Source organism: Amblyomma mixtum, chromosome 4 (assembly GCF_055824585.1).
Source record: "Amblyomma mixtum isolate Tamu chromosome 4, ASM5582458v1, whole genome shotgun sequence".
Classification (NCBI taxonomy): domain Eukaryota; kingdom Metazoa; phylum Arthropoda; class Arachnida; order Ixodida; family Ixodidae; genus Amblyomma; species Amblyomma mixtum.
The window spans coordinates 27675029-27746188 of record NC_143015.1 but is presented as its reverse complement, the minus strand read 5'-3'; the positions used below and the strand labels follow the sequence as shown (position 1 = coordinate 27746188).

Sequence of the window (71160 nt, the reverse complement as noted above, 5' to 3'; positions counted from 1 at the left end):
GTCCTTTCATTCTAAGATCGTAAAAAGTGGTATTGTTACGGGATGCTTAGGCGTGGCAGTGAAGAAATCTTGTGGTCATAAAATGATGTCTAGTCTCTTAGCCCAGGCAAACAGATGTAGGGAAGCTGGTTTCCCGGATTCAGTGCTCGTCTCGAGTGCAGGCAAAGTCCTCCGTGCACTGAAATCGCCTGCAAACACGTCTGGGCAGCAGAAGGGATCGGAAGAAGGAAGAAGAAAGATAGTGGTTATGCCGTATGTCCACGCGCTGTCGCACCGGATTAAGAAAGTGGGGAGCAAGCATGGGGTAGAAGTTCTGTTTTCTACTCCTAACAAGCTAGAAAGAGTGGGAGCGGCGGTTCAAAGAAGGCATGAGGGGCGCAGAAGAGATGCTTGCAACATCATTCATGTGACAAGATATGTTCCCTGTAATTCAACAGGAAAATGGCGCAAAAGACGTGGACAAAAGAGACAAACACGACAGGACCAGCGCCAACTTACAACTGAATTTTATTTCGCACCAAACCCGCCTTTATGTAGGCCAACACGCCCTAACATTCGTGTAATCACGCACAGGCAGTAGAAAAGATAACTGTAAGATATCTAGCACATGAAGCGCAATAGCAACCACGTAACATACTATCATGGCTAAAAAAAAACAACAAAAGTATAGCAAACAACACTAAAACGGTCATGACCAAGCAACTCTTCAACACCAAAAACGATACACACTCATGAGTGATACCAGATGACCAACAAGAAGCGTGGAAAAAAGGTGAAGAATGAAGCGTTAAGACCAAAGCAGTGTCAAAGGTAAAAAAAAAAGGTTGAAATGGATGAAGAGTGCAAACCTTAAAAATTGGAAAACAAAAACCAGCAGCCACATGAATGATAACCGATGACCAACCAGAAAAAAGATGGACGCGAAGCTGAGACCAAAGTCGGCGTCAGAGGTATAAAAACGAGAAAAAAAATTGGAAACGAACAACCAGCAGCCATATGAATGATAACCGATGACCAACAAGAAACATGAAAAAGGATGAATGCGGAGCTCAGACCAAGGTCAGCGTCAAAGGTGTAAAAAACGAGAACAAAAACCGCGCAAAAACCGCACATCGTCAAAAAATCGTCAAAAATTGCAACCAATGTCAAAGGAAAGAGCGTGCACAACAAAACAAAACGAAGAGCCTACAGAAAACTTTCTAGAAAAGTGTACTCCTCGTTGCTAAGCGTAATGGATGGCTTGCTGACGCATCTGCTCCCTTCTTTCCTGATGTAAAAGGCTTCGACCACCTCTCTCTCAAATCTGTCCTTCCCACCCCTCAACAAAAAATAGTTTTCTCGAACTCCGGACGGCAACCCCTGCAGGCTTTGCAATGATCCACTAGAAAGCTTCCTTCGTTATTCCGCAGATTCCGGCAGTGCTCGCTGGCTCGCTCATTAAAACATCGACCAGTTTGGCCAATGTAGCTGAGCCCGCAACTTAAGGGAATCTGGTAAACAACCCGCGTCCTGCACCGTGTGAACTTGTTTTGATGTTTCACAGTACAAGCCGGTTGTTTTTTCCCGTTAGTCATTGCGCAAAGCTTAGAGAGTTTGCAGGGGGCTGAGAATGCGACCTGAACATTATGTCTGCCTGCTACTTTTTTAAGGTTGTGTGAAACCTTGTGAATATACGGTATTACTGCCACACGGTTGCGTGAAACCGGATCTTTGCTTTTAGGACCTTGCTTCAGCTTCTGCAGTATGGCTTCACACACGGAAGTAACCATACAAGAGGGGTATCCTGCTAATTTTAACCGCTGAACTTGAGCACTGAAACTGGACGAGACCATATGGGGGCATGATTTGTTCAAAGACGCTTGCAAGGAGTTCGAAACAATTGCCCGCTTCACAAGCTTCGAATGAGCACTGTCAAAGGGGAGCAAACCTTTCTTTGAACGCGGATTATACATCCAACACAAGCCATCTTTGCAAAACCGTACCCTAAGGTCCAAGAACTGGAGTTCGCCATTTTGTCGGGACCTCCTTAGTAAAACTGAGGCCTTGGCTGTGTTCTGAAAACACGGACATAGTCCTTGCGACTGCAGCGTCTGGCTCATGCTCAGAAGTGTCTTTAAGGATAACTAAGAAATCGTCAACATACCTATGTACAGAGACTACGTGCGGATCAACAAGGTGGCATCTGATGTCAGCTCCTACAATGGAGAGAAAAATATCACAAAGGGCGGGAGCTACAGACGAGCCAATGCATATTCCCTTCTTCTGAACAAAGAATTTTCCATCAAACAAAACAGCAGTCGAACTTAGGTAAAATTCTAACAAAGAAATGAAATTGTCAACGCTTACTCCTGCTGCATTTTGAAAAGGGACTTCGCCGGTGGACTGGATGGTTTCCCTGACAGCCTTTAAAAGTCCTTGATGGGGAACGGAATAAAACAGCTCTTCAATGTCGATGGAAAACCCTGTGTAGTGCTTGGGGGGCAAAGACTCCAGGTGGTTTTGCACCTCGCACGAACTGCGCACAAGAAACGGGTCCTTGCCTACCAGGCGTCCAAGGTGGGTTTGAAGGTAGCTACTGACAAGACGTTGCCACGTCCCCCTTTCCGAAACGATGGTAAACCAGGCTTGTGGGTCTTCACGATGAAGAAAACTTCCAGAGACCTTCCTTTTTCTTCCTGGGCCAGCTTTTTTATGCCCTCTAGGTGCATGTCTTCTAGGATCTGAAGAGCCTTACATCAGGAAAGAAGGGAGCAGATGCGTCAGCAAGCCATCCATTACGCTTAGCAACGAGGAGTACACTTTTCTAGAAAGTTTTCTGTAGGCTCTTCGTTTTGTTTTGTTGTGCACGCTCTTTCCTTTGGCATTGGTTGCAATTTTTGACGATTTTTTTGACGATGTGCGGTTTTTGCGCGGTTTTTGTTCTCGTTTTTTACACCTTTGACGCTGACCTTGGTCTGAGCTCCGCATTCATCCTTTTTCATGTTTCTTGTTGGTCATCGGTTATCATTCATATGGCTGCTGGTTGTTCGTTTCCAATTTTTTTTTCTCGTTTTTATACCTTTGACGCCGACTTTGGTCTCAGCTTCGCGTCCATCTTTTTTCTGGTTGGTCATCGGTTATCATTCATGTGGCTGCTGGTTTTTGTTTTCCAATTTTTAAGGTTTGCACTCTTCATCCATTTCAACCTTTTTTTTTTTACCTTTGACACTGCTTTGGTCTTAACGCTTCATTCTTCACCTTTTTTCCACGTTTCTTGTTGGTCATCTGGTATCACTCATGAGTGTGTATCGTTTTTGGTGTTGAAGAGTTGCTTGGTCATGACCGTTTTAGTGTTGTTTGCTATACTTTTGTTGGGTTTTTTTAGCCATGATAGTATGTTCCGTGGTTGCTATTGCGCTTCATGTGCTAGATATCTTACAGTTATCTTTTCTACTGCCTGTGCGTGATTACACGGATGTTAGGGCGTGTTGGCCTACATAAAGGCGGGTTTGGTGCGAAATAAAATTCAGTTGTAAGTTGGCGCTGGTCCTGTCGTGTTTGTCTCTTTTGTCCACGTCTTTTGCGCCATTTTCCTGTTGAATCATGAACCAACTAGCCCAAACTAGAGTTCTTCTTGAGCATGTTCCCTGTAAGACTGGCGTAGTTTATCAGATCCCCTTGTCCTGCGGCCTAACCTACATCGGCCAGACTGGCCGCTGTATTAATGTGCGGCTCATGGAGCACGCTAATTCTTTAAAGAACAAGGAAACAAACCTAGCAAAGCATTGTTTCACATGCAAATGCACGCCGTTTTTTGGTGATACTGATGTGTTGTTTCGTCATTCTGACCAGCGCACTAGGTAAATTGCTGAAGCCTTTCACATTAAAAGGAAAGATAAAGGGTGCGTGAGTGCACCATCTGTAACATTATCTGTAAGGGAAATGAAAATGCTACACAGTGGATAGTGGTTCTGTGGATACACACGTGCTTTTAAAGCGGTTTTTACCTTTTTTAGTACTATGAGATTGTTGACATTGCGCATGTGCGCTGTTTTTTCATGTGTTGTTTTCGTGTGTGTATATAATGACATGCTTCTTCCTAATAAAAAAATCAGTTGTAAGTTCAGCGCTGTGTGTCTTCTCTCCTTCATGGTCTGTGTGTGTTTGCGCTGTTGAACCATCACTATGAATCTACACCAACTAGCCCAATCTGCAGTTCTTCTACCTGGAGAGAAGCTGGAGGCGTTCGCACGCTTCAAGTCCTAGTGATGCTTGTCCTTTCCGAACGACGCAAAATTTCAGGACAGCTTTGAGACCGTTTAGCTTCACTTCCGATGTAATTGTGCCAACACGTTCAATTTTGCTTCCGCCGAAGGACCGCAAAGACGCGCCACTTGGCTGCAGTGGTGGCTTTGGCTGCATTTTGTTAAAGACACTGAGGGGTAGAATATTGGCTTGCGAACCGGTGTCAACTTTCAGGCTCACCGACCAGTTGCCAACGTTTGCTTGAACAAGCCAGTCGCGCTCCCTGACCTTGCTGCGCAAAGCCACATCCAGTACGTTAAATTCCTCCTCGGCTCCTGTGAGCTCGCGGATTTGTTGCTTTGCTTTACAACAGACGGCAAAGTGGTGTCTTCCATGACAGTTGTGACACGTACGCCCAAAGGCAGGACAGCTCCGCGGTGCGTGTGTCCGTGCGCACATTTGGCAGTTGTAGGACTGCGGCTCACGACGAGGGGCAGAGCGCATCTTCTGAACTTCGTCCACTTGCTTATGGTCTTGTTCCCACATTTCTTGATGTGCTGCTGTTGCTTCGGCAGCCTTGCAGATCTGTTCTTCCTTCTGTAGGGTCAGTTTGTTATCTCTTAATAACTTTCTCCTTAATAACTTCTCTCCTTTCTTCTTACTTTACGGCCGCCAACCCTCTGCTACTATCGACACAATTCTCCCTTACCACCCTGATGAATCTGAATATCGGCCTGTTTCCGAAGCCGCGCAACACGCCGAAGCCTGCCGCCAAATCGCCCGCTCACTCACGACTGACACCCAGTATCGCCAGCGCTCCCGCATCGACCAAGACCAAACCTCACCGAACTATTCTTCTGGAGCACTTGTGTGGCTCTGGATCCCTTCAGGCACTCCCGGTCTCTCCTCAAAATTTCTGGCAAAGTACCATGGTCCCTACCGGGTACTGGAGCGCACCTCTCCGGTTAATTATGTCGTGGAACCCCTCACGCCGTCTCCTGATCTCCGCCGCCGAGGACGGGAGACCGTTCATGTCCAGCGCCTCAAGCCCTACTACGACCCCGCCGTCTTGCCATCATCCTAAGTCGCCAGGATGGCTCCTCTTCTCCCCGGGGCGATTGTAAGGCTAAAGAAGATGCGTCTGATGGTTTTGCGAAGACGAAGACGAGGTGACAGTGCTCTCGAGAGTCTTTGGCCAGCGCTACGCTTGTGTGTCTTTCGCCGACCTGATCCCGGACTGCTGCCGTTTCCGTTCCCGTCGCCCCAGTACCTCGTAATAAACCCCTCGTTACAGTTGTAAAATAGAGCAAATAAACGTTTTCCACCACTACCACCGCTCCTCGCCGGTGGGCGCCTGCTGGTCGGAACATGCTCCCGCCAGCCCATCCCTTCCGGCCTCGGAGTTTTCCCTTCCCCTAGCGTGGGCGAACGTTCGCTCGTAACTGTGGTGGTGAGTCGGACATCCTCGATTCCTCAGTGTATTTTGTTGCTAGCTGGCGTTATTGTTGTTATAGCAATAAATGCCTTCTTTGTGTCAGCCAGTGTGTCGTTCCTTTGTTCCCGCAGAGAAAGCGCCCGCCGTGGTCTGCGAGCCCTCGGTAGCGCTCGCGACCACGGGGTGGGGTCCACGCGGTTCTGAACTGGGTAAGCCGCGGTTAAGCGGGGAGAACGTATTTCTCTCCCCATATTAAACCGCATAAACCTAAACACGAATCGGAATATATGGGAGTAAAAAGGGAGTAAGCGGTACTTTAGCGCCTTTTCTTCTTGGGGCACCTTTTTCTGCCCAAGCCCTGGGGTAGATTTCCGTCACTAAAAATCCGAAATACTAACCGTTGGAAACGCCAACAAATTTCTTCTTCCAAACAAGCTAAGTTCTAGTAATTACGAAGTTTATAACCGAGGTTTTGCCCTCCTCTATTTGATAACCTCAAGACCTCCGGTGCCGCATTTAAATGCCTCCTCTCGTTACTAACTGCATCAAGTTACTATGCTTTGCGGTATGAATATGCCTTCCTTCCTTCGCGCAGCCAAATGAATGACGCGTACTGCCTAGACGGGGAGCGAACAAAACATGTGACTCAGCAAGCATGCTGCAACGTTGTCCAGAGAAACACGCATTCCAAACAGCGATCTGGAGCACGTTTCCGTTCCTAGCTCAGCTAACCGAAAAGCGTGCTTCAACGGGCGATTTAGATTCAAATCCCGAGCTTTTATTGGTAGACGTGGATTTTGTGTTCCTTTCAGGATTCATGGTTCTGCTCCGGATTGATGACCGGAATATGCCTCAAGTTCCGCCCACTGCGATGGAAATGGTCACGTTGAAAGCTACACCGAGGAAGGAGGTTGTAACACAGAGATGGCTGTTCCTTGCATGACGGAGGGTTCCTGGGTACAAGACCGAACGCTTTGCTTAACTTGCGAAGATGTCTGGGCCGGGATTGGTTGATGGGACGAATGTGCTGGGATTGTGAACTTGGCTGACACTTATGGCCACTAGATGGTGTCTCGTGCGCCATCGTTAGCCGCACGGCGATGCGCTACAGTGAGGCACCCGGCAGCAATGCGAGTGGAAAAGTGGTGGCTCAGAAGCAGGGCGGTGATGTAAGATTACAAGTTCGAGATTAAAAAGTGTATCTAAAGAAAAACGGTGAACTTGTAGACAGTACCGTAAAGTTGGGCGTGTTCTTTAAAGAAGTATGAAGAGAAAAAAAAGCCGGGCACGGTGGCAACAGCCACCCCGATGTTTCAAAATGGATGCTCCTATCTTCTATCCATCCAACTTCATCGCACTACTTGACAAGATGGAGGAATTAAGCTGGTGTGGCGGCTCGGTGGCCTTGGCGTTCAATTGCTTATACTAAGGTCGCAGCCACATTTTGATGGAGGTTAAATGCTAAAACGCTCGTGCGCTGTGGGTTGTCAGAACGTGCCGAAGACCAGCAGGGTAGGGGGGTCTAAATTAATCCGGAGCCCACTACTACGGCGTCCCCCATAGCCCATATGTCGTTTCAGATCGGTACACCCCACAGCTCGCAAGTTGCTATTATTCCCAAGAATGGCTAGCTCTCCAGGACGCACTGAAAAGAAACATCGGCCATGGTCTTCAAATTCAAGAATCATTCGTCGCAGGTACTAAGTGATATAGTTACTCCCATTTTACCTAATTCTGTCTTAGAGCGCATCATCCTCTAGTTACGCTGGTTAGCTCACTTGGTAGAGGTGGCTGTTCCCACCATGGCAGAGTGGTCCTGGGTACAAGACCGAACGTTTGCCTAACTTGCGATGATAAGATGTCTGGGCCGGGATTGGTTGATGGGACGAATGTGCTCCGATTCCATTCTATATATGTACGCCCTTCATCCTTTTCTCAAGTGATGTGAAGCTCCCTGCTGTCGCCGACATCGGCGAACGATAAGAGCATTTGAGGGATTTACCATTATGTTTTGCGAGCCCTTTACGTTGCAGTCGCTTGGCTCTGTGAGTTGGGATAGGATGTTTACGACAACTGTTTCGACCTGTCGCAAAACGTCTTCCATCTTAAACAAGTGGCGGCTGGCTGTGCTGTTCCATACAAAAACGCGTTGATCTCGGGCCGGCAAAGCAGCGCGAAAAGGGGAAGAGAGAGAGAGAAAAAAAAGAGTCCCCGGTACTTTTATTTCAGTGGGCTTAATTTGCGGCTATGTTGTCTGTGACTGACACCATTTGTTTATGGAAACCCAAACAACAAAACGAAAGCGAAAACTTCCGTTTTCGCTTTTGTAATTAACTGTGAACTACTTTTAAAGCACGCATTGAGTAAGAGCGATCTGCCGTACCAGGTGTGTCGTACTGCCACATTTGCCTCAGATTATTTGCCAGGAGGCGCGAATCACTGTACTTAAGGGTGGAATAAAGGACGTTCTGGAAAACTAGGTTATCGGTTTTATTTTGTTTTTTTGGGTTTCCATGAATGAATAGTTTAGGTCGCAGAGAACATAGCCGCAAATTAAGCCCACAGAAAAAAAAATACCCGAGGACTCTTTGCTTTCGCGAGACTCCTCTGGATAAGTGCAGAAGTAACACTTGTTGCTGGGCTAGCTGGTGCATTATTCTTCGTACAAAAGTTAGCGTAAAACACGACCCTCACAAGAAAGGTGGAGAGGAAGCGCGTTGTCCTGTCCACCTTTCTTGTGAGTCGTGTTTTGCGCTAACTTTTGTACAAAAAAGAAGTGCACACTTCTCTCCATTCCTTGTGGTGCGTGGGTGATCACGATTGCCTTCTTTCGTAGGTCCCGTGTGTGCCCTATTTCCCAGTTCTGCAGTCTAGAAACACCCATGGATCTACAATTTTTCGTGTGATTTGTGGGACACCATCGCATTATGTTACAAGTGTTCAGTTCGTGAGCAATTGGCAGAATAATGTGTAGTAATACACAACGCATGCTCCCCATGTTCCTCGCGCTGGCTCATTCCCCCGTTTCGAGCCGATTGAAAGAGTTAAAAGGAGATGAAAGCAGCAAACGAAGAATGAGGACCTCGATGTGCAATCTTTCCTAAGGCCAACAATAACAACACCTTTATGTGCGGGTAAGTGTCAGTCTCAAAGGGCAAAAGACGGGAACAAGAACTTTGGCTCGCAATCTAAACTCCACTGACAAAGGCTCCAAAAAACAGCATTTCCACTGTTTAAAAGATTATCCCCGGAGCATTGCCTGTGTTATTCAGGCGTAACACGAAACACCCTGGAACCTTTTGGCCAATGTGTTCAATGGAAAGAAAGAAAAAAATTAGGAGTCACTTTAGCGACTAAAGCGGTGCAAGGCGAAAGCCTTAGTACAGCATTCTGTCACGAATGTGGTTGTGAATGATGATTCAAGTGCTGCCAGCGAATGACGCGTCCATTGGCTGTCTGCGTGTGTTACTGATGTGTGGTTAACATGTTAAGCTTCGCCTGTAAGAGTGGAACGCGACAGCGTCTTGCAACGCTGCCAGGGAGTCCACAGAACGCCATCGCCAATTCGGCTGTACGCCTTGCTGGACGGTAAATTTATTTTTTGAGGAAAGGAAATGTATCTCTCTCGCATATCTGGGTGGACACCTGCACCTCGCCGTAAGGGAAAGGGGGAAGATGGGAGTGAACGAAGACGCCGTATTAGCTAGACGCGCCTTCGTTCATTCCAAACCATTCAGCTGGCATTACGGAGTGGCTAGCGTGCTCGTATCGCACTCCGGAGACCCTGGTTCGATTCCCCAACTCAACCAATTTCGTTCTCGGTTTTATTGATTTATGCGGTCTAACTAGAAAGGTTAATTAGGCTATTTCATATTTATATTATTGTATTTCTTTCCATCGTGTTCTGTCATTCACCTGTCAATTGTTGGAACTGTCTAGGATGCTCGACACAACGTATATGAAACGAGCAACGTCGAACTGAGTGGGGAAGTGCGTGGTGGTGGAGCGAACGCGGCTTCGTACTTATCTGTTTTTTTCAGCAGCGTTTCCTTCCGCGGACGCTGTTGTCGCTGCGGCGCGCGTCTTTTCTTTTCCTGTTTCTTCTGACGCCTTCATTCTCCTCTATCTTAAGTAGGCTAATTGATTAATTAAGCAATTAACTAAACTCAGTCCAACTTAGTTGGAGCATCACTATACGATCCCTTTGATTGGTTGAATGGTTACTAGCCAAAGTACAATTGGCCCCATTTGAAATTCGCGCACTGTGACGTCACGAGCATTTCGACCAATTGAAAAGCGTGACATTTTTTGTCGACAACTCCTGCTTACAACGATGAGGCATTAAAGGCTTCCGCCTTAAAATGGGTATGCAAATTGGGCGGTACTTTGACAACAGATGCTGAACACCGGCACGCACTCATATATAAGGACACTGTACGCCCCTGTCTACTACCAGATACATGTCGACTCATTGTAGGTTGTCCTGTATACGAGAGGCAGCGGGTTCAATGTCCCCGGTGCCGGTGGCGAAATGCTGCCCAGGTTGTTGCCCTAGACATGCAGTCGCTAATGCCCGTCTTCCTTCGCACGGAGGATCTTTGGCAAAGTCACAAAGTGGGAAGGAACGGCTGGTGTCAGAGTGTAGCAACTCATTGAGTGAGCTGCTCTGACCATAAGCCGTGGATGGAGTGAACCTGGCTAGCATCCAATGCCATCTTTTTTATGCGAAGCATATTAACGTAGGTTTCGGGCCTTCGCGCGACGCCCGGCGGTGGCCACCATTAACCTTGAAGTGATATCACATGATGTGACGTCACGTGATGACATCACACCGGTTGCAGATGGGGCCTCATATCGCGCCGTCGGACGTCGCCCGGCGGAGGCCTCCACGCTTTTCGTCGCGCGCGACGCGGCGGCGGCGCCACCATCGCTGCATCACGTGATATGTGACGTCACGCCAGGGATGAAGCGGCGCGCGCTCGCCGTCGCGTCAGTCTCTGTGCCCGCAACCGCGCCAGCGTCTTTGCGCCGGGCGTGTATGCGGTCAAGAGGCCTCCAAACGCTAAGGACGTTAATAATAAGAATGCAAAACGAAGGCTGCTTCGCATCCACTGGGCTTAACCTTGATAAGCCTCCAACTTTTTTTCTTGCTGCAGATATAGCCGGGCTAATTATGATTATGGATTATGATTATGTTATCATTACCGAATATGATTATGTTAAATCTAAGCTGCAACTGCTGCTGGTAAAGTGACTAGATGTTCCCTCTAAGTGTGCACAGCACTGTAAGTCGGTCACCTCCTTCCTCTCTATTCTCCCTTTAAGGGCAAAAGGGGAGTCAGGCTGTGAGAGACACCGAAGCAGAAGGCTCCGGTTCAGTTCGACCGCCTGGGTTTCTTCAACGAGCAATGATACTACAAGGTACATGGCTGTCATGCTTGTCGACTAAACAGAAATGGGGCCGCCGAGGCTGGGTGCAAACCCTGGTTCTCTGGCTCAGTAATCAAGCGGCTTGAGCATAAGCCACCACGGCGTGGAAATAAGGAAATAAATAAGTCAATGAATAAAGCTTAGTTATTTTCTCAGCGCGTGCTATAACCCATAGCTCATCCGTATCGTGCTCCAAGGCCGCAGTTTGTACTTCACTCTGCAATAGTGAATGAATAGTCGGACACCAGCCGCTCCTATACGGAGCCAACCCCGGCTCGGGTCCGCAGCTTTAAGTCCGAGCCCGGCCCGGGCCCGCAACTTCAGGCCCGGGCCCAGCCCCGGCAAAACGGATCAAATCCCGGCCCGGCCCGCGGGCCGGGCCGGTCCAGAGCTTTCGGGCCGGCCCGAGCCCGTGCAGTGCACTAGAACTTGGTACTCCATGTTATGTTAGAAAAATTGAAATCGCCGAATAAAACAATACTGAAACAGATCATGGTGCTTTAATTTAAGTGCTCCCATAAAAAAGTATGAGAACAGCTAGGCAAAGGCTTAGGTGATCGTGATCGAGGAGGTTAGACTGAAATATAGTACAACAGCTTGAAACAGGTCTCCACACCATTCTTATATACTAGGGCACTACAGGAGCACGTACAAAACAGACTGTAAAAACAAATTACATTTGAATTGAGATCATGGCAGAAAAATGTATGAAATGTAGCTAACAGCAGAATTGTTCACCGAAGCAAAGAATGGAACGAGCCAGAAATATATTGCCACCTGGTGTTCTCAGGTGGCGCTGAAGTGTCTCGCGCTGGCTGGCTGGCTGCTGCATGCACCCTGGCCAATCCCCCGCCGTGGGTATGTGCCATGGAGGAAAAAAAACTAAGGAGGGAGCGTCCGGCGACAACCTTGGAGCCTAGTGTAAACAAGTAAAGATATAGCAAAAAAAAAGAGAGTGTGTCCCCCCGTGATCGCACCACGTGATAGCGTGCGGTAAAGTCTAGCCCCGCTGAGCGCGCGCATGCGCCGATTAGCGCGGCAGACTAACTGTAGATCAACTTCCTTGCTGTAGACGCCCGCGCCGCGGGTCGCGCATACGCGCGCACTAAAACATACCAGAACCAAAACATAAAGGACTGCCTCGGAGAGTGAAAAACTGAGGGAGAAAACGACTTCAAAACAACTCGGCTTGCGAACGCTGGCCGCGTGACGTCACGCTCCCTCCTTAGTTTTTTTTCCTCCATGGTATGTGCCATTCAGCCCGAGGACATCATCATCATCATCATCATTCTGCTGGTTAGCGACCTGTAGCCCTGTTTTCCGTTACATATTTTGGTGTAGGCGCTGGGTAAGATCCATGTATATGTCTAATACTCCTCCGCATACCCTGGGCTCCAGTCCTTCGCTGGTGGACACCCCTGTGCACCGTACTAGCCGGAGAAACCAAGGCCTACCTCCCAAACACGGGCTTTTGGAGTCTGCAAGAGCACCCACCCATCGACCTGTTATGCCAGCTGCAGCCTACTATACCTTGCAGAATCCGCGACTGCCCAAACCATTCCATGGCAGTCAGCTCGAAGACGTCGAAGACTGGCTGGTCGAGTTTGAACGCGTGGCCTCGTTCAACCAGTGGGACGACGCAGCCAAGCTTCGAAACGTCTTCTTTAGCCTGGAGGATGGTGCACGTACGTGGTACGAGAACCGAGAAGATGCGCTAACATCATGGCACGAGTTCCGCCGACGCCTGCTGGAGACCTACACCAGCACGGATCGCCGAGAACGGGCTGAACGGGCTTTGCAGTCTCGCATTCAAATGCCGAATGAGACTGTAGCCATGTACGTGGAGGATATGACTCGGCTCTTCCGGCGAGCTGACCCGGCTATGCCCGAAGAGAAAAAGGTGCGCCAACTCATGCGCGGCGTTAAGGAGCAACTTTTCGCTGGTCTCGTGCGCAGTCCACCTGGGACTGTTGCTGAGTTTCTCACGGAAGCGGTCACGATGGAGAAGATGCTCCTGCGGCGGTCTACCACCTACGACCGGCCGGTACTCGCCGCTTCACTTACAGAGCCGCTTCCTGCTTTCGGGGCTAACCCTGATCTCCGCGACCTGATCCGCTCCGTTGTGCGCGAAGAGCTCCAGGCGCTTTTCGGTGCTCCCCTGCCGACGGACGGCTCTCTTGCTAGCCTCGTCCGCGAAGAGGTTCAAGCCTTGCGACCTTCGTTCCCGTCCGTTGACCCGCCGGCTTTACCCACGGAATGCCGTCGTCCAACGTATGCTGAAGCCTTGCAACGTCCTGCGCCCTCTTCGGCGCAGTTTCCTCCGTCCAGTCAAGGCTCGCTGTTTTCCGCACACCCCGACACGTACTACATCGACAATCGACGATCGCCCCAGCGGAAGACGGACCTGTGGCGTGCTCCAGATCGGCGGCGTCTCTGCTTTCACTGCGGGGAACCCGGTCATCTGTATCGCCAGTGCCCGTATCGACAGCTTGGGCTGCGGGGGTTCCCTATCGACATGCCCCGTCCACCAAGAGGTCAACGACCCCGGGAGATCGAGGACTACGTAGCCCAGCAGCGCATGGCGACAATTCCCCAGCGGCAGTCTCGGTCTCCATCACCACGCCGACCTTCGCCACAGCCCCAAAGCTCCTCCTGGATGACGCAGAGACGGTCGCCAAGACCCCGCCGGGAAAACTAAAGAGAGCGACCTCAGGGGGCGAGGCCGCTGGCAATCGATGCGAATAAGACCCCCCGACAACGCGAACAGCGACCGACCGCGATTTAAAGGCAACGACTGCAGTACCTGAACTCGGAGATCGATTCTCGTTGGATATACCCGTGCTTCTCGATGGCTATAAGGTTAGTGCTTTGGTGGACACTGGCGCTGATTTCTCAATTTTAAGCGGAAAGCTAGCGGTGCTTCTTAAAAAAGTAATGACGCCGTGGTCCGGCACGCAGATTCGCACGGCTGGCGGACATGTCGTAAGTCCGCTTGGCCTATGCACAGCAAGAGTCCAAATTCGAAGCTCCACATTTGTCGTCAGCTGCCTAGTTCTACCTGACTGCTCCCGTGACTGCATCCTTGGCGTTGATTTTCTCCGGAAATATGGAGCTATTATTGACCTCCGAAAGCGCACTGTCACATTTTCTACCGAGAAAGCTGATGTTTACTCCGAGGACTGTCAACGCCGCGCCGCCCTTCGAATATCCGCCGAGAGCGTTTGGATTCCGCCACGCGCCAGTGTTTTTGTGAGTGTTCACTGCGACGGACTACGTGAAGGGACAGCGGTCGCAGAAGGCAACCTGTCCCTTTTGCTCACACACGGCATCTGCTCAGCGCGAAGTCTCATCCATCTCCGCAACGGCTGCTCTGAGCTCCTGGTGACTAACTTCTCTAACGAGCCCCGGCACCTTTTTCGTGCAACTGCCATCGCATTCGCCGACCCCTTAGCGGAGGTTTCTGAATGTTTCGCCTTCGAAGCTGTTAGACCTGTGCGCCCATCCCTTGACATCAGCCCGGACCTTTCGGCGACTCAACAGCGAGAACTACGTGCCCTCCTACTCGAATACGCTACCTGTTTCGCTTCTTCGTCGAAAGTCCGGCAAACGGCTCTTCACAAGCACCGCATCATTACGCCCGACGATGCCTGCCCTATCCATCAGCAGCCGTACCGTATCTCACCGAAGGAGTGCGAGGCGATCCAAACGCAGGTGAAGGAGATGCTTTCAGATGGAATAATTCAACCTTCCAGCAGCCCCTGGTCTTCACCTGTCGTGCTGGTGAAGAAAAATGATGGGACACTCCGCTTCTGCGTGGATTATCGAAAACTGAACAACATCACTAAAAAAGACGTCTACCCGCTGCCTCGTATCGACGACTCGCTCGACAGACTTCGTCGCGCCCACTACTTCTCCTCCATTGATTTAAAGAGTGGGTACTGGCAGATAGAGGTCGACGAGCGGGACCGCGAAAAAACGGCGTTCGTGACACCCGACGGACTGTACGAATTTAAAGTGCTACCTTTTGGGCTATGTTCAGCGCCGGCAACTTTCCAGCGGATGATGGATACCGTTCTCGCTGGACTAAAATGGCAAACTTGTTTGGTTTATCTCGATGATGTCGTCGTATTTTCCGAAACCTTTGCCGAACACCTTGAACGCCTGAGGACAGTATTAGATGCTCTCCGATCGGCCGACTTAACGCTAAAGCCAGAGAAGTGCCACTTTGGGTACAAAGAGTTGAAGTTTCTCGGTCACCTCGTGAGTGCCGATGGCGTTAAGCCCGACCCCGAGAAAACTGCTGCCGTCGCCAACTTTCCTGTTCCTGCAACAAAGAAAAGTGTGGAACGTTTTTTGGGTCTGTGCGCATATTACCGCCGCTTCATCGCCGACTTTTCAAAGATTGCGGCACCCCTGTACCACCTCACGCGCAATGATACAGAGTTCGTGTGGGCTGCCGAGCAGCAGGAGGCTTTTGCCGAGCTGCGCAGACGACTGCTAACAACCCCTGTTCTTGCGCACTTTGATGAAGAGGCTGAAACCGAAGTCCACACCGACGCGAGCAACGTCGGCCTCGGCGCCGTACTCGTCCAACACCAAGGTGGCGTGGAAAGGGTCATCGCGTATGCAAGCCGCACGCTTTCTCGCGCTGAAACAAACTATTCGACCACAGAAAAAGAATGCCTTGCGGTTGTGTGGGCAACCATGAAATTTCGTCCGTACCTCTACGGCCGCCCGTTCAAAGTAGTTACCGACCACCATTCGTTGTGCTGGCTTGCCAATCTTCGCGACCCATCGGGGCGCCTAGCCCGATGGAGCCTCCGACTCCAAGAATTCGACTACACCATTGTGCACAAATCTGGCCAGACGCACGAAGACGCTGACGCACTCTCTCGCGCACCCGTCGGGTTAGCGGATGATAGCATAGAGGACGAGAGTGGTTTTATTGGAGTTGTCAGCGACTTAGACTTAATGACCCGACAGCGAGCTGACCCAGACCTGCGACCTATCATTGATTATCTGGAGGGCCGAGCTTCTGTCGTACCCCGTCAATTTTCTAGGCACCTGCCGGCCTTCTGCCTCCTGAACGGCATTTTGTTTAAGAAAAACTCCAGCACTGTTGACCGAGCGCACCTCCTCGTCGTTCCGGCAGATCTCCGCGCCGATATCTTTCTTGCTTGTCACGATGAGCCGACCTCCGGCCACTTGGGCTTTGCCCGCACACTCGCACGCGTGCGCCAGGCGTATTATTGGCCCAAACTTTCTCACGCCGCCCAGCGTTACGTCAGAGGCTGCCGTGATTGCCAACGTCGTAAGGCGCCTCCTCTCAAGCCAGCGGGCTTGCTCCAACCTATTGAACCGCCTCGGACGCCGTTTGATCAAGTCGGCATCGATCTTCTGGGCCCATTCCCTGTGTCATCGGCCGGTCATAAATGGTTCATAGTCGCGACCGACTATTTAACAAGGTATGCGGAAACCAAGGCGGTGCAGCGCGGTACGTCATCTGAGATCGCCCAGTTTTTTATGCAACAAATCGTGCTGCGTCATGGCGCACCGTCCCACGTAATCACTGATCGAGGTACGGCGTTTACGGCACAGCTCATGCGCGACGTGTTCGAGCTCAGTCACACGAACCATCGCAAAACCACTGCCTATCACCCACAGACGAACGGGCTCACAGAGAGACTCAACAGAACGATCGCCGACATGATCGCAATGTACATAGACTCGCAGCACAAAACCTGGGACGAGATTCTCCCGTATGTCACATACGCTTACAACACGGCCACCCAGGAGACGACCCGATTTACGCCATTTCGTCTGGTCTACGGACGTGACGTTCAGACGATGCTGGATGCAATGCTTCCATGCTGCACTGATGACCACCCACTCACGCCCGACGCCGAGCAGTTCGCTCAGCGCGCCGAGGAAACACGTCAACTTGCCCGTATTCACATTCAGCGGCAGCAGAGCACGGATGCGCGCCGCTACAACCTCCGTCATCGGCACGTCGAATACCATCCGGGTGACCAAGTTTGGGTATGGACCCCCGTACGCCGCCCAGGCTTGTCTGAAAAACTGATGTGCCGTTACTTTGGACCGTACAGAGTTTTGCGCCGCGTCACAGAAGTGACCTACGAAGTTCTTCCTGACGGGACTGTGCAGCCTCAGCGTCGCCCACCCCGCTCTGAGGTTGTAGACGTTGTCCGCATGAAACCGTACTTCACGCGGTAATGGATAGTACGCTCAGTGTTCCGCTAGTTTTCGCGCGGGACACCTTCGCCCACCTCCCTTGTACATTTTTGTGTGCTTGTGCTGTTTTGTTTTTTCTCTTTCCACTGCCCGTACTGCTATCCCGCCTTTACATTTTTCTTTTTTTTGGGAGGGGGAGTAATGCCACCTGGTGTTCTCAGGTGGCGCTGAAGTGTCTTCGAAGACGTTGAAGTGTCTCGCGCTGGCTGGCTGCTTCATTCTGTTGGTTAGCGACCTGTCGCCCTGTTTTCCGTTACAATATACTATCAAAGAAGACACTGCATGAGAAAATGTACAGCATGAAATAAATATGCAGCACAAGAGCAGCGTGCAAGTCTTTATCAAAGAATTTACTTTTTTGTTTATTTACCACTTCCTGATGGTATTAGCTGCATAAGGCTTTATCAAAATTGCCAGTTTTCTTTGCTAAGGAGAACGTTAGAGTATTAAGAACATTATTCTTAAATGCACTTCGAATATTACCTAAATCATCATACTCTTCGTCCTGGGCAAGAAGAGCAGGGGCTTCGTGAGATAATTATTGTGGTGCATTGACAAAAATTGCAACATTCTGTCATCATGTAAGGATTTTATGCTGGTGCTGAAAAAAACGCGGCATTTTTTAAATTTTCACTGGCAGGAGGGAGTAACTTCCTTAACTGGGCTGCTTTGTTTCTAAGTTAATGACAGACGTGTATGCTGACCTCTTACACCTGTTTTGCAGCAAAAACAGTTCCAAAATATGTAGCGTAAGATATCACACTAATGCACTGTGAAGCTTGATGCCTTAATTGGTCCAGTAGAGTGGAGAGCTGGGCAGATTAATTGGTGCACGATTGTAGAAAGAAAACCAGCGCAAAGGACGGAGAGACAGGACTCAGAACACAGAACACAGCGTCGTACTGTGCTCCTGTTCTGCGTCCCTGTCCTTTGCGCTGTTTTTTTTCCTTAATTGGCCATGCACTTGTGGCAGTTTAAGTGCACTTCCTGTGAAGTTTGAACAAAAGTAGTGTATTTTTGCATTCACCATTTTTACAGACTGAGTTGTTTTATCATTTCGACAGTTCAGAAGAGAGGAGTTCGTATAGAAGTAATTTACTTTAAGAATACAAGGCAATATCTTGCAATGAATTTTCTCATATTTTAACTGTCTGGTGGGAATGCATTACGTGCCATACGGTGTTACTGTGTTCGTTTTCCAATGACTTACGGGAGACTGAAATACTTTAACAACAACGAACGAGGATTTATTTAAAACTGCACCAAAGAAAGAACACTGGCCGGAGAGCGTCAAAAACGAGAGGCTCGCTTCTCCGGGGTCGCTGAGTGTCTGTCTTTCGCCGGCACCGACAAAGCAATCCTCCCCTCTGCCCGTCGGCCCTGAAGCACAAATCACTGCCACACACACGCACTGCGCTCTCCGGCGGGAGGAGTCGGGGGAGCTTCCGAAGTGAGAGCGAGAGAGCGCGCGCGTCAAGACCGGCCGTGCTTGGAGCGAGCCGAGGCCCCTTCCCTCGGAGGCAGTGGGTGGCCCCCCACCGTCGTGTCGTGAAGATGTCTTGGAAGCGCCTTATCGACGCAGAATCTTTAACATACTGAGAACCAAGCACCCAAGACTCTAAGCTGGACAAAACATGTATCATATGCGGAAGTGCGAATGTGGCCATGGTGCGCAGGGAGTCTTAAGTGCACAGCAGAAAGTGCTTTGTGTCTAGACCATCCAACAGGGAATGTACTAGGACAGGAGGATAGTAAAAACGCTAACAAAAAGCAAACAAAAGCTTGAGTGCAAGGTGAAAAACGTAGCGCAAAGAGACGAGGACACAGAAAGACGGACAACACTGAAAAGCTTGAAGCTCGAAACGCATTTTCGGTTCTAGCAAGCACCAACGTTAGGGAAAGCCACCAGTTTTGTGCGCCTTACCGTTGGAGGGGTAAGAAGAATGAAAGGTTCTGGGAAGCGGAGGCGAGGCTGCATAAGGCGCATCGCGAGGTCGCGGTGTCATGGCTCCAGGGAAGCTTTTCTAATGAATTGTGGTATTGCTAGAAGACTGGTCGTTGACCGAGGTCGACAAAGGAACATGTCATTGCCCGCGAGAGATGTCTATGTTTTCTTGCAGCAGCACCTCGGGAAAGGGTCAAATTCTTCCACTCGCCCCTGTCGGTATCCAGCGAAGGTAACGATGGTACGTTTTGTGGTGCCCTTCTCGGGAAGACACTTCGCAACAACACAAGAGCCGGGTGCCTTCTCTCTTGACCATCTACCCGGCAGGAGCTACTCGCTCCGCACCCGTTCCGGCAGGAGAGACGGACAATAGTCGCGGGCGAGAGCGAATGGGGGGGGGGGGAGGGGGGCACCACATGAATGGCATTACAAGAACGCCACTGGTGCCTCCACTGCGGCTCGTACTATTTTGGCGCAGGCTTGGTTGTTGCATTTCGCCGTAATCCCTTGTCTGCGAAGTGAACACAGCACCGTGCCTTCCCGTGAACATCAGAAACAGGGATGTCGAGGCCACATCGGCATTCGCCGGACAGCGCCGTGCTGTCGCTTATCCTCAGACAGTCAAAAAGTCTTCGTGTCGTGGCACGCCATCTATGGCTTACTACACCACGCCTGTCACTCCCCTTCCTCTTCGTACTTCAAGCGTTTCTCTTCTCGCTATGAAAGTATTAGCCATTGCGGCCACCAGTTCAAGCAGCGATAAAATTTTCAGCGCCGCAGGATTCGTAGCGTAGGAGCGCCGCTCTTGTTTCGATCAAGCCATCATCAATGGACGTGTTGTTCTTGCATATTAACTTAGAGTGAAAAATCTATACCTTTATGCGTTATGTCTGGTGTATATTCGCAAACTGACATCTGGAGTGCGAGGTCAAATGTCATTGGAATAAACTCATTTTCCTGAAATTATCTGTTTTTGTGTCGTCGTCACTTTAAAGGTCGGGTACGGGTCGGGCCTTCACTAAGAGACCATGGCCAGGCCCGAGCGGGTTCAGGGTCCTTCAGTGTCGGGCCTGGCGCGGGTTCGAAATTGTGGTCCGTGCACAGCTATATTGAGGAACCTAACCACACTTCCTGTTATGAAAAAAGAGTTATGTGTAGAGTTTAAATGGTGCAAGTATGAGGCTACAATTAATGAGCCCAATTACAGATTTCTGTACAACAGCTAGAGGAATTTCAAGATCGTGCTATACGTGCTGCTATTTGCCTGTCACAACTGATGCAGTCAACTATTATTTCATACTTTTTTTACCCAACAGACATGAAATGTGTGAAGATGAATAAGTACCAAACACATCCAAGCATCAGTTGTGATGCCTGAAAATAGTTGTACTTCAACATATAAATGCTCAAGTCTCGATAAGCAGAAATACTGAAGAATTCAGAAAAATAAAAAAATTCCCTTTGTCCGGGCTCACGCACCTGCTCCAAACACATTCTTTATACATAGCAATAAAACTTGAAATAACTCTGTAAGAAGCCTTTTGGTTAAAAAGTATAGCTAAGTATGACAGAAAGGAGTCTGTAGGAAATACACAAAAGCAGGAGTGCAGTGCGACAGCGCTGCGCGTCAGGTGCGCTTTTTAATCTCGCGCGCGCTCTGAAAAACATAGCTTTATGGTTTATGGGGTTTTAGCGTCCCAAAGCGACTCAGGCTATGAGGAACGCCTATGTGAAGTGCTTCGGAAATTTCGACCACCTGGGAATCTTTAACGTGCGCTGACATCGCACAGCACACTGGCCTCTAGAATTTCGCCTCCATGGAAATTCTAGCCGCCGCGGCCGGGATCTAACCCGCGTCTTTCGGGTCAGCAGCCGAGCGCCATAACCACTCAGCCACCGCGGCGGGTCGAGAGCCATGACGGGGCAACGCCGGGGAGGCAGGGCGCTGAGGCAGCGCACGCTGCCTCCTCGCCTCTCGGCTCCGCGCGCGTAGCCTCCTCCCCGTCCGCTATCACGTGACGTTTAACGTCACAAATATGACGTCATGTTTTTTTGACCAATCAACGTTTCTAGCCTAAATACCTGCAAACGCTTGTTCCTGCGATGCTTAGTCTGTCACGTGGTGTTCTCCCGCTTAAAGCGAGAGTGTTGCCAATTTAGCTACTTTGTAGCTAGATCTAGCTACTTTTGGACTCAACTAGTTACCAAAAATGTAATTTAGCTACGAGTAGCTATTTTAGCTCCTTTTTTCAAAATCCAGCTCCTAATCTAGCTATTTTAGCTAAGTCTAGCTTTAGTACAGTGACATTGTCAAAACCTCGAAAAACTGATTGCTACAGTTGCAGACGATGGAACTGATGATGATGATGATGATGATTTGTGGATGTACCCTTTTTACCGGGTGAGCGCAGGTCCGCGCCCGAGCCGAATGAACGCCGGGCGAGTGTCCACCACATTCGCAGCCGTGCTTTCGTCGCCGACACTGCGCTGTTCCGTTGGCCGTCTTCTACATCGCTTTCCGCCGAAGCAAATCCCAGTGCCATGAGTATCGTGGTGCCCTCTCGCGGCTTGGGCGACAGTTGTGGGCACTGCAGAATGATGTGCTCCGCCGTGTCCTCTTCGTTCCCACACGCTCGTTTTCGATCTGCGGCTTCCTTGGCTCCCGGTCAGTGGGAACACGCTCTTGCACCGCCGATGGTAGATGTTTGTGCGCCTGTATGCTTTTGCGCAAACGGACAAACACGCCATGACCTATAAATAAGAAGCAATGAGTGCCGGATATCAACTCGCACCCATAGTTTCGTTTCCGAAAAGCGCTACCGCGCGACCTCCGGTGTTTCGACGCTGCTGATGTCCAGCCAGCACGGGGGATCGAGCGTGCACCATTTATTGGGGCGGCCACATCATACATGATCCTGCAGCGGTCATCCCACTTTTGAAGTGACTGGTGAAATTTTTTTTTTCGTTTGCCTATCTCGCTTGTTAGGGCACAGTTGTTGCAACAGCTCTTTCTGTACCGTCGCTGCTGCTTGATATTGTTTTGCATGCGCAGTACTTTGTCGAACACTGTGCCTTTTTATGTGGGATTGGTAATTTCTATTTATCACTGCTCTGATTGCGAAAAGGAATTTGAGAGCGTGGCGTACATATACTTGTAAGATTGTTAGATTCGGATAACATGGCAGACAAGAGCAAAACGTACAAACAGCGCTTCAGAGACTGCTGGCTTAAAGAGGATAAGTACAAGGACTGGCTCATGGCGATGTCCGAGGACCCCTTCAAGGCTTTTTGCAAATTTTGCAAATGTTCAATCGAGGCGAAGAAAGCTAGCATCGATAAGAACTCCTCGTCCGAAAAACACCTGGCCTGTGCGCCACGCAAAGGATTTCAGCAGCGTGCTCTAACTGATGTCATGCCACGTGTAACGCAAAGTCCTGTGCAGCAAGCAGAAGCCACCCTTGCTCTTTTTGTTGCTGAACATTTCGCGATGAATACCATCGACCACTTGGGCGAAGCTTGCAAGCGGATTTTTCAAGATAGCCAGGTCGCGTCTAAGATTAAGATTCACCGCACAAAGTGTACTGATCTTATTAAGAACGTCCTTGGACCGCATTTTGAAAAATCGTTGCCGGAAGACATTGCGGAACAGAAGTACACCGTTCTGACCGACGAGTCGACCGATATTATTGTCGTCAAGGTACTCGGCATTGTTATCAGGTGTTTTTCCCAGTCAAACGTGAGGTCGTTTCGACTTTCCTTACCCTGCAAGAACTCGAACAGTGCAATGCTGAAGGCATCGCCTCAGCGCTTTTAGAAGGATTGCGGTCTAAGGGCTTGAACCCCCAAAACCTTGTCGGCATTGGAGTAGACAATGCAAGCGTCATGACGGGCGTGAATAGTGGCGTCTACACTCGACTAAGAAACGAAATGCCTCATCTTGTTATGGTGCGATGCGTCCGCCATTCTCTTCAGCCTGCAGTTTCGCATGCGTCCGTTGCCTTGCCACGAAACAGAATTTCTGGTCAGAGAGACATACCCACGGTTTGCTCACTCCTCAGCAAGGAAACTGGAATGCCAAAGCTTATACCGCGAAATAAACGATGGCGAGACTCCGCTTACTATACCGCTAGCCTGTGACACACGCTGGCTGTCAATACACACGGCAGTAAGTAGGATACTTTCACAGTGGACTCAACTGAAGGAAGTTTTTGAAAAATCACAGACAGACAAAAATTGCTACACGGCAATGATGCTTTATGAAATGTACAGTGACCCCAAGAACAAATGCTACGTATTATTGCTGGACTGGGTATTAGCGGAACTTCAGCGTGTCAACAAATCCTATCAAGCGGAAAAACAAGATCCGATGAAATTGTTCGAAGACCTGATGATCCTTGTGAAATCGACGGCCGCAAAAGTATCTTTGCCAACCTCCCGATACGACGTTTTAACGGTCAATATCAACGAGCATCTCGACCCAATTCCGTACTTTGGTCACCGGTTTGAAACAGCACTCCGAGACGCATGCTTGCCACGCGACGATGAAAAGGAGCTGCGCCTTGGCTCGCGACGTTTCATTGTGGAACTCTTCAATCAGCTGCGTAGCGGCTTCCAGAAAACATTCAGTGCTTGCAAAAGGCTTCCCTCCTCTCAGTAGAGCACGCACTGAGAGCAACACGTGAGCCAATTACGGAATTGGCGTCACAGTTTCTCTGCGTGGAAGCCGTGTCCGCTTGTGAAACTCAGTGTGGGAATTTGCGGCACGTAAAATGGTGCTCCACGAATACAACCGATGGTTTCTGGGCAGAGGTCGGTTCCTATAGGGACGCGCAGGGTGAAAACCCCTTTGCCGAGCTGGCCACTCTCGCCATCACAGTGCTGTCATTGCCTTTCTCAAACGCTGGAGTAGAAAGGTGCTTTAGCGACATGAGCATTGTGAAGAACAAGCGTCGTAATAGGTTAGATATTGACACACTAAATGCGCTACTAAGTTTGCGGGACGGGCTTCGGAGGCACAAGAAAAAATGCCATGAATATATAGCTTGCCAAGTGACGTGGTAGCAAAAATCAGCACTATGGCATCCTACTCAACGGCAGATGATGATGCTCTGCAAGCTGTCGATATTATTCAAGAACTGTGTGTACAGCACGACTGATTGCGTTTATGTACTCCTGTATAGTTGTACGTTTCCTGCTTATTGTACTGCATATATTGTATTCATCAGGTTTTGCTGTTCTCATGAAAGTTCGGAGATTTTTATCACTCGGCCTTACCATATGTTATGGGTTGCTTTTTTTGTTCGCCAATGTGTTTGACTGTACGCTCAGAAGTACCTACGATAAAATCTCTATTGCACGTTATGTGTATCAAATGCTATTCTAGATTGCTTCGTTCGTTGCAAATGTGCAATTTTGTTTTCAATTTATGGCATCTTGCAATTTATGCGGACGGAAAGGTTTTCCACTCCGTACGAACTACGCAGCCTAATTCGTCTACGTTAACGTTTGGTTTGCCCGGTGCGGAAGATTACGTTCAGCTTTGTTTTTCTATAGTAATGTATTTTGCTTATGAACACATGACTCAGTAAAATATGCATTTTTCATGTTTTCTTCAGGAAGTCTGTTGTTAGCTTTTGTATAATCAGTGTTCTAACGATCGGTTGAACCTTTTTGCCGAGCGTTCATGGCTTTCACATATGTCTGCATGTGTAGACTTTCATCAAAAGTTTTTTGTTACTAAAATCAACATCCAAAAAGATTTGAATTGTTTTTGTGGTGATTTTTTGTTCATCAGCCTGAAGTTGATGTTAGTTTACTAATGTCAGACTTTTTTTTAAGGTGCCTTCTAGCAGTGTATTTTTGTATCTGATCATTATCTGATGAATATACCAGGCAACTGGGCATCCTCCATGCCACTGAATGGTAATAGACGATATGTGAAATGCGCAGCGCCATCTCTAGGCGCTCCGAGAACTAAGTCCTCCATGTCGGTTCGGTACAGAAAACGAAACCGCGGTCCTGCGTTGGGCTAAAACGGCTGCGCTTCGTTTGAAAAGTGGAATGACGATGCGCTCTTACGCTATGCTGTCCACTACGCAAAGAAACTACGATGCGTGCCAGAACTAGGTGCGTTCCAGCTTTTCGCTTTTGTATTTTTTCTTTACTCTGTCCCAACGTTTTAGTAACAGCAAATGCCATGTGAGGTATCGTGCGTCAGCATGCATTCGTGCACAGCTTGCGCTTTCCGCGCTGATTTTTCACAAAGCTTTCTAGGTGATTTGCGTTTACATCATCATCATCATCATTTATTTGACTCTTAAAGGCCCCTGGGGGGGGGGGTATTACATAAGGGGGGGAGTAGTACATTCAACATGGCTCACATTGGTGGGGAAAAAAATAAAAATTAAAAATAAAATAAAAAATAAGGTACGGACCACAGCCTTTGTTGCCTCTGATCAAAATTAGAAGACGATTTAGTGCACTTATTAACTCTCCCGGTCGGGCGTGGATATATGTAGATGCATACTTGAGCAACGTAATAGAGAAGGTAATTTTTTTGAGCGAGCCTAGGCCTGTGTTCCTCAAGCGTGTATTCCAGTCGCGAAGAAGCACGTTCATTAATGTGCAAGTAAATCGCGGCCATGGGCCCTCAGTGCGCTCCATCTAAAAACCTCGATTGCTCATGCCGTGGCATACTAAGCGCACTCGAAGAACCACACGCCGATGACTGCCTAGTTTGTTAGGTGTTCAGTTAAGTTTTTCCCGTGTTGGATTAGTTTTGGAAGGGCTAGCAATCTCTCTGGACCATGGGGTTGTTGCAAGATCCCACACATTGTTTTCTTATAATGTCGTACGCGCTCGCGCTACGTATAAAAACTGAGGTGCGAATGCTTTACTTTTTGACGATTCCTATATATTCGATATCTCCGGAGGCGAAAGTCTGAAAAAAAATATATAGCTACTTTATTGTGAAGGCGGGACGCATTTCCAAGCTAGAAAGTACGTTAAACATTGTTCTGAAAACGCTTCAGGCCATCAGATTTTATTATCGTTGTGGCAAGCTGCAACAGCTTGCTTCGCAACAAAGAAATTTGTGTAGGTTTGGGAGGAAGCGAATTAAGTGTCGGAGGCAACCGAACATGCGAATTCCACCCCCGCATACACAGCTTGACCAGCGCATCGAGTCCGTGCAGGCACCTACAGCTGTACGCTCTTTCTCTAATCAAGCCGCCGCGATAGCTCAATGCTTATCTGAAAAAAAAACTGCGTCTTTGCTTACAATATTTTAAATTATATGTGCCCACTTTCCTCTTGTTAATATCGACTGACAACATCTCAATACTTGCTTCAATTGCGTCTTAAGCAAGACGCGGTTTCAACGAATTGCAGCGAAAACCAGCCGGCGCCGGGCTCTGAAACGGTGACGTTGAAAACCGCGGATGTGCATTGTACATCGCACTAAAGGAATCACATTAAGCAGCTGATCGAGGGTGCGGTGTGAATATACTGCAATGCACGAAGCTCCTGGCGTCGGCGCGAACGAAAGTTCACACTGTCACAGAAGTTTGTCAAGACATCTGTGCACTCAGCGCAACCGCTCGCTACCCAACCAGATGAAATCGCGTCCACCTGGGAATAAAATAGCCATGATAATGCGTGATGGTTGAACCGGTGCTTTAATGCGCGAATTAAAATGACAGTGGCGCAGAGTTCGACTTGCCAATACACTTCCCAGTGCCGATTCTGGCTATCATCAGCGCCAGACTTCAAGCGAAGCTCAGGACGCGGTGGGAGGAAATTGGCGCTTACTGAAAGCACCTACATTTGGTAAAAGATCAGCAGTGAAAACAACGCAGCAGCTGAAGCTTGCCTGTTGAAATTTCACACGCAAGATTCATGACAGCGATACCAATATCAAGAATGTACGCATAGCAAACAAAGCACAGCTCGACAAGCTCGCCCGAACCAAGATGGAAACCGGAAGTTGTGGGCGCGGTGTTGCCAGACCACTAAACAAACAAGGCAATACAATATATAAATGGTTGGCGTAGGGCTACAGAATAGGCACTTAAAATCCTATTTTGTTAAAGTGCTCAGAATTGAGCACTTCATCAGTTTTTTTTTCTGTTTTAAAGTTGAACATTTTGTTGAAAATTTGAGTTTCGATTTCATAGGCCTTTGGGTACACCTATAAAGTATACGTAGTTTATTTTTACATGTTTACAGAGCAGTACGTGATGCATTCGCTGCGCGGCCTTCGTGATCTCGCAAGCCTTGACGCCTTGCAAAAACTGCGCCTGCCCTAAATAGGTGGTGTCCAACTTGAACGAGCCGTAAGGCATGCTGGGTAGTCCGACTTCCGGGTCTTTTGGAAAAGCGAGCGTGTGCGGCGCAGTACTAAAAGTGCAGCATAACGAAGCGATATTTCGTGTCTTGATGGCTCAGAAAACCCCTACAGGACCGCCAGAAAGGTCAGTAAGCGCCTTAAGAATATTACATCCAAATTTACTGTAGCATATTCGTGACTAAACAGTGATAAAGCTGTGTAAGTGCGAGCGTTAGAGCATGCACGTCGTCTGTTCTCGTTGCAGTTTACGTTGCTTTGTCACTCGCTAGAACGTTTTCATGTTGTTCTTTGTGCGGCTGTTACATGTAGCTGTGAACTGCATTACAGCGCACCTTTTCTGGAGGCATCGCGCTTCAAGGAACTTGAGTACTGGGATTGCCGTCAGCTGTGGCCGCGCGTTACGTACAATATTGTCGCATACTTCGTGGACAAGAAAGGCTGCGACGGCGAGGAGCTGAAGGCGTACAAGTCGCTGGAAGGCTATCTTTATGTACAAGCAGGTAAGTGCGCTTTTTCTTTCTAACGAATTAGCTTTCGTTGGATGTTAATTGCGAGGATTTCTTGCCCTAAGTAACTCGTGTCTCATCATCTGCAGGCAAGGTGCACACAATTTTAGTGGCCGTCCCGAAACTGGGCCATGTGATTCTGAACGGTGCAGTGAGCCCCTCCCAAAGATCTGGGTTTTCGTACCAGTGCTGGGTGGCATGTACAACGAATGGAGAAATTGAAGATGCATTTTGCACATGCATGGCAGGGTAAGTGCGACTTCACAGCGTGTACAAGATGCATGATCTTTATTTTTCAGTACAGTTTAGCCCGCCCATCTGATTTCATTTATTTTATAGAGTATCTAAATTGCCAAAAATAAATATAGCTTGATAGCGGCTGAATTTTAGTTTGGCTGCTGCGCAGAGGAACAATGGCAAGTATGCTGTTTTTAGCATGGCTGTACTCTGTTTTGTACTACATGCATGAATTATTCCCCGGAAATCATGCACCTGCACCCAGTGTGATGAAAGGCTGTATTAATTTGCATCAAGGCATTGCTGAAATAGCTTTGTTGGCAGAATAAGGGTGAAAAGGCGCACACACATTTGTTGGTATTTCAGTCTTTGTCACAGAAGCCACTCATAGAAATTTTACTGTATGTTCTTCAGGCACGCAAAGGAGAGTTCCTCTGGTACAAATAAAGAACAATTCACAGGTAGCTGAAGAGTTTCTAGACTGCCTGAGATGAGCAGCATGAGATTTTATAGGCTTCAGAATCTCCCTTTAGCAGCAAACACATTGCTTAAGCCCCTAGAAGGAACATCAATCCAGATCATGTTGCTGGCATTATACTTGCAGGGACACAGAAAATAAAAATACCTTGCATACAAACAGTTCCCTCTAAGCAGCGCTTGAAGGGAACTCTGTTGTGTATTTTTGGCAGCTGCTGGCTGCCTGGCAGTCTCGGTGTAGCTTTTTAAGACGCAAGTTAAACATCTATGGAGATGAGCTGCGCAGTAAGGCCAGGTTTCAATACCTAGATCACTTGAAAATTACGCAAGTGTCCTTCTTAAGGCATCGTTGGAGCACTCTAGGCAGGTGTGTGATCGGCCCTACAACTTGGAAAACAAAGTGGTAGCTCCAGAAGTATTCAGAATAGTTTTTGCGCCAAGACTATAAAACTTGAAAATGTTGACTAGAAGCTATTTTGGGTGGATTGGCATTGACAAAGAATGAGCAATACAAGCATCTCAAACAATTCAAATTGGAGCTAGGTGGCTCGTTATGGGCACTTTATGAAATCCACAACTCATACACACACTCCTCTCAATAGCAGGTTGCCCCTAATGCCATAAACAACACACAGGTATGGATGATAACTATGTGCTGATGGCTCGCAGCCCTTGTTGCGGTGACCGAAGTGGGAGCAACACACTTCATCCTGGACGCACCGACGACGTGTGTGTGCCATGAACAACTGGACCAGAGCAGTAGCTGGTGGTGTCCATGCGTCATTTTGGCCTTGAATGGGAGACAGTGAAGACCACTGGCAGCCTTGTGCCACCGACTACAACACCACATCAACTGCTTTTTATAGCCCTTGCTTGTGCTGAATTTATGCTACCACTGCAATAAACAGGCACCATTTCACTTGCAAACACCTCACTCAGAGTCCCTAATGTTCTCCATGGAAAAATTCTACAATGAAATCCGGCCAAGCCACACACTTGATAACAGTCTGAACTTAACATGCACGCTATAACAAGCCGCACTTTCTTACCGCTTCTGTCTTCAGCTTTACACAAGTCAAAAGCACAGATTATCCATAAGTCACACACTGCTTAAAACAAAAATGAAGAATTATATCTATATGCAAGCTTCAAAAGAACAGTCATAATTTTCAATGTACCACTAACATTTTAGGTTGGAGACCAGGTTTTATGAAGTGCCCACAAACTGTTGTATGGAGAAGGAACTGCACACCATGCGGCAAGTATTGAAACTTACTCGACAAAAATGTGCGAGCAGCTGTGGTGCACACATTGTGACAACTGCATAGTCATGCGATATCAAACGGAACTCTCGAGATTCCTCTTGTAAGGCAGTCGCCGAAGGCTAATGTCATCCAATCTGCATTCACTGAATAAAGAGGAGATGATGCCACCAACTCCAGGCGAAACTCTTCTTGTACAACATGTCACCTTCAGCGGCAAGCAACCTCATGGGTTAAAGAATTTCATTAACTTCTTCTACGTCACTGACCTGAGGCACAGTGGACAAACAAGAAGCAGCAGACACGTTACAGAACTAACTGCAACTCTTTTAGTGCCTTCTCAGTGAAGGTCATGTCCTCGGATGGTTTCCAGATAAACCTGCTTTCTGAACTTCAGCATATTGGGATAGTATGTTGTGAAGTGAACATTAGGTGCACGAGTCACAGGATAGAAGTGGAAGTAAACAACTTGCAAGCACTACCTGTGGCAGTTACTGCTACATGCATGAAACTTACCAAGCATAATCATGCACTGAAACACGCATCAGAGTCTGCACAGCTCTAGGATGTAATATGCCTCTGGTGTGCAACTGCCACAGATGTGAAGGTTAACTGCCATACTTGATTTCTGAACAGTGCATGTTTAGTTCAGGTTCGCCATCTGCAACAATGGTACTTCATGGTGCTCACAGCTATTCATTTAGAGTGTGTGGTGCGCCTTGCCAAGGTGCCTCAGTGGTTACGGCGCTCAACTACTGAGCCCAAGGATGCGGGTTCAACCCCAGCTGCTTTTTGATGGAGGCAAAACGCAAGGTGCATGTGTACCGTCGATGTTGGTGCACATTAAAGCATCCCAGCTAGCCGAAATTTCCGGAGATGTCTACTACGGCGTCCCTCATACCCTCAGTCTCTTTGGGATGTTAAACCATAAACTAAACTAGAATGTGTGGTGCGAATCTTGCTTCCACTCAAGACAGGGGCGGGCCTGCAGCCACTGTGCTGCTGTGTGCTTTGTATTGGAGGCGTGGTCAAAGGAGAACAAGCAGCCCACCCGTGCACCTACGGATGTCCGATGCCAGTGGTTGGTGCCTCGGCTGAAAAAGGTAAAAATACATGCATGTATAAATATTCAGAAATGTGCAGCATTTGCATCGCTTGTGCCTAGACGAAAGCACTGCACTTGGCATTATTATCTTAATGCTAAGCCTGTTAAATGACACAGGTGGAGCCGAAGCTTGCTGCTCATCTTCGGTACAGGCACCACAAGAGGCACGAAAAGCCAGGTACCAACCCAAAGCACGAAGAAGAGCAAGCAAAAGCAGACTCTGCTGTTGACGTAGGCAATTTTATTGCAGAACTGCGAAAGGCAAGTTACTCGAGTTTATCTGCTTGTGGGAAACCCTCGTGAAAGTAGTGTTCCACACAAGCTGTCTGTGTACTTCTGCAGCATTTTTGGAGAGAATATGGTAACACAGCCTAATGTTCAAGACGTTGAAATGGGAATTCCTATTATAGAGTACAGGGCAGACATCTTGATGCACTTTTTCTGCTAAATGCAAGAGCTTGGTCTGAGCTTGTTTCAGCATTTCCTATGGATTTCAGTTTACCATCCTTCTCTTCCATATCATGTGTTCCCTGAGAAAATCTTGACAAGCTAAACTATTCCTTGAATGTTTATATAAGTGCCAGGTTTTATATAGCCACTTTAAAACAAGCTGTACTGTTGCATTACCACTACTAACCAGCTTTCTACCCCTACAGACTGCGTCTTCGAAACCACTGAGCCGCTCATCTCTCATCGCCGAACCATTCAGTTTTTTTGTGGCTCACCCACGTTCGGGATTTGTGTTAATCATTCTACAAACATTTCACTTCGCAGGTTGCTCCAACAGCAAGGTACTTCACTCTTGTTGATGAGAAAGAAAATGGGTGCAACGAGGCCAACCAGAGTGAAGTAGAAGAGCAAGATGCAGAGTTTGAGATTACAGTTAACAGACCACTCTGCGAGTTCAAACCTTTGAACCCAGAGGTAGACAAAAATTACCAAGCAGCTATCAGAAATCTTAAAATCACCATGCCCACAGCTTTACAGATTGAAGCGGCTACGAAAGAACAGAGAAAGAGCGCTTTGTGGTGCCTCCATCGCAAAGGAAGAATTACTGCTTCTATTTTTAAAGAGGTATGCCGCTCTAAACAGGTGAAGTGCACTTCACTTATCAATAGATTACTGCATCCAACAGAGATCTTCAGCCCAGCTATCCAGTACGGCATTAAATTTGAGCCGCTGGCAAAGGAACGAGCCCTCAATGCGTATAAAATGCAGCATATAGATGCTAGGCTAGAAGAGTGTGGACTCATGATACCACCTGAGTACCCATATCTTGGATGTAGCCCAGATGGGGTCTTTCACTGTAAGTGCCATGCACCATCACTTCTTGAAGTTAAATGTTTGTACAGTCTTAGAGATGTGGACCCAGATGACCTTATCACAGAAGGGCAAGCTAAAGTAGACTTCTGTTTGGATGCTGCAGGCACTGTGAAAGTGACTCACAAATACTATTACCAGATTCAGGCACAGTTGCATTTGAATCTTTTAAAGTGTAGTCTGTGCTACCTTTATCTGCACATAGATAAGGGAGGCATTTTGATTAAGGTGGAAAAAGAAGCGAGCTTCATGGATACGCACATCCAGGCTCTCGAAAGCTTTTTTGGCAAAATTATTCTACCCAGGCTACGCAGTTTCTAGCAGCCAGATGAATGTACAAATCTAAGCAAATGAATGCTTACATTTTGCTGCCAGGGATGGGGCCATGTTTGTCAGCCCACAAATAATAGTGAGGTAATCCTCGAACTTTGGAACGAGATTGTAGGCTACAGTTCCCTGCAGCATCTTCCATTTCTTGAGGTGGCCAATGGCCCTCTCAACGATGATTCTTGACGAGGACACACGCCTGGACTTAACGACCTCCATTTCCAGGAGCTGCTGCTTTCCTTTCGTGAAGGCGGGCGTGATGAGGTGCACTCCTCTAACAAAAAACTCTTCGTGAAGGAGGAAACCCCTGTCAGCCAGCACCTGGTCACCATCTCCAAGAATGTCCAGTAGACCTTTAAAGTGAAAATGTGAAACTAACTTCATTTAAGTACTACACTAATTCAAAAGCATGCACTTCATCACACTTCAGCTTTAGATGAAAGTATTTATTTGTAATAGAATTGTAATGTATTAATTGTAAATAATTGTAAATAATTGTACATTGTAATTTATTTGTACTACGATACTCAGCTCGTAAGCAATCTTGAATGCAAAGGCTCTACTTTGGAGGATTGATTTTGTTCCGCCTCATCTGAATTTCCGCTCATCTCATCCGCCTCATCTGAAGTTTATGTGCTGTATGAATAAAGGTGAACGACTGCGACTATTCAAAGTGGGGCTTTTCATAACGCTAAAATTAAAACATGAAGAGTGAAAAGAAGCAATAAACAAACTTACCACTTTCTAATGTGATCTGCTTGTCTGTCACTCTCCCTCCATACACAGGGGACACAAACATCACTGCACCATGTGGGTTCACACATACGAGGAACTTTAGTGTGCAGTCCTGCTTGTAGTTGCTCCACACTTCCTGCTGTGTGTTGAGGTTGAATGGTCTGTAAGCAAAAAAAAAGTTTCAGTATTGGGCGTGAAAATCCGTTTCTATACAGTGCTGAAGAAATATACCAGAGCTTGTAATGCAGACATACCTTGACACTGCAACTTCTGTGCAGTCGATGATGCACCGCAGCTTCGGGAAAAAGTGCCTGTCCTTCGCAGTCAGCCATGACTGGGCAACAGCTGGGTCAGGGAATTTAATTAATTCCTTGCACAAAGCCTTCATGGGCTCCACCCAAACCTTCAAAATGGCAGTCACTGTGGTACGGGACACAAAAAAACGGTACGCCAGGTCCTTTACAGAAAAACCTTGCCTCAGATGCATGAGGAACAAAAACAACTGTGTTCCCTGTGACAATGCAGTATGGTTAGAAGGCAGGCCTGCTGCGACAAACGACAGGAGTGTAAAAAAAATTGCTTTGGGCAGACCTGGAAAGATAGAAGAAAACGACTTTCAGCGAACTGTACTACATCCTGGTAACAGCTGGAAGCCGCAATGAGAGTTGTGTTTCCACATAATATTCTGGCCTAAGAGCACCACTATATCGTATGGCTGAATGAATATGGGCTCATTTTACACCAATCCAAGTTGTCACAATGGAATGCAGAAAGAGGAGTTATATTAGAGGAAGGAGCCACACACATACCAGTGTAAAATGCAACTTTGGCTTCAGTCATTGCAGCCACATCTGCATCCCTGGCCTTTTGCTGCCTTAGCCGTCTGTTTGCTTTGCTCAGGTCACACACTTGTCGTCTCAGCTTCTCGCATTCAGCGCCCAGTTGGCTGCAGCTGATACAGACAGCAGCCTCTGTCTGAGTTCCTAAAATTGAAGAGAATATCATTATGTAAATCAAAGCCCTAACTAGAAAATATCCAACAGGTGTGAGAAACATAGAAGCTTTCAAAGCTGTCAAAAGAATAGTTCATATGTGGGTGCTCTAACTTGGATGATTTCAACATGACAAAAAGGAAACAACCATCTTCAATTAAGATCTCAACAAGAAAATGAGATTCACTTAAAATTTTAACTAGCACCCATTACACTAACTTGTTGCTGCAAATAAGTGCATGGCTGCTTGCCTGCATCGGCCAGCCTTCCTCCAGCATCACAGTCAGCCTCGAAGTCCGCGAGCGTGGCGCCTGATGCGTCTGCCTCGTCTGGCAGTGTCACAGAGCCACCGCCTGCAGCCGACTCCGCAGCGCTTACTGTTGCCGTTCCTACAGCTGCCGGCAGTGGTGGCACACGCTGATATCGGACCTCAGCTACGTGAGCGTACCGCTGATGACTGAGGGAAAAAGAAAAATATTTCAATGCTATAACATCTCTAAACGCTGAAGGAACAAGAAGGCATTCGTACGAACCTTTTCAGGATGCGAAATGACCGAGCGCTGCTGTTGTCGTCATATGAAAACAGCTGCGGCACATAATCAATGTCGTCTGGGTCAGCACTTGGTGCTCCTGAAGGAAAAAGAAGAGCAAAACCCACTCAAGCAGACTGCATTTTTTACGCAAGGGTCTCAAACACGTACCACTGACGAAATGCTCGGAGCAAAGCCGAGAGTTGTCGGTGGGCATCCACAGTTTGCCGTCAGCAGTCTGCCGGCGGATAGCAACGGCCCACTGTTTTCGTCGCTCTCTGTCCCATGGCACTCTAAACATCTTGTAGCCTGCTTTGCCAGAGTTGCTGCAGTTTAGGGCAGCGCAACACACCATTTTCTCGGTGCTGTGGACGTTTAAAATAAAAAAAATATGCTCGAAAGCTCACGTTCACAGGCAAAACCAATGCAAACACCGCGACAGAGAAGACCCGGAAGTCAGAATTCACGTGACGAAACCTCGCCGTGACGCAATGTCCGCCATAAGTTGGACACCACCTATTATTGGAACAAGAACCCGGAGGACATTTATTATTCGTCCATACATGTTCTGCGTGGTTGGCTTCAAAGAAACATTACTTGAGAGCTGTATTTGCTTTTTAGGGTGATACAGCTGCAAATAAATGTGTCGTACACATAAAGTATATTTTAAAAAGTCGCTTGAAATACATGTAGCTACTTTTAGCGCCTTGCTGGATTTTTTTAGTTACTTCTAGCCACTTTCAACCTGACATCTAGCTACGTTTGCTCGCCAAAATTAGGCAACACTGCGAGTCGCTTTCATGCAAGGAAGCCGGAGAAAGCTATGGGAGAAAGAGCGCGTTTTCACATGTGGAAGAAGCGCCATTTTTTACTGAAGGTGCGGCTGTAAACCTTTGGCCCTTTGGTACCTGCTGCTCTGGAAGTTGCTCAAAGCGGCTCCTTCGGTGCTGTTGCATGCACGCAACGCGTGTAGTGGAATTCTATCCTCCACAAAGGTAAGCTGAAGTGCACATATAACAATGCCTATGATCATTGTCATACAGAAGGGCTGAAATGCGGGCCAGTTGGTACATTGTAAACGGAGAAAAAACCAGTCACACAAGACGACGGACAAGAAGAGTGTACACACCACAACGACTGGACTAACAACTGAAGTTTATTGGAAAATACATGGTCCGAATACATGGAAAATACATGCTCTGCTGGCCTTCCTCGGACCATGTATTTTCCAATAAACTTCAGTTGTTAGTCCAGTCGTTGTGGTGTGTACACTCTTCTTGTCCGTCGTCTTGTGTGACTGGTTTTTTCTCCGTTTATCATTGTCATGTGTGCGCTTTGTTACAGTCGCGCTTGCTGTGTGCTGCTGTACAGTATACGTGATTGTTCGCAGCGTGCTGCGCGGTGTCGGTACTGTCTGGCGTGGTGGAATTACGCAGAAAGAAGGCAAGTGATGTGCCGAAGAGAAAGCGGCGCGAGAGACAAAAAAAAAAAAGCTTTTCAGCTTCTTCATTCTGTGCGCGCCGTCCAAGAGGGTTCTTCCGACCGGTACGTCTTCTGTTTCGCAGTCTTTGTCCGGACGTTTGGAAACCGTACCTTTCGTGGACGTAAATGAGTTGCTCAGAAACCTGACTCAGAATCTGACAGACTCACCGAAGGTACTGTACTTTCTGTGTTGTACCTTCGGTGAGCGCCGACAAAAATGTTGATCAACTTGACATAGTCTGACAGAATGTATGAAGTCGCAGCATTTTGTGACCGGGATTGCGCCGGGCGATCGAGTGCCGGCGCGGATCCTGCTGGCATCGTTATCAGGTTTGCTGCTGGCAAATGCAGCTGTGGCCGATTCAGTGCCAGGTCAGGAAATGCACTTCCTCATTAGTAATTGATGCTTATGCGGGGCCTTCAAATACACATTCTTCAAATGACGTTCTGAACCCTTTTGTTGATGAACTACTTCCTTTTTTGTCGCATGGGCTTGTTTTCTGTGGCCAAAAGATTGAACTCGGACTGAAGGCAATAGTATCGATGCCCCTGCTTGGTCCTTCATAATGATGTCGGAAGAACACAGTGGCTATAATTGCTGCTCAAAGTGCACTGTTGAAGACACATATGTGACAGGCAAGGTTGTGTCTTGATTCATATTGTCCTCTCCGCACTGATGAAAGGTTCAGGGAACAACATGATACCAAACATCAGAGAAACATCTCCATAATTTGCCCATTGATACAGTGATGCTGTTGTGAAAAAGTTGCTTTTTTTATGAGTATCGGGACTTTTGAATTTTCGACTGGGGTCCGCTTGCTCGTGTCATGTTCACTGAACAAAGGAGTGCTTTGCGTCCACACATTTACGTATGAATTTCCACAGAAGCCACGAGGCCTTGACGAGCTAGATCGTTGGGAAGGCAGTAGAATTCTGGCTTCTTTTGTTCTATACCTATGTTCAAGCGCAGGTAAAGATGTTATGTAATTTCTTACATTTCCTGTATTGATGGTCGCTTTGTCTCTTGGAATGCATTTTTTTGTGTAAATTTTTATATCGCCATTGTTTTTTTCAGACCTTGAAACAGACCAGCAGGAACTATCAAGCACATTGGGTCGGCATGACAGGCGGCAATGTATGTATTTTATGCAGCTTGAGCCAAGGATTAATAGAACACAGTGCACTTCAGGTGGATGAAACCAGATATATTCTTTGCATCATGTAGCACTACTCACAGTACTTTAGTGCTCTGTTTAATTAGTTTATTAGGATCAAGTATGCTAAGTATTTAATTTTAATTTTAGATCCAAGTGAACTTCATTAATTATAGAAGTGTTTCAGAAACAACTGGTTCAGTTTTTCTGCCAGTGCACCTCCTACTTGGTTGTTTTTCCTAGCATTTAGGGAAAGGCCACCAAATATGATAAATACCACATGGCTGCGCTAATGTGCTGTCATGTTGCAGTGCTCCTATCCATGTTTTAAACAAAAAAACATGCATGCAGACCGTGCCCAAATCAGCAGCCACTGTTGCTGTGAGCATAGTCTTGAAAGCAGATCATCACATTCGATGGGAACACAGAAAGTGCAAGCCATGATAAGCAATTAGTGAAGGGTAGGTCATCTACAGCCTTCTCAGTCGGAGACATTTTGCATAATTTGTCTTAGTTCATTAACTAAAATAGCTAGAATACAAAAACACTGTGCACTACATGACGGCAAACAGTATGTCGTTGGTTTCATCTAGCTGCGCTGCCTCGTTTTTTTAAATCTGTGGCTAAAGTTATGTGATAGTCCCTGTGCATATCATGCTGCCTCATTAATACGGACATCTTGAATTGTGGGTCATTTCTTCTGGGACCAAACATTTGAAATGCATATGTTATCAGGAACACTGTCCAGACAATTGACGGGATTGTTGATCTGAATCGTTTGGCAGGCCTTGGTAGAATAAAATGTTAGACAGCCGCACACATTCATGAAATGCTGCGGTACTTTGGAAGAAATATTTGAAATGGGTACTCTTGTAGAGAAAGTGGTTGACCCTGCTCCTCTGGGCTTGCTAAATTTAAAAACTTCACGCACCCTTCCTTATTGTCTTTTCAAGTTAGCGCACATGTGAACAGGAACAGCTTTGCCTAGTTACAAAGCACGCATGTCCTTACCTGGTGTCCCTGCTGCTCACCCCATCCCCTCTTCTATTTCCCCAAGTTCAGGGCAGCCAATTGCAACAACCTTCTGGTTATCTCCATTCCTTCCTCTCCCTTCCAAATAGCCACGCTGCACGAATGCGCACAGTGCAAAATGTGTATCGAAATTCAGCAAGAGGGCGGCAGTTTCGCAGGCTTCAGCGGAACTCCAGGAGGACCGACCGGTGCTCGAGCCAGCTGTGCCTTCAGAAGGAGGCGTGCACGAGATCGCGCAGTCCACGTCCCCGGGAAACGGCCAATTCCGGGATCCGCTGCTCAACGAGTGCAGCGTGGTGTACGTGCAGAATTTGCCGCAACTTGTTCCGCTGTCTCGCCTACCTGCTGCGAGCGGGGTGTGCAAAAACCGCGAGCGAGATGGAGGTGTGTAGCCAGTGGAGTGTGCAGTTCTCTCAAACTTTCAGCCACCACTCCTTAAGGGACGCAGGATGATAAGCGATTTCAAGTATATTGCGCAAACATAGTGATCTGTGAGTACTCCAGTGTGAGGTAGCTTCCTGAATAGTTCAGATTTCATGCGAGCAAGAAACAATGATTTTCCCAAACCACTTGCCCAATAAATAGCTAGTGTAATGAATGGAAGTTCTGTCTCGTCTATACATCCTCTGCAAAGTGCATTTCCTCCACATTATTTCAGCTGGAAAATGAAAACAATTCATTCTTAATACATGCTGTTCTTTGAATCTCTCTTGCCATCTTCAAAATTTCAGGTTTTTTTCATTGGTTGCTAAGTAATTGTACCGCTAACTGGTACAGGCAGATTACACTGACTGTAGCCATCTTCTCACATTGAGAGCCCACCTGCTTTTTTCCGATATTTATGCACAGTAACTGAATTAAAGCTTTCGTTAGCTCCATTCGCCTCAGGCTGTGGAGCCAGAGAGATACGGCAACAGTATACTGAAGTAAAAGTCATCCAGTACTCGTCTGACATTCTCCCACTCAGTTGGCTCAAACCTTATTCTTGCACCAAGAATGAAATGTGTTCCAAATACCACAAAATCTCCCCAGCTTAATTGGGAAATACCCATCTGTCCAGAAAGCTGGTGAAAGTAATCATGGTCTAAGACATGGCACTTTGTCCAGCAGTTAGAAAAATCAGCGATCAGAAGTTCATTTGCTTTATGTTTGCGCAGAGAATATGGGCACTTGATTTCAACGGCTCTGTAGGAGCCTTCTACAGAATCGTATAGAATCCTGTTAAGCGAGGCGCCCAGCCATGGGAAGCCTGGATTAACGAGGAGTACGCAGCTGGTGATATCAGGAGCATGGCCTATTTTTTGCAAGAAGTCTTCATACCGCCGAGCAGCCACAGTTCCATTCCGATCCCATAGCTGAAAAGAATCAAATATGATTTAAGAAGTATTCAAAATAGATTTGCTTCTCAGGTCCTTTATACCATCACTGTGCATGTGAAAAATATATTCATAGTACATGTTATCAATGTAATAGACAAATTCATGACAACCAAAAGGAAAGAATACGTACTTGACTGCAGGGACCCTAGAAAGATCTTTGGCTGCCGTAATGCCCTGAAGGCCCTTGGTCGTCCATGGCGACATCCGTTTCATTACTTGCCCAAATTTAGACTATGTTAGGCGGAGTTTCCATTCTTTCTGCCACATACTTTTTGTTTGCTGCCGAGTGCGCCTTTCCAGTCGAATGTACCTTTTGCTGCCTCTGTCATCACACATATTTCCTGCATTGTGATAGGAGCAACCCATGCAAGAGCAACGCAATTTTTTTCCCCCTGTTGGTGTAAAACAGACTAGATGGATTATCGCTAAAGGCCTACAAGAAATGCTTCATATTCACCTGCTACACAAACGCAAAGTGTATAATACATTCTCTTGCATCTACCCCTTGAAAAGTAAAGCACTGGCTAGCTGTGCTCTGAACATTACCGTCGCTGCACCAAAGAACACCATTTAAGCAATATATCATTTAGCCCTTACTGATGTGCACAATGGCGTTTCCATTCAGGTATGCTGGAGGAAGCCATGCAGTTAACACCTCAAAGCATTTCCAGGGCGGAATATTTTCCGTCGAAGTTACTGAACAATTTTCCACCCCGGAGATGACTATGTCAGTGGTGGTCCAGCCATTTCAAGTTCTGGAGCAATTTTCGGAGCTGAAAAATATCCATTTTGGAGCACCTTTGTGCCAGAATGATAATCCTGGAGCAACCTGGGACCACGTTTGGATGAAAGGAGTCACAAAGAAGAGTTTGTTTCTAAAGAGATAAGGTCCAGCCATGCGTAGCTAGGAAGAAAAAAAACAAAGGAAGGGGTTTATAAAGAACATTAGCAAAACATTTTATTAATGTTGACAATGTCTTGGAGGCAAGTTCAGCCAAGCCTGCTCGGCTAAACGTCCAAAGAACACGTTCACTAGAACCATTCTTTTTTTTCATGTTGGCTCTAAAGTTAAACCTGGTCATAAAGAAATTTTAAAAAGTCAGATTTTTGGTTACACCCAGGTTTTCTTGCATGCATTTTCGCGAAATGAATCAAAAGGACACTGCAGAATGAAAACAAAAAAAATAAATGTAGGTGCAATCATCTTCAAAATATTTACAAAAAACAGTGTTACTCGAAAGTTATAAACGTGGAGAAACGTTTCGCGATTGCGCTGATAGCGAGACTGCGGCAGCAGCCGCCGCCACCTCCGCCGCGGGCATAGCGACCAAGCTGGAGGGGAACGCGTGCATGTGGCTGCTCCGCCACCATAGACCGACCGCAGAGGCATGTTACATGAACCTTCCGGCATGTTCCCTCGCTCTGTCTTCCCCTTGCGGCCAGCCCCACTCCTGACATGCCAGGCCGCTAGAATCGCCCCTATCCCTATCGAGGTGGCGTAGCCAGTTCGATACATCAAGGTCAACCACCGCAACACCTTGGTTTGACATACACGCGCTTCAATGTGGGCAGTGCTGGGGAATTCACAAACTCTGTAATATTGAGGAATTTGCTACATTCAGTTCGTTACATACAAGTTTGAACTGCATCTCGACGTGGAATTTTTAGCGAATTCGTCAAGCTCGCAATGTGAATCAGCAAGGCCGAAATTCCTTTGTTTCAACAAAGCTTGATTTTGTTGGACCTGCTCCTAGCGTGTGTTCTTCAACCCAGAAGATACTTCAGCCCTCTTCAGGGTTGACCGACATGATGCGCGAACATGGAGGAAGGAAAACTCTCCCTATCCGAGCTGTACGCCAAAAAGTATGCCGGAAGTCACGCGCTTTTGCAAGAACTACTGGGAATCTTTGGCCGACAGCACAGCCAATAGTAACACTAAGCGCAGTATTGTCGTCTGCTGCAATGCCTGCTGCACATGTGCAAGGGTGCTGAGATCAGGGGCGCTGAGATCAAGAAGAGCAGGGGGGAGTTCTTTCCTTCCTCCATAATGGGCCTCTTCGATTTACCGCGCTCGGGCAGCCCGCTGGCTGCCAGAAAATTGGCTCCTGACAGAATCTCGCGTCATAGTCACGTGAACTGGCAGCCATCGGAAACCGTAAGATTTGAGGAGACGGCTCGTGCGTCCGTGTCGTCTGCTGATCACTTTCATCATGACTAGCGAAGGGGTAGCTGCTCTTGCTGCGCTCATCGACGCTGTTGACTGGAGCGAGCCAGTTGACAGCAAAGGTGACAACGGTGGCGACTTCGTCGCGCTTCTCCTGGTGGCGCATTTAGAGAGGCAGGACCGTCGGAGGGTTCCACTGTACGTGGAGCAAGTCATGCCCACGTATCTGGAATTTGAATTCAGAAAACTGTTTCGCATCTCAAGAAACTTTTATGCAGACTTGACAGGGAAATTTGAGGCGTCGGCTTTCAATCTGACAGGATGTCAGGGGCAGCGCCAGATATCTGCCCAGAAAACAATGCTCATCGCCCTCACGTACATCGGGCCTCAAATGACGATGTAACAGATTGCCGACAAGTTCAATGTCAATGAGTCGACAGTGCATGCTGCAATCTGTCGGATCCTGGATTTCTTGTTCTCTATAAGTGAGAGAGAAATTAGCTCACCGGGTAAAGATGAGCAACAGCGCAACAAGGCAGCTTTCTGCCAGCTCGACCGTTGCGGACGAGGGCTGCTGCATGTCATCGGGATAATCGACGGATGCCACGTCCGCATTGCTCGAACCGCGCAGTCGGAAGAAAGTTACTACAATCGAAAAAAGTTTCATTCTTTCGTACTCCAGGGGGTCTGCAACGCTGACATGATTTTTAATAAGGGAGTAATTACTCCCTTAATAAAAATCTACTCCACCTTGGGGGATTCCCCTAAACATTTGACCAACACAGTTTCCACTTCAAGTTATTGATCAATTCGCTCTCGCCCTACCATAAGCTTGCCGTCCTGGTTAGCTCAATTGGTAGAGCGACTGCTCCGGTGAAGCGGTGGTCCTGGGTTCGAACCCCGGCAGGACGAATTTTTCTTTAACTACGAAGTTTCTGAGAAAGCTGTATAGCTTTCCTTTGTAGCCGTATGGCTGCGCTCGGGTGGATGCCAATGAGTAATTACTCCCTTATTAAAAATCTACTCCACCTTGGGGGATTCCCCTAAACATTTGACCAACACAGTTTCCACTTAGAGTTATTGATCAATTCGCTCTCGCCCTACCATAAGCTTGCCGTCCTGGTTAGCTCAATTGGTAGAGCGACTGCTCCGGTGAAGCGGTGGTCCTGGGTTCGAATCCCGGACCAGGACGAATTTTTCTTTAACTACGAAGTTTCTTAGAAAGCTGTATAGCTTTCCTTTGTAGCCGTATGGCTGCGCTCGGGTTGATGCCAATGAGTAATTACTCCCTTATTACGAAATCTCCACCTTGGGGGATTCCCCTAAACATTTGACCAACACAGTTTCCACTTCGAGTTATTGATCAATTCGCTCTCGCCCTACCATAAGTTTGCCGTCCTGGTTAGCTCAATTGGTGGAGCGACTGCTCCGGTGAAGCGGTGGTCCTGGGTTCGAACCCCGGACCAGGACGAATTTTTCTTTAACTACGAAGTTTCTGAGAAAGCTGTATAGCTTTCCTTTGTAGCCGTATGGCTGCGCTCGGGTGGATGCCAATGAGTAATTACTCCCTTATTAAAAATCTACTCCACCTTGGGGGATTCCCCTAAACATTTGACTGACATGATTTTTATCGACGTCTTCATTGGCTTTCCTGGCAGCGAGCACGACTCCAGGATTCTCCGTGAGAGCTTCCTCTTCAAAGATGGAGCGTCTACATGCCAAGGTGAGTTAAAAACTTAGTTACATCACTAAAGCGTGTTTAATGCATATATGATGCACGGATCGAGAGTTAAGAAAATGGAAAGCAACGCACGCATATATATATGAAAGATCGATTGTCATGATCGTTTCCGCCAACTTTAACGAAGCTGAATTGTGAGCAACAGCTATAGATAGTGATGCTCGCAATTAAGGGTTTAAAAATGTACATGCGCTATGGCCGGTCATGTACAATGGAGGTTTTTCATTAATTTTTATTTCTTGCCTGTGAATTCGCGCAGGAGGATACCTTTTGGGCAACGCTGCATATCCACTGCTGTCCCCGTGCCGCCAATCTGCGACCAACTGGCAGCCTTGGATGGCAGCATTCAACAATGCACATAGTCGGCAGCGGGTTGTTGTGGAGGGAAGCTTTGGCCTGCTGAAGGCGCGATTTCAGCGGCTCCTGTTCATTGACGTCGCCCCAGGCAGTACACATCGTGCTGGCAGCTTGCGTGCTGCACAACAAAGCGAGGAGGTGCGGCGACGCAATGGAAGTCTTGGAAGCGGTAGACAGCGGAAGCAACGTGTCGCCAATCGAGCCTGCCGACAACGAGGAAGAGCGTGCAGTTTTGGCTGCAACTTTGCGCTACAGCGTGGCACAGAACATTTAGTAGTGCAGTCTCCCACCTGCCGTCATTTATTTTTTTGTGGTTTGAGTTTTACGTAGTTTGGGCTTCTGTCACTCCATTACGTTTAAAGATAAAATTGAGGCTGCAAGTCATTCATCATGCCCATGCATTGCTTTAAAATTTATAGTACTAATTTGAAGTCAGTGGTACATGCGTGTAATGAAAGCAAAAAAATTCCTTGCGTTCATGTTTCAACAAATATGTTGTTGGGACTATAATTGAAGCAACATAACTGGTATGATAACTTGCGGCCTTTCTATCTTTTCTTTAAATGCAGCAGAGTGGTCTTCTTACATTTTTTGCCAAGTGTTTTTATTGTTCTTTTCATTTTTGTACTTTTGCATTTGCAATTTGTTTTCTTACAATACAAGATATATTATGCACATTGCAGATAGATGATGCAGTGAAGAATGGTGTACGGATATCGGACAAGATCCGAGGTGTTGATTTGCTAATAGGAATTTGCTGGTTTCTGTTGCTTTATTTGTCCCAGAAGGAATAGGTTTTCTTTTAGTGTATATATATGGTCCTAGTAGGGCATCAACTGATTTTGTGCTGGGCCCTTGTCCCAACTGGGAACTTCTGGTTCTGAAGTGGGATCTGCTGCTCCTACTGAGAACTTTTGCTACTGCCTGTCAGCTGCACAGACTGCTTAATGTCGCAAGTAATATGGGCACACAAAATGTCCATATGTGTGATGTTCATGAAATAAATTTGTGTACAAATCATGCAAAGTTGCCTTTCAATTTTCTCTTCATACATGCCTGCATTCTGTCCCTTGAAATGACAAGAGGCAGTGGCTAAGCTGCTGGAAGGGGAGTGTGCGATAGAGAAACTGTAGACATTTATGCTCTACAAGTTATCAGAAGGTACATTAAATGAAACACCAAGATCTTATAACATGGTTGCAGAATACATGGAAAGATGAAGCACTAGGTTTATATAAACTACACACATATTGAAATGTAATTGAAGATAAGAGATGAATTTACAAGTGTGTGCATGCACGCACACATGCAGCCAATTAGTGGAAATGTATGGAACTGAACAGAATGAAACAGAGAAGCATAATTAATGGAAGTTATAAAAATGTCAACTCCTGACTAGACAGCATTAAAAACTATGCATTAGTTAGGAGGCTTGGAGAATGACGTGCGGAAGAGGCCCATCGTTCAAGTGCTACAACCACCCACTTCAGTGCTGCACTCCTCGTCTAGTCAGCCGCAATCTTTCCTCCTTCCGTCGCCATCCGCTGCTGTCTGTTAGCTTCAATCACCACAAGATGGCTGACAGCGTGTTCAAATATGCATTCTGTCCCCTGAACAGTAAATGGCAGAGGAAGTGTGCAAGCTAAACTCCTGGAAGGATGGTGTGTGTGCTAGAGAAATTTTAGACTAGTATGCTCTGGAAATTTTGTTGCCATCAAGATTATCAGTGTACACAGAAATGAGTGATGAGAATGTGCATTACATATAAAGCACAGAGATATTATTAGATGGCTGTAAAATTTATTAAAGTATATAGTACATAATGTGAAGTGCAACCAAGGATAAGAAATGAATGTACAGGGTCAGTCACACTTAGAGGAACACGGCTCCGTATGGCTGCGCACATGCAGAATACCATTGCGACCAAGTCAGTGGCAAACTCATGCAAAGGGGCAGATGACACGAAGCACCATGTTGAAGTCCCTCTTCTCTTGCGCCACTCTGCATTGATTCATGAACGGGTTAGATGCAGTGGAACCCCACAGGTACGTGGCCAAGCGGAGCCATGTTCCCTCTAAGTGTTGGTTTGGTTTATGTGGTTTAACGTCCCAAAGCGGCTCAGGCTATGAGAGACGCCGTAGTGAAGGGCTCCGGAAATTTCGACCACCTGGGGTTCTTTAACGTGCACAGACATCGCACAGTACATGGGCCTCTAGAATTTCTCCTCCAAAGAAATTCTAGCCGCCGCGGTGATTGGGGAATGAATTGGGGCATGTATCGAAGAACAGCCTGAGATAAGTGCCTGCCGCACAAGTGCAGCAGCCACCCGCTCAAGAGCTGCAGTCCTCCTCTCTTCAGCAGCAAGTTTCCTCTCTCCAATAGCCATGCGCTCCCTGTGCTGCTGCTGTGTGTTAACTTCAGCCACCTCTAGATGGCCGACGGCATTCTCGAGCACTGCACGAGAAGTATCCTTCCAGGGCCTCTTCCTGGCTGGGCCTGGTTTCTGTTGCAGGGGACTTGGGGTCTGCGAGTCTCCAGCAGTGCTGCCCCTGGCTGTGAGCTGCCGGGAATTGGGCTCGCTGTGGCGTCTCCACTTACTCTGCTGGGGCCAGGCCGGGGGCTGGCTGCAGGCTCAGCCTGGCTACTGGTGGCAAAATAATGTGACATCATTATGCATGCCTTGCACTAAAAAACAGAGACTTTGTAGTGCATACGTGTAACCTCTACACAAAGGGCACTATCATTCATTTAGTCATTTAATTTGCACATAATTCACCTGACAGCAACAAGTCAGTTTGGAGCATGTTTTAAACTTTTTAGAGTACAAGAATTAACGTGCACCAAAGGCTTTTCAATTTCAATTGCAGATTATTATGCCATTTTGTTGAAAAAGGTCTACCCTACGAAATGAATCTGTCTAGTTTATCCTTGTGCCGTAAGCAGTCATTTGAAACAAATAGAAGTAACTTTATAATGCTGACACCACATCTATGTTTACAAAGAAGCTGGACCACAGAATTTTTCGAGAAGTGCAAACTATCAACAGCTTTAATGCCCTTCCAAATGCCACAAAATCCACAAAAAAAATAAGAGCATTTTATTGTCAGTAATTCTGAATGGTGAGAGATGACAGACTAACGCTCAAAACATGAAGCCTTCGATAAGTGATGCCATAGTGTTAAACTTCATGTGCCAGTGTGTACTGCTGTGTTTTGTGTGTACTGGGCCACTATACTTCACATGTTGGCCACATTAATCAAGAAAAAGCACTCATTTCTACACAGTCGAATTTTTCAATGCATTTTCCATATGCTCTTAAACCAGATGTGTTGTTTGCTGCCTGCATCCAAAAAGATGTCCATAATTGGTACAGCTATTCTGTTGCACATTCTACCTGGAAAAGTAAAAAAAGTAAATGTAAAAAAAATGTCACAAAATTCTTCACAGGCTTGTGGAATGACTAAACTGCTTCAGGGGCAAACGTCACATATGCATATAATCAGGAAAACATAACAAGTTTTCCATTCAGTAGACTCTACCGAGATCATGCTCTATAAACAATCTTCAAACGTTCTCCGGTCCGTCCCTGATCGGCTGTTATGGTGTCACACAGTTTTATATTTTTTCTCAAGACCCCTCCACTTGTTTTCAATTTGCGAATAGGTTAAAGGGCATCCAAATTTTGAATTCACCAAATCGGCCAAATTTTCCCAGAGTTGTCTTTCAGTTTGTAGGCGTTTAGAAGGGTCTGTTCTGAAATTTTTATATTCTTCAATCAGGAACAGAACTTTGGCTCGAGGCCACAACTCCTTGGGCTCGGTGGTAGCTGGGGCAGGGGCTGCCAGCACATTCAGCCAAACGTGCACATAGTCTGCAACCTAACGAAAGCATGTATGTAGCACACTACATGCATGCGGAGCAGCCAGAGAAAGTCTAGCGCTGTGCTCTGGCAGCTCGCGGGCAGCCAGAGGCGGATAATCGAAGAGGCCCAATATGGAGGAAGGAGTGAACTCAGTAGAGGCCGTTACGTCACATTTTTTGAAGCCGGATCCCCCTGCTCCCCCTCTACTTGGCCGCCGTCGTGGCACGCTTGCATAGCAGGCATTGAATCAGACGACGCTGCTGCACCCGGCGCTACTATTGGCTGCGCCGTCGGCCAGACTCCCAGTAGTCCTTGCGAAAGCGCGACTTCCAGCACACTTGTTAGTGCACGGCTCGGATAGCGAGGGCCTCTCGAGTTTTCCTGCCACCATGCTGTAGTGTACTAGATTAGGGGTAGTGGGTTGAGGGAAGGCCCGTGCCAGCAAAGCGCGCGAAGCAGGAAGTGCCAAAATCTCGGGCTGCCGCGTGGTGGCGCTGCTGCGCCTTTCACTCGGAACTGGTACCCTCTCGTTCCGCCTGACCGCACCGCAGCGGCTACCGACCGGCATGCTTGCATGGGGAGCGTGCTTTTCCTTGCAGTAATGCACTGTCCAAGACTCATGAATGCTTTGAGGACAAGTCATGCTGTTCAGTAAAGGAGGAATTATCTCATTGATAATTTGTCATTTAAACAATTATGCAGTGGTGCAGGAACTGCAGAAACGCATGCCGGACCTTCGCACTGACCTCGGCTTAAAGTACTCACGATGAACCTTGAGATGATCTGATCTCCACCTTTATAGTAGATATATGCCACTTCGATGAAGAAACTAGTATCAGCAAGTTCCTTTCAAAAAATCATGTAGCATTGGCCTAGCAACGATCATTTGTATCACTCTATATGCTGCAGCACAGGTTTCTAGCGTGCTCGCCACAGATGGTTCAGACTTTTAAATAAACATCTGTAAGTGTGTGGCATTTGGGATGGCAGTTATTTAACACTCCTGAAGTTTGCATGCTAAAACACTGGGCAGCTGTGACCACATCATCTGCTTGTGCTCCAGCGGTAGACTGTTTCGACAGCAGCGCCCTCTCGTGCTAAAATTTATGGGCCGCTTGAGCCACATGGAGAAGCCAGAGTTTGCTAACCGATCTTTATTCCAATAACGCTGGGCATGTCGGTGCCAGATGCCAGTGTGGCTGGGCGTGACAGCTGCTTCTGTAGGTCACGCTTGTGCAGAGGGTTCCAGGGTTGCCAGCCAAAGCGTTGAGGCGCCGCTAGTGCTGAAAGGTCCAGCGGTGAAATCTCGGTCCAAAAAGCCAGTTCAGCAGGATAGACTTGCTCGGAAGCGGCATCACCATTCAGCAGCTGGCATGTCAATACCGCGGTAGCATCGAAAATTTCCATCATCTGCAGGACCCGAGAAAGAATATGATGTAAGCGTCTGGCTGCCATATCGGTGCCAGGTCCCCCCTCCCCCATAATTCACAAGAACTTCCCCGTTGCCTCATGCAAACTCCAAAGCTGAAGATTATCTGAAAAGCACACTTAAATAGAAAAACTTACAAGCTTTGCTACAAGTGAGCTCGACGACAATGAATGCATAATGGTCCGTCATTATGGTCTTGTTTCTAATAAGCAACTGCTGCTTTTAAAATATATGTGAGAAGAGTTTATATTTTTTGTTGTTTTTTGTACAAGCATTTTGTTTGTTTTTTCACTGTATTGCTGCGCTGTATGTTGTGTATTATGGTACTATTAACCAGCACACCAAGAACCCAACAGCTAACACTGTATAACTAGAAGCCATCATTTTTGTATTACTAATTAGTTTGCTGCACTGTACATTTTTTTTCTTGAAATTTATGTAACCACTCCCCTCAATAATGCCTCTGGCCCTGAGGGTACACGAAATAAATAAATAAATACTGCTTTTAAAATGTGATGCTAATTTAAAGACGTTTAAGTACCAGAAAACAAATTAGTTCTGCACAAGTAGACACTGTTTGGGTCAAAAAAGTACACCAGATCACTTTCCTTTAAAGTACAGTCGAGCCTACTAATAGTGGTTTGGTTTACTGTCGTTTAACGTCCCAGAGTGACTCAAGCTGAGACGCCAAGCGAAGGGCTCCGGAAATTTTGACCACCTGACAGTACATGAGCCTCTAGAATTTTGCCTCCATTGAAATTCGACCCCCACGGCAGGATTGAACCCGCGTCTTTCGGGCCAGCAGCGAAGCACCATAACCACTGAGCCAACGCGGTGGCTCCCTACTTATAATGGCCACAGTTATTAAGAATACTCAATTATAATGAAAAATGTGCTGCCACTGTCTGGTTTGGCTTGGTTTACAGGGGTATAACGTCCCAAAACGGCTCGGGCTATGAGGGGCGCCGCAGTGAAAAGCTCCGGAAATTTCAGCCACCTGGTGTTCTTTAACGTGCACTTATATCTCAGAGTACACAGGCCTCTAGCATTCCGCCTCCATTGAAATGAGCCGCCGCGGTGGCTCAGTGGCTATGGTGCTCGGCTGCTGACCCAAAAGACGCGGGTTTGATACCGGCCGCGGCGGCTAGAATTTCTTTGGAGGAGAAATTCTAGAGGCCCGTGTACTGTGCGATGTCAGTGCACGGTAAAGAACCCCAGGTGGTCGAAATTTCCGGAGCCCTTCACTACGGCGTCTCTCATAGCCTTAGTCGCTTTGGGACGTTAAACCCCACAAAACCAAACAAAACCAAAATCCATTGAAATGAGACAAGCCGCAGCCAGGATTGAACCCGCACCTTTTGGGCCAGCAGCTGAGACCATAACCACTGAGCCACCGCGGCGGCTCCTTACTTATAGTGGCCACAGTTATTAAGAATACTCAATTATAATGACAAATGTGCTGTCACTGTCTGGTTTGGCTTGGTTTACAGGGGTATAACGTCCCAAAACGGCTCAGGCTATGAGGGGCGCCGCAGTGAAAAGCTCCGGAAATTTCAGCCACCTGGTGTTCTTTAACGTGCACTTATATCTCAGAGTACACAGGCCTCTAGCATTCCGCCTCCATTGAAATGAGACAAGCCGCAGCCAGGATCGAACCCGCACCTTTTGGGCCAGCAGCTGAGACCATAACCACTGAGCCACCGCGGCGGCTCCTTACTTATAGTGGCCACAGTTATTAAGAATACTCAATTATAATGACAAATGTGCTGTCACTGTCTGGTTTGGCTTGGTTTACAGGGGTATAACGTCCCAAAACGGTTCAGGCTATGAGGGGCGCCGCAGTGAAAAGCTCCGGAAATTTCAGCCACCTGGTGTTCTTTAACGTGCACTTATATCTCAGAGTACACAGGCCTCTAGCATTCCGCCTCCATTGAAATGAGACCGCCGCAGCCAGGATCGAACCCGCACCTTTCGGGTCAGCAGCTGAGACCATAACCACTGAGCCATCGCAGTGGCTACGCTGCTGTCAAAAAATGCATTATGGCAATGGGACTACGTCCAGGCACAATGAACAAGTGCAGCGGTGTAACTCTGTTAGAACGAGTGAAAAGGAGTCAGATTTGGCTCCACAATCGAATAATCTGCACACCTGGCAAGCGCGGAGTTTGAAGAGCGCCCCCCGTAACACCCATCCTTGGAAAGAATCTGGGGACCTTGAAGAGGCAACAGGAAAGGAGAGACACTGCCAACAGAACGGCACAGTTTTAACAGATGGCGACATCAAAAATGAATGCCTTGAACAGGTGACACAGCGCTAATGGAAGGTACTGCAATCATGCACGTTGATGTGCTTCTCTGCACGAGGTGAACGACTGCGACTGCCCCTTGGATCGGCAAGCCTAACAAACTGCAATATTTTGGGAGGTGTGCTCTCATATGCTACCGGCTGAACACAAAGGCCTGCATAATGCACTCCTAGAGTGACTTGCAGAGTTCAACCATGATACAGCGAAAAAAAAATAGGACTGCCTGCTCGTGCTTGACAGCTTTGCAACACACCAAGTGTTGTTTTATTTATTTATTAGTACCTCAAAAGTCCACTAGGGGCATTACATGAGGGGTGGGCATACATATCATTGAAAAAAATCAGTGATGAATGATTTGAAGTATTCCAGGCCAGGATGGATGAAAGCTTCAGCGGGGAGGTCGTTCCAATCTCTTGCGGTCTGGGCGAAGAATGATTTTAGGTGCGCAGAAGTAGATGCTCGAGGTGTATGAACAGCTTTCGGATGACTGATGCGAAGTGAAAGGCGGTATGCAGGAGTGATAACGGATTGGCTGAAATGCGAATGATAAAACTTGTGGAAAAGGCAGAGTCTGGCCATTTTTCGACGGGATTCAAGGCTGGGGAGGTTAGCTTTTGTTTTCAATGCTGTTACTAGTTCTCTGACTAGTGGCAACGCTCTCCTTGCCACTGAATGAAGAGTGCAACATTCCGCCACCAGGCAAGAGCGTCATTCAGGTGCATGCTGATAGCAATTAATGGCAATGTTCCGGTATCTTTGTTTGCTGCTGCGTAATTAAGGCCGTGCGCACAGGACTGACAGCGGGATGCATCGGAAATTGCTTTAGTAAAGCATGATTTACAGGCCAAGAAACGACAAAACATTGTAGAACATCTGCATTAGACATATGGATTTGCAACGTGTTGTTGATCCACAGATGGCCGGACATTATTTTGCCTGCAAAGACTCCATGAGATGCAGATCATAACTCTGACATTGAAAAGTTATGCACTGATGAAGCCACTGCGCAGATTATGAGCACTCTCCAACTGCGAAGAATATGGTAGTGAAGAGGCCGACTTTCCACCAGTTGCCATGAATGCTGTAATAGCGATTAGCTAAATTGTGCACTTAAAGCAGCTTGCTGCTTGGGCTCGGCGAGAAACGTATGTATTACTGCTCTGCAAAGCTTGGAAAGTGTTGTGAAAGGTTCTCATTCGAAGAAGCAGACATGGGTAACGAACTTTTCTGAGAAACAAATGGCAGTTTTATTGGACTTTGTCCTTTCTATAAACTGTAAAGTCCACTTACAAACAGAACCCACGTGACTGTCACATTCGTTATGAGTGGGCTCGACAGTATCGCGCAAGCATCGACTACCTGGCACAGTAGAGTGTAAATCGGGAGAGGGAATGAGCATGTGCACCAAACATGCTGCTGAAGGGGGTGTCGTCTGTTTGGCTTCGTGCAGGGCAAATGATGAGAAGAAAGTTTCATGTCCTATGTGCTGCATGTTTGCGTCTTTGGACTGGCACAAATTCAGAGTTCCAAGTATGAAGCTAGGGTGGCGGCATTTGCTGCACTCAATTAATGCGCAGATGTCAGTGGTCCTTTGCAATTCCTTTTTTTCAACGATTGCAACTGGTTTCTGGGGGTATGCTAGGCTGTTTACTTCAAATGTGCGCTCTTTTCACATACACCACCTGCAGCTTCTTGGGGCTTAGAAGCTCATGATGGGCAGGGATGGCTTTGCACCAATCCAAACAGCCTGGGCAGACTACGCTCACTCCGGCAGCAGGAACTGTGGGCCCTGCTCTGCTCTGTCTGCCAGTGCAAAGTGTGCGAAACCAACGAGGAATTGTTTGCTGCCAACATGCACAGCCGGTGACCCAGCAGCAACAGTGGAAACTGACACCCATCGTTTTTCTAAGTACTACACACAAGCACCGGGAGAACAAACAAGTCTGTTTGTTGGATACAACGGCTTTGGAAGAAAGCTTGCAACAGAGCACGTTCCATGCCTTGAACGGGCGACCACAGCATGTAAAATAAATAAAATATGGCTTTACCACAAAGGAATGTACTGAAGCGGTACGCAGTATCTCATACTGGAACTCTTCACATCGCAAGAACTCTGCATTCACTCTGCTGACAGCTGTTGAATGCGGTTATTACAGCACACGGGGAGAATTTTTTTTTGCAGCCATTCATACAATGCGACAAATGGTAAGGCACTTTGACCGGTACCTTGCTGCTGGGAAGCATCAAAGCAGACATGCATAAAAAGCCATTACTAAGGCATTTGCGCACATACATTTCCTTTTGCTGGTGTTCAGCACTTAAAGGGGCGGAACATGTGGTAGAGGCACTCAGGATGTTGTTCTCCTCGCTGTCCATATTAATGGGACAAAAATACATAAGTCCCAATGGGCTTCGTGCATTTTCACCCTGTCCATTGTCCGGACAGCAAGTTACCATATTAACGAGGTGTGAATACATGAAGAAAGTTTGGATCCAGAAAAGCTGTCTACAGTTCGAGCCATCCATATCAAGGTGGTCATTAACGGTGGTCGTATTAACGGGGCATGACTGTCTAACGTTGGTTTGGCTGTATGGCGTTTAGCGTCCCAAAGAGACTCAGGCTATGAGGGATGGTATAGTGGAGGGCTCTGCATAACTTCGACTACCTGGGCTCTTTCGGGTTGGCAGCTGAGCACCATATATACGGCGGCTTAAAATGTGTGTGTTCGAAAAATGTCTCACAAATTTTTACTTCTTTTGTCTGCATCCCAGTTCAGTTTGTGTGGCCACATACACCCACAGCAAAAAATTTGCGGAAGGCAGTATTAGGAAAAAATTTTGACGCTGTCTACCCATGCATTCAGGAATAGCGATTCACAGCATAATTCTGTTTTTGCAATTACACAGTGCAGAATTTAAATCTCAAGCTACAGTTACGTTTCTTTCACAGAGCTGCTTTGGGCGTACTATTCAAGATAGGTGCTAGCTAGCGAGCCAAAATTTATTGCTCTGTAGCTCCTCTACTTGTGAAGCGATAGATGTAATAAGTGATCTGGTTTTACCCAAACACCCGCAGGGAACGTTTTCAAAGTGCTGGATTTCAGTGAGATGTATGGGAAAAATTGAAAAGCGTGGTGAAGAGCAAAGCTGTACGTCTTAATGACAGCATCATGTGACAAATACGCACAGTTACAGCAGATACAAGTGACCTTAAGCAGTGAATGACAACAGCTGAAGTGCGACCTTACAGGCATGTGTCAGCGCTCACTAGACAAAAATTACCAACCGATCATCTAAAGATGCTGTGAATGGCAGTGCATATGCATCTCACTAATAATGATTCCACCTGACAGCTATGTGCTGCCCAATAATGGGACAATTAAGCTAACTGAAGTTCAACTTGTGGGGACGCCTTCGTCCCCTGCGTTCGCTTTCCCTCAACGCACTAGTTCCCTGTAGTTAGCTCCCACGAAACGCGCTCTTCTCAGTTTTGGTTACTTTAACTAACAGAGGAGGGCGCTCGCGTCGCAGCGACACCAGCGCCACGGATGGCGTTTTGCTGCGCGCTCGAGGGGAGCGACGGGGTCTCTTCTCCCTGGGATCGGGAAGCGACCGGACGTTTCGCTCGCAGCTTCGCTCTTCGTCGACGGGCGCCTCTTGGTCGGAACTTGCTCCCGCCGAGCCCGTCCCACTCGGCCTCGGAGTTTATCCCTTTGCCCTACCGTGGGCGAACGTTCGCTCGTAGCCGTGCTGGTGAGTCGGACATCCTAGATTCCTCAGTGTATTTTGTTGCTAGCTGGCGTTATTGTTGTTATAGCAATAAATGCCTTGTTTGTGTCAGCCAGTGTGTCGTTCCTTTGTTCCCGCAGAGCAAGGCTCGCCGTGGTCGGCGTGCGCTCGGTAGTGCTCGCGATCACGGGGTGGGGTCCGCGCGGTTTTGAACTGAGTCAGCCGCGCTTAAACGGGGAGAACGGATTTATCTCCCCCATTTTAAACCCCACAAACTATATCAATAGAAGACTGCATTCCAAAGACAAAGATGGCACTTTAGTCGAAAACGAAGCTTTCGTAAAAAATAAAATACACCACCGGCTGATTTTGAGAGCAAATTGCTGTGCACTGATTGGTGTTTCTGGGTGCGGCTACCGTGATCACCGAGTCCTTTTTCATTGTGGACATCTCGGACGTCTGAACAGAGTAGCGGGAAAATTTTTGAATGCATTTTCTCATTGATAAATGCATTTATTGCTGCATGGCAAACGCGAAGATATGAAATGATTTTTAGTCCGAACAAAAAGCAGATGGAGTTGTCCGCAGAGCCCCTTCCAAGGTACGTAGGCAAATAAAAACTGAATAAAAAAAACGTTTATGCTGGGCTGCCAGAACACGGTGTGCACGACTGGTGGGAAGAAGCCACAATCACAAGTTGTGCAAGATGCGCATTCAGAGAGGACTGGCACACAAGTGATGCTGCACGTTTAGGGTCTGTCGGCTGGCCCAGCAGGCAGCCCTGCACAGGGCTTAGGCTGCGCTGGCTGATGCACAGACGCAGCGCACAGCTGGGTCAGCCGTGGCACCAGGCTGGGAGTCTCTGTGTGCACAGCCCGTCGCCGGCGAGGCCCCAGAGAGAGGCCGGCTTCACTTCCACCACCAGTGTCCTTAAAACCACAGCTGAGATTTCAGGGCACGTGGGAAGGGGCAGAATGGCGCAAGGTTAGGTTAGAGCAGGCTGAAGGTGCCACTGGGTTTGCTGTATCCTCTGGCCACGTTCACGTGGTATGCCAGCACACTCATATCTCGATAGGGTCCTGGGCAGCCTCAGAGGAAAAGGCGGTAATAATGAAACCCCCAAGAAATTTGCACTGATATGTGTTCTCCCCTGTTAAAAGGCAACTCCGGTCATTTCTCGATGTTCACAGGTGCCGATAAAACTTCCATGGCAAGTTTTTTTTTTCCCACCCAGATCAGATCACTTTTCTTTTGACACTAGGTGACATGTATAAAAGAGTAATTATACTAAACTTACCTAAGCAGTCGTCATTTGCACCGCTGGAGGTCATGGAGAAAGAACTACAGATTTGAAGTCAGTCTTTGTATATGCTGTACTGTCGCCGATTCGGTTATGGTGCAGCGTGCAAATATGGCTTGCCTGCCAAAGGGGGAGTCTTCACTGGCATCGCGCAAAGCAGCCTTCCAGGCCGTGTTAAGGAGTTTCAATTTCAGTTCAAACTTTTTGTTTATTTGAAATTACTGTTCAAGTATTTAAAGAAACGAAGTCATGTACTTAGATGAGAATGCCCTCAGCAATACAAATTGAGTTCAGACAAAACGTTGCTGGAACTGCCTATTAAGAGACTCCTATTATAAGCAAATGCACCACAGGATGAGTGAGCAACAACATACAATGTGTTGTTTTGTTCATCTTTATTTGCACTACGTCTCAAAATTACTTGCCCAGCTTTTATCGCCCTCTTTTCTCAGCTGTTTCGGGAAAAACCAAGAACAACCTTTAAATACCTCTTGCACTGCCAACACTGTCTGCTGCTTAATCAAATAAAAAAGGGGTTCAATTTAAAATTTGAGGTATGCCTGTTGGGTATGTAAAAGCTACCTCTAAGTTCATTTTTCCAACTTTTTCCATACACATGTTTAGCACCTTTCATGCAGGAAACACTATGTGAAATCTGGATATGTGTATCAATCTAGCCTTTTCCTTCATGCATTGTCATTAGTGCTAGCACAACGTCTAGAGCACGCATGAGCTGCTAACACTCCCAGTCAAAAACTTTTGCCCAGAGGTGATAAACTTGGGACTTTCTGCACACATGATTGAAGCTGTTACGTGATAAAGCAAGTGAAACATACATGCCAATCATTCTTTGTAAATCCCAAGGATAGTGCTGGGTTTTGAGAAAAACCAAGGCAAAGGACCTGAACTTCGATCTTGATCCCAACAAGTGAAACTCCGATACTGCGCACGGATTAGACAAGGCAGTTTACAACTATAACTGGTGGCACCAATTACTACAGAATGCAGCTGCACAGTCTGCAGTGGCAGCACTGTCACCATGCACACAGGTCCCCGGAAAAATTGTAACATAAAAGTAGTCGCGTGCTTTAAAAAGCTTGAAATTTTACTTCGAACATTGCTCTGTGTAGTGAGTGCATTTAAAATTAAAACTTTGGTGTCCTTATACTTCTTGTGACTTCAATTAAATGCAGAAAACGTTTCCTCAGCGCCGTTGCGCCCAACTCATATGCAAATGTTCGAGCACATCATGCACTGCTGGACAATAGACTCTGCAATGCAGCCCCTCCTATGCACAAGTCTAGCTGAACTTTTTTTTTTTGAGCGCTTACCGCTTTTAGAAGGCTGCCCTCCTACCTCACTGTCATGTGACCCGGTCTGGAAACCATCTCACAGCGCTCAGTGAACTTTGCAACAAAAATCTTGCACGGCATCCAGCGTGGAAATTGTACGGCTGAGCCAGTTACTTGGGCGGAGTGATTACACTGAGAGCTACGGTCAGTGGCAGATTTGAAAGCTCTAATACCTGCATGACTTATTCTCGTGTTCCCCGCTTTGGCGAACGCGGTTGCTGCTCCGAGCGTCTTCCCTTTAACAGTCCCCTCTTTCTTCTCTCTTCAGTCTGCGGCGAGCGTCTTCCCTTTAACAGACCCTTCTTTCATCTCTCTTCAGTCTGCGGCGAGTGTCTTCCCTTTAACAGACACTTCTTTCATCTCTCCTCAGTCTGCGGCGAGTGTCTTCCCTTTAACAGACCCTTCTTTCATCTCTCCTCAGTCTGCGGCGAGTGTCTTCCCTTTAACAGACCCTTCTTTCATCTCTTCTCAGTCTGCGGCGAGCGTCTTCCCTTTAACAGACCCTTCTTTCATCTCTCTTCAGTCTGCGGCGAGTGTCTTCCCTTTAACAGACCCTTCTTTCTTCTCTCTTCAGTCTGCACGGTAAGGCGAAAGTGGCCCGGTAGGGGGACAGTCGACAGGCCCATGCACTTCCTTAGGTCACAGCGGCAGTAGCAACAGCAGCAGCTTTCTGTATTTGGTGGCGAGAGAAAACACTCTTTTTGGGAAAGTAGTTGCTGCGAGCGAATGAAACTTATTGCTACGGCTTAACGCGGTTTTGCAAAACGACAGCCCGCACCTCTCAGCACGTCTCTCGTCACGCGCTCAGCGCAGGCAGCTATGCAGTTGTCAAAAAATAATGCCCCAACTTACCACGCCGCGGCTGATGTCGCAGTATCATCAACATTAAAGCAGATGAATGCATAGCGCCTGCACTCAGTACAACGAAAAAAAGGAAGAAAAATAAATGAAAGGACTCAACGGAACAGCGTAATTGACTGCAAGAGCATTACCATCGTAGCATACCTTATTGCCGTTGACAAGGTCCCCGCGCACCGTCATGTAGACTGGGAACTTGCATTCAGCGCTTGAATTTACAAGGCAGTAACTGGCTTGCATGTCAGGACCAGCTCCAATGTATGAAGACCCGCACCCATGCCCGCGCCTGACACGCATGCTTTGGCAAGTTTTTCGATGGAGGCGGGCGCGCGCAGCTTTGAACAAAGTTGAACAGGCGCCATGGTGCAGCCGTGGTTTACCCGGTTTACCACATTAAAAGGCGGCAATATCTTTGGAATAATAAAATACTTAACAATTTCAAAAAATACTTCAAGGTAGTGTTTTATTTTCCAAACAGACGAAATAAAAAGTTTTATTTAGCACACCTCAGTTCTTTCTCGAGATCTCGTGAGATATTGGCTGATTATATCATTTCCCTGTGCATTTAACGGAGACAGGAAACAATACTTATGGTTTCAAATTTCTGCTGGTAATACTTTGTCTCTGAATATAGTTTGACCGAGTTCAAACCGCACTTCCTTTGAAATTGTAGAAATGATCTCTTTACTAGCGCTACCTTCAAAGTGTTGTATTATACCGCTTTTTCTTTTTGTATTGACGCGCTTGAGTCTACCTGAAGGCCGCCATCACGGCGCCACCGCGAAGTTCGATGGTCGAGTTTGTGTCCGTGCTGTCATTGCGATGCACATACTGACAAACACTGAAGACAGTTGCGTATGACAGTTCACACAAAGCGTGTGGCCGGGATCAGTGTTATAAGCAGTGAAAACGTCTCAGTTGACTTGGAACAGTGCGTGGCTTTATTTCCCCAGCCTGCCAGACGCCGTCCGTTCGGGCTCCAGTGTGCGACACGGTTCTGATGTGGGTGCTTTTGTCCTCGTCCCTCTGCGCATCGTAGCGGCGTGAGAAAATTTTAGAAGAAAAAAATGCACTGAATTGCGGCCGAAAGGGTAAGCTTTTGGAAGTTAGGAGGTCTGGTATGTTGCTGAAGGCAAGGCTTACTGGTGCATTCGAATGCCTTTGTCCGTTGTGTGTTGTGACTTTCGTCGCATGCAGTCACGCAGCGCGAAATTGTTGATTAGGAACTTTCTTACTTCGTACTTGTGGCACTTTTATAGCAGGAGCACGCCACCAGTGCTCTCGATTGCATTTTTGGCTTGGTTTTGTGGGTTTTATCATCCAAAGCGACTCAGCCTGTGAGGAATGCCACAGCGGAGGGCTCAGGATAATTTCAACCACCTAGGGTTCTTTAACGCTCACTGACATCGCACTGTGTACACAGGTCTCTACATCTCGCCTCCATTGAAATGCGAACGTCGCTGCCGGGATCGTACCCGCGATTATGTTTCCATCCGACTCACCTGCACAAGTGTTATGCTGCCAAGCTATCCCAACATTCTCGAGACAGCCGTATTAGAAACTGTTTTATCCACAGACGCTGCATGTGGATGAGATGAGACGGCGCTTCGTCCTTCGGCGCACTTTGCTAAATTGTGTCAAGAGAACGTTACCATCCGTGCTAGCCTTTGTGCTTCAGCGATGGCTCGTTAATGTGTATATGCTTGCTTACATATGAATAGCCACTGGCAGTTCAAATTTGTGAGTTGTCCTGGATTATTGTCACCTTCTTGTGCTTGTAGGCGAGCACCCTTCTACGGCAGCTGATGAGAGCTGTTGTGCGAGTTTATATTTTCCTAGGGGTTGATACACTGCACAAATGACAAATGTGCGTTTCCGTCTTCCTACCGTGAGCAACATCTCTTCCCCAACTGACAGTAGTTCCTGTAAACAGGACCAGTTGCGTTTGACATAGATGAAAACTCCTTCGCCCTTTGTCTTCTCTGCATAGACTGCATTTTCTGGAAATCAATTTGTTATGCATTTGCTGTGCTACTTGTAATATTTGCTCCCACTAAGATGATAATGTCCAGTGCAGATACTTTTTTCTAAATATATCCTAAGCAGACCCCAGTGTTCTCGTGGACTTCTTATGTATGTGTATTACACCTAAGCAGGCCTTTCATTGTTCTTTGATAATGTAATCCTGTCTGAGTACCTTGCAATCTTCTGTCCAGAGTTGTTCCTTATCCTTACTATCTGATGTTGACAAAGTTGTCTTTAGTCTCTGTTCTGATTACGCTTGCCGCTTATTTTTTAACAAATTTTCCTGTTTTGAGCCCATACAAATCTGTAGTGTTTCTCTCCAGCCAACGTCCTTGCCATGCATAACAGCTTTTGGTTATGAGGTGCTATGTTCTCATAGATGTATACCTTCTCTTCTTTAAAGGTCATTGTGTTCTTGATCTGTGTGTCGTGAATTTATGAGCTAGAAAACCTCAGTGCATCAGAGGCATTGACCCTTCTTTACATTTCAGTCTGTTTCCCATCTCTGTGTGCTATGTGGTTCCGACAGGCCAAGTCTTCCGGCTAAGAATTGCATCATATCGTTCAGATTTATTTATTTATTTTCTGGTATTCCATGTGCTTCCTTCTTCAATAGTTATCCGCTAGACGTGCTACCTTTGCTTTTATTTGACAGATTTGAGACCGTTGTGCCTGTAGTGGCTCTGGTTGTGCAGCCACCCCTTGCTCATGCAGTGCAACCAGCTGGGGGAGGTGAAACCAGAGCTGCTGCTCAGCCACAGTGTTTATGAATTAACATCAGTTAGCTTTATTTTGTACAGGCAGGAGCGAAAGTGAAAGCACGACGAGAACGGTGACTGAACTCGGTGCGATATGCTCGGTGCACCCTTCCCAATATGCTGGCCTGTTTGCCCATGCAGTTTTGTCTGGCAGGGCTCTTTCGAGAGAACAGCCACCAGGAACCACTCTTCACATCTACGGTGGCAGGTCACCTGGGATCTGGGCGAGTGAGCTAGCTTGTCCGAGCCTATTTATCAATCTCTGTTCCAAGTCACTATTGGGGTGCAACTTTGCGCTTAGGTTCTGTGTGTTGTCAAAGCAGCTCGCATCTTCCACTTGATGGTGGTCATTCCCATGTGACCATGTTTCAGCATGTATGCTGTATTAGCTAGTTTCTTCTATTGTGCAGTTAGCCTATGCTTTAACTTGTGCTGGTAAGGATGGAAAAAAAACGCCACAGCAACCGATGAGCTGACACATTGGTTGCTTTTGTTTTATCTGTTTTCTGCATTTTTTTGTTGACTTTAGTTTTGATGCAATAACCTTAACAAGTTTTCTCTTGTTCAGGTGGTGAATTTCATTACCACATTCTAACATTTATTTTTAATTGGACACAAAAGGCGATTTGGAGTACTTGTATTGAAAGATTTCAGCATTCTAATGACAGAGGTGCTACTTCAACTGCAAATGATGTTTTGTATAAGCAATATAAGCTCGTAAGAAGTAGTGCATGTGTTGTCACTACTGGCTGTTTTTGCAAGCAAAGTGCAAAGTATCGAGGCAGTCTTTTGTGGGCAGATCCTCAAGGCTAGCCTATTCTGCCGTCTGGTACGATGATCATGGATTCCTTATTGGTCTTGACGTCGCGGGTTTCAGTGAAATGGTGGGAAGTTTTAGATCCACTTTTCTCTGCAATAATTGTCTTTTATTGCAGGATAAACGTTCGCATTGCCAGAGATATCCATATAATCTATTTGACTAACGACAAAAGTTTTAATCAGCTGTAGCCAGAGTCTCTTTCAAGTGTTGTGAGGTGTTGCACTTTCTGCTGATATGCGCAGCTGCTGGGATTTTTCTTTGAAATTAATTTTAGGGAAACCAAAAGTTCAGCTTGTTAGTACGGTGACATTTTGGGCGGTACATAGCAGAAAAACTAGAGTGAGAAAAGAGAGGACATTTGTGGCTCGCTGTTATACCTTATGTGAACAGAACCAGAATATGTATCTTTCCAAGCATTGATGGAACAAAAACCTTAAGTGTCCTACTCTAGGTAATGGGAAACCAATATAAAAAATGTTTTGAATATCAGTCTGTGCTGGTCAATTTGGCAGACCAAAGAAGTGCAAAAGATATTGAGCTTCTGATATGCCACGGTAATGGATAGCATTACATGGGGTTAATGTGATACTGTTGCCTTCAGATTTTTTGTAATAGCTGATTTCGAACAGGTCAACTTCCCTCTATGACTGTCTTTCTTATTACTATTCGCATTACTTATTACTTTCTTATTACTTATTCGTATTACTGTCTTTCTTGTGCAACATTTTCTGTGTATATCTTGTAAGAAATGGGGCGCCAACATAGGCACTGTTTCTCTGGGTCTTGTGCTCAGTTTTCCTGTTTCTCTTTTCTCTTCTCTTTTGCCTGCTTCATAGCACTTTTGTTCCTTGCGATGTCCAGTTGTCACTGTTGGGGCTTTTGCCACTGTACCTGTCCCTGATCCTAGGTAACATTGCACTGCCTTTTTTTTTAATAGTTTTATTCTCTGAACTTATTTTTGCTCTTAGTGTTGTCTTTGCATGGGCAGAATTTTCACCCACTACTGACTGTGGCCTAACATGGTTTGGGGCGCTATGCCACAAGTCCGTGTTTCCGTACGAACAAAATTCTCAGGTGCCATATACAGTCCTACATCTGCGTTAGATGGTACTAGCGGGAAACCTAATTCTTTCCTAGACTCCTTCAATAGGTTGGTATGCGAGTCGTTATCATGCTGACTGGACCCATTGTCAACCCATGTAATGAAAACTGAGCTGCGAAATAGGCCTGCAGCATGCAGGGATTTGCTCTGGTCATCCCGAGGTGCAGATCCAGGGCACGCCGAAAATGCCCATGGCACTGGTGTTGACTTTCACAGCCTTGCTCAGCTGAAATGGTTTGGTTTTATGGGGGCTTAACGTCCCAAAGCAACTCAGGTTATGAGGGACGCCGTAGTGGAGGGCTCCGGAAATTCCGACCACCTGGGGTTCTTTGACGTGCCCTGACAATGCACAGCACACGGGCTCTAGAATTTCGCCTCCATAGAAATGCGACTGCCACGGCCGGGATCGAACCCGCGTCTTTCGGGTCAGCAGCTGAGCAGCATAACCACTGAGCCAACGCAGCGGCTGCTCCGCTCAAGAGGGGAAATGGCATGCTACTGCGAAGTTCTGAGTGGGAGTCACTTCAGTGGGCTTGCTTCTTTCCCCTATCAGAAAGAGGCAGCTGTGTGTGGCGTTTGCACGTCAAGCGTGAGAAAGCCAACCTAAAAGAATTTTTCAGGAGTGCATGTTTAAGATTCAATAAGTGGAGGCGTGGTACTGTAATCATCTTCAGTCTTGGCGGCCATCAATTTTGCAACGCAATGTTGCACTGTATGACGAAAATTGAAAAATTGATTAATTAAACTAATTTTTTTAAATTACACTCTGTCATGGACAGAATGCCTGTCTTGCTATACAATCTACTCGTGCAGACCACCAGCACTGACACATCTTTCTTGGCTTTAAAAAAAATTAATTGCTATAGAAATGCTTTGTGTATAGATATGGAGGGGGTGGGGGTGGGGGCAGGAACCACCGAGGCTTAGTGGATAGAGCACATTACACAATAAGAGACAGTCATATGTTGGGATCATTTCAGTGCCCTGTTGTTGTCTTTTATGCTACTTTTTGTAAAAATCATTACACCTGTTAATATCCCAGTGATCAGTGATACGAAAGAAACTTACCCTTGTGCTTTCCTTTGTTTCACATAGGTATAATTTACACCAAACACTCGCATTTCTGTGGCAAAAGGCACTTTCGGCTTTAGAAAGATGGGACGCGCACATGAGACAAACACAAGCCAAACACATCTTTCTAAAGCAATATGAACGAACTTGCCCAACAACGCATCCTGCTCACTTTCAGCTGCTCCAAAAGCTTCCCCAAAGTGACTCTTGCCAATTACATCACCGTACACAAGCAGAGAATGTATATAAAAAGTAAAACATAAATTTCTCAAACTGATGAATTGGGAAAAGTGGAACTGTAAAAGGGGCGATTACTGCCGTGGTAGAGTTTTGTGCCTTACTAGTAGCTATGAGCTACAGTGTGTGCATTCGTGTGCTTCTTCTTTCTTTCTTTTTCCTTGCTCTAATGTGGCCATCGCCTTGCAGGTTGTGGGCAGTGAAACCGATCTGATCCGTCTACTGCCCTTCTGTCGTGGCGAGCGCAGCCCAAGCAGTGGCCAGTTCCCCTGGGGGCTCAGTGCATGGCCCCCCACTCGTGCTCTTCAAGCAGGGCACCTCAAGGATGACTGCCACAACTACTGCAACAAGTTGGTTCCTAAGGGAGGAGACAACAGTCGGTGAGTTTTGGTCTTTGCATAGAGAGGTCTGCTGATGTGCTCTTATTCAGAGCTGCATGTCACGAGGCCTCTGTAGCTCAAGCGTTCAGTTGCTGCACCTGTCATCATCACCGGTTTGATCCTGGTCAGGGCAGCGCAGTTTTTATAAACATGAAATGCACTGTATCGAATGTCTGATTTGGACTCGCAGTTTGCTTTTCAGGTTGACTTTATGACACAAAAATGAATCGGAAGGCAACATGAATGACATGAGTGGTATCTGTTCCTTTATTCATTCAGACACACAGCACTTTTTAGGAAGCCATCATTGCATCACCACCACGGGTGAGAAGGCAGTTGGAGATGAAAACAAATTTCTTCCCTAAATCACGTGCACTGCTGTCTCGTGAGCAGCAATTTACGGCAAGTGGATGTAACGGGGCCTGCTATTGAATCTGGCCTTATTATGGCGAGGCATCTAGAGCGATGAAATTGCAGTTCTCTGAAAATAGCTCAAGTGCAGTTGCCTGGATTTTTATGCCTAATTTGACGTGCCTTGAAGTGGTGAATCCTCAGCTGCTCGAGCATATCCTTGAATTTTTCACACAAGTCTTCGGGCTGGAAATACAGTAAAACCTCGTTGATGCGTTTTTTTTTGAAAAAAAACGTAATATCCGGGAAAATGTATAATCGAAACTCACCTTGATTTTTGAAAGATTGAGTCGAGAATGCTGTGCAAACAGATTTATTTGCATTGTTACTTCTCAAAGTAGTCAACCAGCGTTCGCTGATGAAGGATGCGACCACTGGACAGATAGAGTTGCTTTTCTAAGTCGCGCAGGCTGTTGTCTGCAGCTGCATTTTCTTTAGCACGAAAAAAACTACGCAGCGCATCTAGTCCGGCGGCGGCTTGAGCGAAAGTAGCTCGGATGTCCTGTTCGTCGTCGTCATCAGACTCGGACTCTTCGGCGCCCCGCACTTCGGCCACAATTTCACTGACGCTTTGTGGCTCGCAGGTCGGCACGTTATCGTCGACGGCCACAAATTGTGCGAATGTGCCGTTAGCACCGGTCGACTGAAATTCCTCGTCAGCCTCTGCCCCTGCACCATCTTCGCTGATCACACTGGGCTCCGAAACCTCGGCTTCTGGCACGTGCCGGAAACCACACTTGAGGAAACAGTTGCACACAGTTTCACTAGTCACACTTTCCCACGAACTGTTCAGGTAGTGCATCGCGTCAAGTAACGACAGCTTCCCGGGGTTCTGCTGTCGGGAGATGCGAGCAAGGAAGCGCCCACACAGTTCACTTCCTATACAGGTGTTTCTTGTTCTTGATTATTCCGGCGTCCAAGGGCTGGAGATGGCTCGTCGTATTGCTTGGGAGAAAAATGACGCGGATGTTACGAAGGAAGGACGTGTCCTTGGGGTGAGCCGCGCAGTTGTCCAAAAACAACAAGCCAGTCCGCCCTCTACATCTTGAGTCGTCCGTCAAGGTATCTAAGGAACACCTCAAAGATGCTGCATGTCATCCATGCCTTTGTGTTTTTTTTGTAAACGCAAGGCAGATGTGCTATATTGCGCAAGCAAAGCGGATTTTTTGCCTTTCCAATTACCCACGGTTTCAACATACCCGTGCCGTCTTCATTGCAGCAAAGAAGAACAGTTACGCAGTCTTTGCTTACTTTTCCGCCGTGGCAGTCGTCTCCTTTCAGGCACAGCGTCTCGCTTGGCTGAACTCTGAAAAACAGGCCCAGTTCATCGGCGTTGTAGACGTCGCGCGGATGGTATCCGTTTAGAATTCCTGGGAGTAGTGAAACCCAGTTTTCGATGTCAGCAGGACTGACACTTGCTGCTTCGCCGTTCTCTTGCCGATAGGTGATGGCATGCCTAGTGCGAAAACGGCTGATCCAGCCATTCAAGGCGGTAAAACCGTCGATTCTGAGCACATCTGCAATCTCCATCGCTTTTTCCCGAAGGATACTGCCGTCAGAGTTTACGCCGGACGCCCTCGCTTGCTTGAACCATTTCAAGAGAGCATCCTCCAGCTCGCCATGCAGGGCTCCACGGGCTTGCTTTGTTCCTGCGCCGAACACCAACACATTCCCTTCTGTTTCTTTCCGCTTCGACACGATCGTGTTGACGGTTGATGCCGGTAAACCGAGGTCACTGGCGATATCTATGCGCTTCCTTTTCGGATTTTGGCCCACGACAGCTAAGATGTTCAACTTTTCCTTCAAAGACAACGGCTTGCGTTTCCGTGATGCCATGGCTGTCGGTGAACGCCGCAAACAAAGATGAGAACGGCAAACGGGGGCCCACACTCTGAAAGTAGGGGCGGTAGGGATATGATGATGATGATAGCGTTGGCAAGCTTTTATAGGTGACCAGTAAAAAAAGAAAACCACATCGGCTAAAAGAAAACGGCACCCTCAGCCCTGCAGGAGATTGGATCAAAATTTTGATGGGCGATGTCAGTGCACGTTAAAGAACCCCAGGTGGTAGAAATTTCCGGAGCCCTCCACTACGGCGTCTCTCATAGCCTGAATCGCTTTGGGACCTTAAACCAAACCAAACCAAAATTTTGATGGATTTTTGCTTACCAAATGCGCCTCCAGGGCTTATGTACTCTTTATTACCTGAAATACCAAATCAGCGTGGGTGCTCGCTTGAATGGCGGAAACCAAGCACCATCACGGGTGATTCGTCTTCGCTGCGTAGAGTGAATGCACTGACTCTGCTAGGAATCTGGAAGGTCAGCAGTCGGACCGGTTGCGGGCCGGACAGGATTGGTAGGCGGGAGATGCGGCGGCGTTGCCAAGCGACCTCGCCAGGCGGAGCACTGCGGACAAGCCGCCGCGACGGCCTACTTGCGCCATGCTCGCACTCCTCATGTCACGTGCGCCCGCTTTCAGCCTACTAGTTTGCAAATGATACTTCTCTTCGCCGTGAAACATATTATGCGATCAGAGTTTTGCAAAATTCTGAACATGTGTTCCGGGAAATCGTGTTATCCGGGAACGTATTAACCGGGAAACAAATACATGCAACTCTATGGGGCATTTTTTACTGCACGCGGAATATTTGCATGAAATTCTTGCAAGAGTCCACTTGAGCGACCGCAGCGATTGGCACACGAATTTCACATGGTCTAAAAAGAGCGGAGCCTGTGCTGCCACGTGGCGGTGGGAACACTAATTAGACCCTTAGAGAAATCCATTCGAAGTGTCGGTTGCTGTTTCGCTTTTTGTGTCAGTCAGTGACGCCCGTCATTGGATTGTGATTCCTGCAGGAATCATTGGCCAAGAAAAGGTTAATGGTGAACTGAAGAAAACAAAGGTAGAATACAACGAAAAATTGTTTGCTCGCATTCACAATGACCCTAGAAAACTTTGGCAAGAACTTAACACACTTAGACATAAACCTACTTGCAACCCTAATACCGCTATTCCCCCAGCTGATACAGTTAAACCTCGATGTAACGAAGTAAAGTGCCAATTTTTCTGACTTTGTTACATCGAAATTTCGTTACACTGAAAATCGTCTCCCAGCATGCAAAGAAACTTTCAAAACATGTTGCGGGTGTAGTGCACGCACGGTAAAACACTTTATTACTGACAAAAATAATCGGTCACCTTTTTTGGCACCTTTTTCGTCATCAGCAAAGGGATTACATGTCTTTCGTATACCCACAGGGACTGGATGGCCTCTTGGTCTTCTGCGCTAGCGAACCGCCTGAGCACTTCGATTGTGTCGACCACTTCGCGAGCAGTTGGGGTGTCGTACTCGTCCTGCATATCGGCCTCGCCTTGCTGTTGTTGTCTTGGGAGCTCCCCACCAAGTCGTTCACGATAGTTTCCGCCTTCACCTCCTCCGCTGCGAGGGCTCAGGAGTCACCAAAAAGATAATCCTCCAGGTTGACCCCTTCCGGAACGGCACCGCGCTGCGAAGTCACTGCCAACTGTCATCAAGCGTTTCTTCCAGCACGGGCAAATCCAAGTCCGCCTCAGGACATGCTGCTTCGGCTGTTTTGAGACGTGCTTTGCGAAAGCAGTTTTCAAAAATCTTCTTTGGTGTGGCTTTCCAGGACGCGGACAACATTTCAAGGGCCTGAAAAAAGTCCACTTTAGTGGAGCGTTCGATTCGCAGTTGAGTCAAGCAGAAGCTTGTCAATGAAGTGCCAGCTATATGCGCACTTTGCACTACTTATTATGCCCTGGTCCAGCGGCTGAATTAATGAGGTGCAACTCAGTGGCAGAAACTTCACCTCAACATGACTGAGTTCCAAGTCTTCAGCGTGGTGTGCATAGCAATTGTCCTAGATGAGGCACACTTTGCGTCCAGCGGTCTTCATGTCCGTGTCGAAGGCTTGCAGCCAGCCACGGAAAAGAATACGTGTCATCCATGCCTTTCGGTTGGACGCATACTCTATTTTGCAGCTGGCGCGAATTCGTAAAGCACCACGGCTTTTTGCTTCGCCCAATGACGGGCGGCACACGCTTGTTGCTGCCGTCCATGTTGGCGCAAAGCAAAACCGAGATGCACAGTTTGCTATGTTCCGCTCCGTGACACTTTTCACTTTTTAATGTCAACGTACGATTCGGCAGCATCTCATGGAGCAGCGCCATTTCGTCGGCGTTGTAGACGTCTGCCGGATCATAGCGTGCCAGGATCTTCGGCACTTCTGTGGCAACCCAAGCAGCTGATCCTGTCGTATCAGCTGACGTCGATTCGCCACTCAGGATTTTGCCTTGACGGGTTTTAAAGCAATGCAGCCACCGCCTGCTCGCCTGAAAATCGTTGTGCCTGAACAGACAGGCGAAATTCCTCAACTTTTGTTGCAGTAATGCGCCGCTGATGGGGTTGTTCAGTTCCCTAACCAGATGAACCACGCAAAAACAGCCTTATCCACATCGGGAAACATGAAAACCTTCAACCTTTTTCTTTGTTCATTTGTTACCTTCTTCAGGGATTCAAGGATAGAGTCCTGTGCCTTTAAAATCGTAGCGACACTCTCCTCCTCGTTTCTCCTTGCCCGACCGCCGCCCGCGCTGCACACGGCACTCTTTTTCACCCACGCGCCCGCCGGCCAGCCATGCCTTTGAATGCTGACGTGCTTTTTTAGGACAGTTTACAGCTTCAGTAGTGAAAAGAATTCTCGTAAACGGTTACCCAAGCAATGAGAATGTTGAGAAAAAAATTCTGTGCTTTTTAAGGCACCTAATTTGTAAATATTTCCCAAAAGCAAATATTTTTCTGCAGGTTTCATTTACTAAAAATACCTGTGAAAGGAGATGTGATGTTTTGCGGCACGTAATCAACTAAGTACTGCTACAGGCATATGTTAATGCGTGTTAAGCTTATCAGTGCAAGACATCTAACGGTTTGCTACTATTTATGGCAGCGTACAATAAATTAGTTGTAAGTGCAGTGCAAGACAATGTGTTTAGTTTTCTGATGTGAACATAAGTGCATGCAGTGAGATGCGTGGAGCACTAGTGATTGACTTACAAAAACTTAC

The 71160-nt window shown here is 47.2% G+C and overlaps 3 protein-coding genes and 1 pseudogene across 4 annotated transcripts; 2 read left to right on the top strand and 2 right to left on the bottom strand.

Moving 5' to 3' along the window:
* Positions 1 to 28053: 28053 nt before the first annotated feature.
* On the bottom strand, positions 28054 to 35639 carry LOC149345994 (uncharacterized). The gene is made up of 8 exons (XM_089586313.1): positions 35296 to 35639; positions 35128 to 35224; positions 34846 to 35051; positions 34412 to 34585; positions 33857 to 34193; positions 33606 to 33763; positions 32903 to 33220; positions 28054 to 31209 (listed from the first exon to the last, which is right to left on the bottom strand). The coding sequence occupies exons 1-8, from the start codon at positions 35477 to 35479 to the stop codon at positions 31175 to 31177; spliced, it is 1509 nt and encodes a 502-aa protein (XP_089442439.1). The 5' UTR covers positions 35480 to 35639; the 3' UTR covers positions 28054 to 31174.
* On the top strand, positions 31971 to 33669 carry LOC149345995 (uncharacterized; the record flags this gene model as incomplete). Its single annotated transcript, XM_089585998.1, has 1 exon — positions 31971 to 33669. A coding segment is annotated over one exon (891 nt), but the record flags the coding sequence as incomplete, so codon positions are not given.
* A 317-nt stretch (positions 35640 to 35956) lies between the features above and the next one.
* On the top strand, positions 35957 to 45459 carry LOC149345993 (uncharacterized; annotated as a pseudogene). Its single transcript, XR_016292352.1, has 4 exons — positions 35957 to 36119; positions 36515 to 36669; positions 37682 to 44058; positions 44336 to 45459. The product of XR_016292352.1 is annotated as an uncharacterized LOC149345993 (transcript).
* A 1065-nt stretch (positions 45460 to 46524) lies between these two features.
* On the bottom strand, positions 46525 to 59622 carry LOC149345992 (uncharacterized). The gene is made up of 3 exons (XM_089586312.1): positions 59417 to 59622; positions 49444 to 49705; positions 46525 to 47077 (listed from the first exon to the last, which is right to left on the bottom strand). The coding sequence occupies exons 1-3, from the start codon at positions 59564 to 59566 to the stop codon at positions 47028 to 47030; spliced, it is 462 nt and encodes a 153-aa protein (XP_089442438.1). The 5' UTR covers positions 59567 to 59622; the 3' UTR covers positions 46525 to 47027.
* Positions 59623 to 71160: the final 11538 nt, after the last annotated feature.

Bases quoted from the DNA above. Each gene is read 5' to 3' on its own strand.
- LOC149345994 (XM_089586313.1), bottom strand. From the start codon at position 35,479: ATGGTGTGTTGCGCTGCCCTAAACTGCAGCAACTCTGGCAAAGCAGGC. The intron at 34,586-34,845 runs GCAAGCAGCCAT...CTTCAATTTTAG, and splicing joins AGGAAGGCTGGCCGATGCAG to GAACTCAGACAGAGGCTGCT. The intron at 33,221-33,605 runs GTAAGTTTGTTT...TTCACTTTAAAG, and splicing joins GCAGATCACATTAGAAAGTG to GTCTACTGGACATTCTTGGA.
- LOC149345992 (XM_089586312.1), bottom strand. From the start codon at position 59,566: ATGCGTGTCAGGCGCGGGCATGGGTGCGGGTCTTCATACATTGGAGCT. The intron at 49,706-59,416 runs GTATGCTACGAT...CGGGTCCTGCAG, and splicing joins ACCTTGTCAACGGCAATAAG to ATGATGGAAATTTTCGATGC. The intron at 47,078-49,443 runs GTTAGCAAACTC...TTTTGCCACCAG, and splicing joins CGTTATTGGAATAAAGATCG to TAGCCAGGCTGAGCCTGCAG.